Source organism: Triticum aestivum, chromosome 7D (genome assembly GCF_018294505.1).
Source record: "Triticum aestivum cultivar Chinese Spring chromosome 7D, IWGSC CS RefSeq v2.1, whole genome shotgun sequence".
Classification (NCBI taxonomy): domain Eukaryota; kingdom Viridiplantae; phylum Streptophyta; class Magnoliopsida; order Poales; family Poaceae; genus Triticum; species Triticum aestivum.
Window position 1 is genome coordinate 629,801,329 of NC_057814.1, and position 71,312 is coordinate 629,872,640.

The window sequence follows — 71,312 nt, forward strand, 5'->3', positions numbered from 1 at the left end:
TGCGCTTGAAGATTAGAAAATTTAGAAAATATGTCATGGATAATGAGGCTTGCTATCATTATGTTGTTGGATCAATTGTTACCTTAGTTACAATTTTGATCGCATTTGTTGTTGCATTTAAATGTTTTATATATAGTTGTATGTTAGTTTCAATGTATGTTTTAATTAGATGCTCTAGAGAGTATGTTGTTCTATAAGAACTAGTATGAACTTTGTGTATTTTTTTTTCAGTAATAACATTTGATCACTACTGTAGTTTGATTTTAATGTGATGATGAACTTGTATTAATTTGGTCACTTTTGTATTCATGATGTTTTGTATTGGTTTTTGATATACTTAATTATATAATGCATGCAGATGAACCGGCAATGGATGTACGGTGACCGACGCACCTCCGGTTACATTATGGGCCTTTATATTTTTCTCGAGGTGGCTGAGGCAAACCGTCAGAATGATTTTATGTATTGTCCATGTACTGTCTGTGGAAATACGCGAGATTACTCTTCCTCGAAAACCCTTCACTTCCACCTGCTTGAGGAGTGTTTCATGCCACACTATAATGTTTGGACCAAACACGAAGAAAGAGGGGTTATGATGTAAGACAATGAAGAAGAAGAGGATGGTGACAACTATCTTGTGTTCCCTGAATACGATGATACTGCAATGGGGGAAGCTGAAGATGAAGAGGCACCAGATGTGCCCGATGATGATCATTGTTGATGCACAGAGAGGATGCGAAAGTGAAAGGGAGAAGTTGAAATTCAATCGCTTGTTAGAGGATCACAAAAAATGGTTGTACCCAAATTGCGAAGATGACAACAAAAAACTCGGTACCACACTGGAATTGCTTTGATGGAAGGCAGACAATGGTGTATCTGACAAGGGATTTGGTTCGCTACTGAAAATAATAAAAAAGAAGCTTCCAAAGGATAACGAATTGTCTAACAGTACGTATGAAGCAAAGATGATTCTATGCCCTCTAGGATTAGAAGTGCAGAAGGTACATGCATGCCCTAATGACTGCATCCTCTACCGTGGTGAGTAAGAGAATTTGAACACATGCCCGGTATGCAGTGCATTGCGGTATAAGATCAGACGAGATGACCCTGGTGATGTTGAAGGCGAGCGCCCCAGGAAGAGGGTTTCTGCCAATGTGATGTGGTACGCTCCTATAATACCACGGTTGAAATGCCTGTTCAGAAAAAAAGATCATGCCAAGTTGTTGCGATGGCACAAAAAAGACCATAAGAAAGACAAGAATTTGAGAGTACCCGTTGATGGGTCGTAGTGGAGAAAAATCGAGAGAAAGTGACAGGAGTTTGCAGATGACGCAAGAAACATATGGTTTGGTTTAAGTGCAGATGGCATTAATCCTTTTGGGGAGCAGAGCAGCAATCATAGCATCTGGCCCGTGACTCTATGTATCTATAACTTTCCTCCTTGGTTGTGCATGAAGGGAAAGTTCATTATGATCTCAGTGCTCATCCAAAGCCCTAAGCAACCCGGCAACGACATTGATGTGTATCTAAGGTCATTAGTTGAAAAACTTTTACAACTGTGAGATATTAAAGATGTACGTGTGTTATTTAACATGCTTCAAATGGTGAGTAATTTTCAGAATGTTTCCATTGATTATATTGCTTTCTGGCTGTATATTTAGTTATTCAACATGCTTGAAATCTGAACATTTGTTCTTGTGGTCAATTATCTTTGTAGCTAAAAATATGTTGAACTTCTCAGAAAAGTAATTGCTTTTGTACTCATCGCTTGCATAAACTTACCCTCTTTGTACATATTCAAGGTATGCATTTTCTTGTTGTGACTGCCTCCATACGATTTATTTTCGGTCTAAACCTATTTTCATCCCTGGTTACCTTCAGGTGAAGATAATCATGGCGACCAAACCGTCCGGATGTTCTTTTTTTAGAAATGTAGGAGGACCCCGGCCTCTGCATCTAGACGATGCATGCAGCCATTTTATTAATTATTCACACAAGACATTACAAAGTCATATAAAAATAAGACTAAAGCCACCGTCTAGGCAATATCTATCGCTACTCCTATCCAGTTGATGAAGGGATGCTGATAATCTGGGCCTAATACCAAACAGACCTCGCAGCCAAACCTAACATCTAAGACCTGGTGGGGCACCCACCAGTCCGGCGCACTCCTCAACCTAGACGCCTGCCCGGTATGAGGCCGCCGCAGCCACCTGCCACCAATCCATCTTTAGTGTTGTACTGCTGCATGTACTTTGCCCGGTCTAACTGCCGTCGACGCCACCACGACGCCAGACAACGCCACCATCCTGCGCTCGTCCATCATCACACGCCCACCGACGAGACCCTGCTCCATGCCGCTGAGACCCGCCGTTGTCGACGTGTCAGATACCACGCCGCTCCTCCTGTTGTCCCCTCCAGCCAACACTTGCTCCAAAACAATGCCCCTGCTCTCCTACGCCCTGGGCGTCTGGATCGCAAGATTGAAATCCCGATTCCTAACGAGCAAGCGAGGCTGGAAATCCTTAAGATCCATGCAGCTGGGATGGCCAAGCACAGCGAAATCAACTATGAAGCTGCTGCCAAGCTAGCAGAGGTGAGTCGCTCGCCTAACTTACGCAAAGCTCCCATTCCATTCAAAGCTTCACTTGTAAACTCCGCCGTTGCGTTTCAGGGATTCAACGCCGCTGAGATGCGCAACATCTGCACAGAGGCCGGCATGGCGGCGATCCGAGCGGAGCGTGACTACGCCGAGGGCTTCATGAAGGTACTTGTGGTATTTTGGAGCGCTTTCTAATTTAACGACAGATAACGTGTGACATCCATCATAATGTCTTGATTTTCTGCAACGGCTGTTACCAGGGGGTGAGGAAGCTGACGGAGTTGAAGAAGCTGGAGTCCAGCGCCAACTACAAGGCGGACTTCGGTAGGGGCTAGAGGAACGACAGGGCGAGTTAAACAGACCTCTTGACGACAATTAGTTTAGAGAAACATATATATCAACCCACGCTTTTGAAGAACGAAATTACGAGGTGTACGATCCAGACGCTATCGTAGTTCCTGTACGCGATACGGATACTTGCCCCAGGCCTCGAATTTTGGGAATCTCTCTATTCGCTTGTGGTATCCGCAAGATGTTGTCCTGTGGGTAATGATGAAAGCTGATCACCAATCCTCACATATCCTAATTTCTGCATGTACTGTTACGGCCTCCGAGTTTCCTCTTGTTCAGTAGATGGAATGGAGGGGAGGGTTTTAGACTGAAATGCTATACTGGTTCCCTGCTGAAATGCAGTGCCCATCTTGTGATATATGTAAAAATGTTGCCCTGTTGTGTGTCTCTTGTGTGTTGCATTGTTGCCCCATGCGCAGTTTTCTTTTTCTTATCAGAGGAATCAAATCAAAATTTGTGGCATACATTTGAGTCAGTGACATAACTTGGCTACGGCGTGCATCTACAGTGCTAATAACGTTTGTATACGCACAAGGTGCTGACGAGGCACGCTAACAGGCATGAAACCCGGTGTTAGTGACAGGAAGGCCGGGACAAGGTGTGTGGCCTGGTTTCTTTCGGCAAATACCTAGGATTTTTTTTCATCACGGAAAAGACCCTCGATTTTTTTCTTAAACAAACCCCTGAAATGTAGCTACGTCTTTAAAAGAGTTGGGTACAAAGAGGAAACCAATATGCAAAGTAACCCCCCCCCCCCCCCCCCCCCACACCAAAAACGAGCCGGTCGTACTAGCCACCCACCCAAGGCTTATCGTCCAACTTGGATTTGGATAGCTAATCTTTTGTGGACGACTATTTCTCGCTTTAAGCGAGTGCTGCTTCTTGTCCCGTTGAAGCGAATTCCCCTGCACTGTAGTTATTGGGCTGTTAGCACGTTTTTAAAAGAAAACGACTATTTCTTGCTTTAAGCAAGTGATGCTTGTTGTCTCCCTGAAGCGATTCCCCGATACTGTAGCTATTGGGCTGGCCTGTTAGCGCGCTTTTAAAAGAAAAAGGTGGGAAATCAGGATTCAAACCTGGGAATCCAGGTTGCAGTGCGACTCTGCTAGCCACTAAGCCAACAACAACTTCCTGTAAACTATTAGGGCGTGTCCTACTTAGGTTCAAAGAGTCGGTTTTACATTGGTTTATTTTTGCATTTTCTTTTTTTTCCTTTTTTTCCTCCTCCATTTTTTTCTGGTTTTCTTTTTTCTTCTCCATTTTTTGTTTTCCTTATGTTTGTTTTCATTTTTAAATCCTTGACTCCTCGAATACGGGATTTCACACATGGCAAATCTTTCATTCTACCTCCTTTGACTAAAACTATAGAATGTCCCGCGAATTATGACCTAGTCTATGTTTTCGTATATGTCAAAAAACAATTTTTTAATAACTGATCAATATTTTTTGTGTACACATTCAACATTGTCTGAACACTTATTTAACATTTTCAAATACTTGTTCAACATTTTAATACTTACTCAAAAAATTTCAAATACATGTTCAACATTTTTCAAATACTCGTTCAACATTTTTTAATACTTATTCAACATTTTCAAGTACTTGTTCAATATTTTTCACATACTCGTTCAACAATTTTAAAATAATTGACCAAATTTAGCAAATACTCTTTCAACAATTTTTAGTACTTATTCAACATTTTTCAAATACTTGATAACATTTTTAATACTTATTCAACATTTTCAAATAGTTGTTTAACATTTTTTAAATAGTTATTCAACATTTTTAATACTTATTTAACATTGTTCTGCATTTTTTAATAGTGTTTTGAAGAGTTTTTTTATATATATGTAGAATATTTTAAAGTATAAAGAAAAGTACAAAAATAAAGAAAAAAGAGAAAAGAAAACGTAAAATAAAAACTAAAACCAGGTCGCGACCTCCCGCGCTGATGGTTCGGACCATCTGGGGCTCCACCGATGCGAGGCTTCGCCCTGCACTCGCTTAAAGGGAGGGAGAAACCTAGAGAGCAACTAATTAACGAGCGCTCCTTCGGGAGCCTCGCAATGATCAGCGCCACTTGACGCGCTCCCACCCCCCCCCCCCCCCCGCCACTTGTCGCGCTTTGGACGGTCCCTTCGGTTTTTATTTTTCCGCACGCGTTTTCGGCTTTTAAAATAGTTTTTCCATTTTTTTTCGACGTTTCAGTTTTCCACCAGTCTTCCTGAACTTGTGGACCAAAAAAAAATTCGAAATTTGTTTTTGCGAAAGAAGGTGTTTTTTCCTTTCGCGAGAGTCAAGGTTTTGCTTCCGCGAGATGCACACTTTTGCTTTCACGAGAGTCACGGTCGTGCCTCTCAGAAACGAAAAAAACACGTTTTCTCTTTTCTTTTTCTTCCACGAAAGGCACGGTTTTGCTTCCGAGAGAGGCACGGTTGTGCTTTCGCGAGAGTCACGGCAGTGCCACTCGGAAACGAAAAAACGTGTTTTCTGTTTTTTCCTTCCGTGAGAGGCACGGTTGTGATTTCATGAGTGGCACAGCCGTGCCTGCCGGAAACAAAAAAAAACGTGTTTCTGTTTTTTTCTTTCACGGGAGGCACAGTTTTGTTTACGCGAGCGGCATGGTTGTACTTTCGCGAGAGGCAAGGGCGAGCCTCCTCGAAAACGGAGGAAAACCTGTTTTCTATTTTTTTCCTTCTACAAGAGGCACGGTTTTGCTTCCACGAGAGGCACGGTTGTGGTTTCGCGAGAGGCACGGGTGTGCCTCTTTCGGAAAGGAAAAATCCGTGCTCCCAGTTCGGTTTTTTCGTCCGGTTGTTTTCATCTGTTTTTTTTTTGTGAAAAAAGTTCGTCAAAACCTATCAACATGGGATCTAGTTTTGAAGATCTCGACCCGAGGAATCCAACGGTGAAAACGGTTCGAGATTTGGACGCATGGTTAAAGAGATAAAACATTTTGAATAAACGAATCTACGAAAACAGGAAAAACTCTTAGGTTGATCTTTGCAACGAGTACTCCTTCACTAGTGATTTCGAAAAACCTATTTGACGCATACTGCGTCAAACTGTCGACGAATCGCATAGGGGACACGACAAGCCAGCGTTTTGGGCCAGCCCATCTGTAGCGTCCGTATAGGTTCCGGTTTGGGAACTTTCTAGAGCGTTCCCAGCCAGTTTTTACTAGTTTCGGGAACGATCTAGAAGGTTCCTGAACTGGTTTTTTATTTTCCATTTCTTTTTATTTTTTACTCTTTCTGTTTTTTCTTCTACCATTTTCTTGTTCTGTTTTCTTTACTTTTAGTTACTTTTTTGTTTTCTTTCAGTTTTCCTATTCAAGTTACTTTCTCTTTTCAACAAATTTTCTTTCTTTGCTTTTTCATTTCTCTTTCTTTCCTTCCATTTTTTTCATTTTTTTTTCAAAATACTCAAGTTTTCTTCACGTTTCCAGAAAATGTTCAGTTTTCAAAAAAATGCTCTCAAAATTCAAAAGTTGGTCGCATTACACAAAAAACTACAAAACGTTCGAAATTCAGAAAATGTATCGGATTTCAATTTTTTTCACATATTCAAAAAAAATCATGCTTCCAAATTTGTTCAGGATTTTTCAAAATTGTTCTCTGTTTCAAAAAACTTTCTCAAGATTCAAAAAATGTTCGTGCTTCGAAATTTGTTCTCCGTTTGTAAATTTGTTAGCAAGATTCAAAAAACGTTCATGCTTTAAAAAAATCACAAATTACAAAACATTCTTGTTTCCAAAAAATGTTCAGTTTTCAAAAAGATGTTCTCGAAATTCAAAAATTGTTCTCTTTACACAGAAAAGTTTAAAACTTTCGAAATTCAGAAAATGTGCCGGATTTTGATTTTTTGTTCACGGATTCACTTCCAAATTAGTTCAGAATTTTTCAAAATTGTTCTCCGTTTTCAAAATTTGTTCTCCAAATTCAGTAAATATTCATGCTTGAAAAAATTGTTCGTGCTTCGAAGTTTGTTCTGCAAATTTGTACACAAATTCAAAACTTTCCGGTTTTGAAAATTTGTGCACAAATTCAAAAATTGTTCGGAGTTTTTAAAAAATGTCCCTGTTGTTCAAGATTTGTTCACAAATTCTAAAAATGTTCCTATTTTTTAAAATATGTCCACACAGTCAAAAATTGTTCACTATTTTTTGAACTTGTTCGTGATTGTCATAAATTGATCGGTATTAAAAAAAGTTTCTTGTTTTGAAGATTTGTTCAGAAATTCAAAAAATGTTCATGCTTTAAATTTCGTTCGGAAATCCAATTATTTTTCACATTTTGTAAAATAATTCCTGTTTTTCAAAATTTGTACACATCTTCAAAAATCAATCCCATTTTACAAATTTGGTTAAAAGTTCCACAGTGGCTAGTAAGCCGCAGTGGCTAGCTACCTGTCTTTGCAGCACAGTGATTGCGAGATTGAATCGTGTGTGACGCTCTGCCTTTTTCTTACTTTCTTTACACTGCTCGCAGCTCATGTGTGGGCTGGCCCAGCCAGAGTCTGCCCTATGCGAAGCCCCGGCTTCATAAATGCGGCGTATAAGAGGTGCCTAAAGCGAGAAATAGGGGTGCCCATCTTATTGACCTATAGGCAAGCACAAACATGGGGCTTAAATGGGCTGCAGTAAATGCGACCAATTTTTCACATGATAGTTTTTTATTCATATATACTATAATAATTCATATTTATTATTTTAATTATGTAAAATAATTTCTTCAAACAATAAATTATTATTGTCTAAAATTACATGAATATTATTTTTAGTAATAATATTTCTCGTAAAGTGAATACAAGAATATTTTTGCGAATGCATAAATATAGGCTGAAAATAATGAATATTTTTTGAATATATTAATAATTTTATCATAATTCATGAAAATTAATTTAATGCTTAAATATTATTTTTATTTATATAAAAATGATAAATACTATGTGAATATTTTTAAGGATAACATGAACATATTTTAACTAAGATTTTTAAAAATTATGTGAACACTGTTTCAAAATAATGTTTTTTAAATTACATTAACATTATTTTAACTAATTTAATTTATACGTATGTATATTATTTTAATTTAATTATTTTTACAGAATTCTAAGAAAGAAAGAAAACTAACATGTGTAAATGGGCCGTGGTGACTGCAGCCCATTTAAGCCTTATGTGCATACTCGGCTGCAGGCCGTTAAGGGTAGAAAACCCATTTGAACAGAAAGTGAGACTTAGTCCGGCCAGTTGACAACTGGTCGTACGTTCGACCCTGTGCGGCGCAACATTTTGCATCCCAATTTCCTCTTTGTAATGTGCCCCGACGGGTGGGGCCAATTGTCATAGTGACGTTTCATTGTTTTTTCAAGAATAAAACATTGAGGGGTTTTCTTGTGAGAAAAAAAAATTCTAGGGGGGATTACGCAAAAAAAATACAGCACACACCTTGCCGTGCCTTCCCGTGACTGACACTAGGTCCCTCGCCATGTTGGCGCGCCTAATCATCACTCTATGCGTATACAAACATGATTAGCACCGTAGATGAACGCCCAAGCCAGGTTCTGTCACTAATTCAATGTATGCAGCAAGTTTTAGCATCAAACTCACTTTTATCGCCAAGTTCAGACATCTGGGTGTAATTGACTCAATAAGATTAAAAAAAAGTGTGTGCTAGGAACTCTCCATAGCTGCTAACAATCATTTGTATATAATAGCGAATGAGTCATTGATTAGGATTTGCTATTTGGAGTATTCAGGAATCTAAACCTGTCAAGGATCATATATCAACAAACAAAGATGGCATGATCCTCGAGAAATGTAGTTAAGTACAATTCGTATGTGTTGTTTCAAAGGTGGTGGGTCATAATCACTGAGATTTGTTCTCACCGGCTGCCTTAGGAAAACTATCATGCCAGGTTTTAGCACAAAGATTAGATTACGTGTCATCATGGGAGGCACGTCGTCTACATGTGATTTGTGATACTTTGGGTTAGCGCGTGTGGCCTAGTATACAAATACAGATTACCAGCTGATCACAGAAGATTAGTTGAAGGCGATGCCGGATTAGCAGTTAAGATCATGTCAAAGTGGATCACGTTTTCGGCCTTGTGTGGTCTCCAGCGATCAATTTTTATTTTTGTAAACACAAGTGACTAAATGATTTTTAATATATGTGCAAAACTATTTTTCATGGCAAATCTGATAACGACGCTGTTTCGACAAATTGCTTTAGTCAAGTAAACTTTGTGTTCAATACGTGCGCACACATGTTTTGTTTATTTTTGGGTAGGGGCAGAATAAGCTGGGTACAGGGCAACTTATTTTGGCAGCTACCCATACAGTGGCAGAGCTAGCTAGGAAAACCTAGGCAGGCATGTGCGAGCTAGGACAGAGAAAAACACATACAAATTGCCCTCGATAGCCTAATTTGCCCTCACGTTTCACTTTTTTTCCTTTGTGTTCGGCGGGCCGTTGCACAGCTTTGTGCCTTTGCCCCTGCGTAGCTCTGCCACTGTACCCATAAGTCTCAAAAGAACTGGCCTTAACCCTGAACCACATGTAAAACGAGGTTTCTAAACACACATGAATATGAAGAAAAAGAATTCATGATTTTCACGACAACAACGAAAATACATGTTTGGAATGTTATGTATCTTTGAAATCATCCAATTGAGAAAACGACAGCAAAATAATGTAAAGTTTAAGAATATGTTTAATTTAGTGAATGATACTTCTTCTCCAAAATAGGAACTTAGCAAAAAAACAAGGGTCTAAATCTTGTGAATCAAACCACATCCATACGAGAAAAGCCATTACGATACAGATGCGTTTGAAATCCTACGAAATTAGTGGGCACACATGCATAGCATTCAAATGTGCCATGCTCCATATCACATACACATTTATAACATGTTAGGATACTTTTGTGTATGGTTTATTTTTCGTTAGGATACTTTTGATTTGTGATATGGAGCATGTGTTGCGTTGGTGCAGCATGTGGCACTGCTGATATGTTGGCTATTTTCTTTTCTTATCAGAGGAATCAAATATGTCATGATAAATACTAAACCACCCCGGAGATATATCGGTGTGTTGGTGCCTTGGTTGAAATGAAGAACCAATGCTTGCAATTTGGAACAGAAAAGATCTCCTTTGGGACCTGTGTTTTTTCTCCATAAAATGAGATTAAGAAAAAACAAGTGTGTGCAAGCAACCGTCCATAGCTGCTAACTAATCATGACGGAGTATCAACCATTGATTACTCTTGCTATTTCAAGTATTCAGGAATCAGATACTATCAAACAAAGATGGCATGATCCTCGAGACATGTAGTTAAGTATAATCTATATGTGTTGTTTCAAAGGTGGTTCAGCGTAATCATGGAGATCTGTTCTTACCAGTTGCCTTAGGAAACTATTTTTTTTCAACAAAGGGTAATATATTAATATCAAGATGATATCAAGTACACCCGGCCTCTGCAACAACTCAATGCCACGAGTAACTCGAGGCATCAAGGATGCACACAGCCAAAAAGAAAAAAGAAAAAATAACAAAAGAAAAAAAAAGATCTAAGACACGCCGTAACTAACAACGATACCAAGCACTACCGTGACAACACACAGGCTGCGAGTAGGTTCTCCAAAAGCAACGTCTTCAAGAATATAAAGACACACAAGTGTCACCGTTGCCGGATTCAGTCAAATACTAAATCCTGAGTTTTCACCCTGAGAGAAGAACTAAGCAACATCATGCAATGCCTTCAACAAGGTAACGATATCGAAATACCGCCATTGCCAGGTATGACCGGTGAAGGACACACCATGGGTTTTCACCCTGAAACTCCAGTCCCGGTACTGAAGTAGCACCACCAAACGCAACCACGAAGTGTTGTTGCAACCGCTGGACCAGCCCCTTCATTCCTTCAATCCTTGACAATGCCGAACACACACAAACGCCCACATGCGTCGTGTTCTAGACCACTCGACAACGAATATGCATAATCCTCGTGCACAAGGACCATGGAACATCACATCTCAGAACGTGGCATTCCATCCATTGTCCATTGCTCACACACACAGTTTTGATGGGAAATGTTGTGCTCCTATGAGCTAGTTGCTAGTTGACTGGCGACGACGCAACTGCTAGGAGCCACCGGAACCCACGATAAGGGCACCTTCGGCAGACCCATGTCATCCTCGCCATCAGCTGATGACAAACTTGGGAAAAGGATCCCTTCAGTTGTCCAGTTGCAGCCGTGGTTGTCCATGTCCCCAATCTGCAGATTGGAATCAGATCGGATCACAGTCAAACCGCAAGTGACCGCCGCCGCCATGGATGGCATCTTCGTCTTCAAATCATGATCCAGCGCCGCACAAGTCGCCGTGGCCAGCACCGCCTAGATCCAATGGCGGCCGCCGCGCTGCCCTAGCAGCGGCTCCAGCCAAGCCACCACCAGAAAGTTGAGGCCGCCGCCCCGATTCCAAGCTCCGCCGAGCGCCAACACCGTCTAGGGCCGGCCCCCGCGCAAGGCCGGAGGTCCCCTCGGCAGGAGAGGACGAGAGCCCGCCACCTCCGTCCACCGAACGGGCCTTACCCGTCGGTTTCCTCCGGCGGCAGCGGGGTGGATGGAGAAGAGGGGAGACGGGGGCGGCGTCTAGGGTTTCACCCGTGCCGCCCCCCTAGGAGCGGAGCGGGTGAGCGTTTTAGCACATAGATTAGATATCATCATGGCAGACACGCCATACTTGTGAATATACTTCTAGGACGGTTTGTGCATGTGGCTCTCGGTACATATACAAACGTGATCACCAGCAGATGGAAGAAGATTAGCTGATGGCACCAGCAGAGAACAGGTAAGATTACGTGGCCTTTGGGCCATGGAGGCGCGGTGGATGTTGGCCTTTGCATGTGGGAGGGTTCTTGTTTTGGTTTTTGGTGTTATCTAGGCTCTCTCTAGTGTTTCTTCTTTGGGACAACGATTTATGATGTAGATTGCGGTAAACAGACAACTTTCTAGTCACAACTTCTAGACGTTGTTGGGTTTCAATAAGTTTGCTCCCTTGAGACTAAGGTTTAGAGGCAGCAACGAGCTTTGCTCACGACGTGTCATCGGTGGAGGCAGGAGGAAGAAGACTTTGACACCTTCAAAACTTTCATCCTACTTTTCAATTTTTATAAAGATATATTCATAATGGTTTACTACTTAATATATGGTCTTTGCCGTTTTTCACAAAGTAAAAATTGTAATCCGAGGTGAAGGGCGTGGATGGGACTGCAACTATGACTCGCACACTGAAACAGCCTACTATGTTAATCTGTTGGGGAACGTAGCAGAAATTCAAAATTTTCTACGCATCACCAAGATCAATCTATGGAGTAATCTAGCAACGAGGGGAAGGGGAGTGCATCTACATACCCTTGTAGATCGCGAGCAGAAGCGTTCAAGAGAACGGGGTTGATGGAGTCGTACTCGTCGTGATCCAAATCACCGATGATCCTAGCGCCGAACGGACGGCACCTCCGCGTTCAACACACGTACGGAGCAGCGACGTCTCCTCCTTCTTGATCCAGCAAGGGGGGAGGAGAGGTTGATGGAGATCCAGCAGCACGACGGCGTGGTGGTGGAAGTAGCGGGATCCCGGCAGGGCTTCACCAAGCGCAAGCGGAGAGGAAGAGGTGTCACGGGAGGGAGATAGAGGCGCCAGGGCTTAGATGTTGCTGCCCTCCCTCCCCCCCACTATATATAGGGCCAAGGGAGAGGGGGGGCGCAGCCTTGGCCCTTCCTCCAAGGAAGGGTGCGGCCAGGGAGGAGTCCTTCCTCCCCAAGGCACCTCGGAGGTGCCTTCCCCCTTTAGGACTCTCCGTTTTTCTTATCTCTTGGAGCATGGGCCTCTTGGGAGCACCCCCTACAGCCCAAGTGGCCCCCCGGGGCTGGTGGACCCCCGGACCCCTTTCGGCACTCCCGGTACAATACCGATAAAGTGCGAAACTTTTCCGGCGACCAAAATAAGACTTCCCATATATAAATCTTTACCTCCGGACCATTCCGGAACTCCTCGTGACGTCCGGGATCTCATCCGAGACTCCGAACAACTTTCGGGTTACCGCATACTAATATCTCTACAACCCTAGCGTCACCGATCCTTAAGTGTGTAGACCCTACGGGTTCGGGAGACACGCAGACATGACCGAGACGACTCTCCGGTCAATAACCAACAGCGGGATCTGGATACCCATGTTGGCTCCCACATGCTCCTCGATGATCTCATCGGATGAACCACGATATCGAGGATTCAATCAATCCCGTATACAATTCCCTTTGTCTATCGGTATGTTACTTGCCCGAGATTCGATCGTCGGTATCCCGATACCTTGTTCAATCTCGTTACCGGCAAGTCTCTTTACTCGTTCCGTAACACATCATCCCGTGATCAACTCCTTGGTCACATTGTGCACATTATGATGATGTCCTACCGAGTGGGCCCAGAGATACCTCTCCGTTTACACGGAGTGACAAATCCCAGTCTCGATTCGTGCCAACCCAACAGACACTTTCGGAGATACCTGTAGTGCACCTTTATAGCCACCCAGTTACGTTGTGACGTTTGGTACACCCAAAGCATTCCTACGGTATCCGGTTGTTGCACAATCTCATGGTCTAAGGAACTGATACTTGACATTAGAAAAGCTCTGAGCAAACGAACTACACGATCTGTGCTAGGCTTAGGATTGGGTCTTGTCCATCACATCATTCTCCTAATGATGTGATCCCGTTATCAACGACATCCAATGTCCATGGTCAGGAAACCGTAACCATCTATTGATCAACGAGCTAGTCTCCTAGAGGCTTACTAGGGACATGGTGTTGTCTATGTATCCACACATGTATCTGAGTTTCCTATCAATACAATTCTAGCATGGATTATAAACGATTATCATGAACAAGGAAATATAATAATAACCTATTTATTATTGCCTCTAGGGCATATTTCCAACAGTCTCCCACTTGCACTAGAGTCAATAATCTAGTCCACATCACCATGTGATTAACACTCATAGGTCACATCACCATGTGACCAACATCCAAAGAGTTTACTAGAGTCAACAATCTAGTTCACATCTCTATGTGATTAACACTCAATGAGTTCTGGTTTGATCATGTTATGCTTGTGAGAGAGGTTATTTAGTCAACGGGTCTGAACCTTTCAGATCCGTGTGTGCTTTACGAATATCTATGTCATCTTGTGGATGCTACCACGCGCTATTTGGAGCCATTTCAAATAATTGCTCTACAATACGAATCCGGTTTACTACTCGAGTCATCCGGATTAGTGTCAAAGTTCGCATCGACGTAACCCTTTACGACGAACTCCCTTTCAGCTCCATAATCGAGAAAATTCCTTAGTCCACTAGGTACTAAGGATAAGTTCGACCGCTGTCATGTGATCCATTCCCGGATCACTATTGTACCCCTTGACCAACTCATGGCAAGGCACATTCCATGTGCGGTACACAACATAGCATACTGTAGAGCCTATGTCTGAAGCATAGGGGACGACCTTCGTCCTTTCTCTCTCTTCTGCTGTGGTCAGGTCTTGAGTCTTACTCAATACTCACACCTTGTAACACAGCCAAGAACTCCTTCTTTGCTGATCTATTTTGAACTCTTTCAAAAACATGTCAAGGTGTGCGTTCTTTGAAAGTATCATCGGGCGTCTTGATCTATCTCTATAGATCTTGATGCCCAATATGTAAGCAACTTTTATCCAGGTCTTCCTTTGAAAAACTCCTTTCAAACAACCCTTTATGCTTTCCAGAAATTTTACATCATTTCGGATCAACAATATGTCATTCACATATACTTATCAGAAATGTTGTAGCGCTCCCACTCACTTTATTGTAAATACAAGTTTCTAACAAACTCTGTATAAACCCAAAAACTTTGATCACTCCATCAAAGCGTATATTCTGACTCCGAGATGCTTGCTCTAATCCATGGAAGGATCGTTGGAGCTAGCATACCTTTTAGCATCCTTAGGATCGACAAAACCTTTCTGATTGTATCACATACAACCTTTCCTTACGAAAACTGGTAAGGAAACTTGTTTTGACATCCATCTGCCAGATTTCATAAATGCAGCTAATGCTAACATGATTCCGATGGACCTAAGCATCGCTACGGATGAGCAAATCTCATCGTAGTCAACTCCTTGAACTTGTGGAAATACTCTTTGCCACAAGTCGAGCTTCATAGACGGTAACATTACCGTCCACGTCCGTCTTCTTCTCAAAGTTCCATTTATCTCGGATTTCATGGCTTCTAACCATTTGTCGGAATATGGGCCCACCATCGCTTCTCCATAGCTCATAGGTTCATCATTGTCCAACAACATGACTTCCAAGACAGGATCACGTACTACTCTGAAGTATTACGCATCCTCGTCGTCCTACGAGGCTTGGTAGTGACTTGATCCGAAGTTTCATGATCACCATCATAAGCTTCCACTTCAATTGGTGTAGGTGCCACAGGAACAACTTCCTGTGCCCTGCTACACACTAGTTGAAGTGACGGTTCAATAACCTTATCAAGTCTCCACCATCCTCCTACTCAATTCTTTCGAGAGAAACTTTTCCTCGAGAAAGGACCTGTTTCTAGAAGCAATTACTTTTGCTTCCAGATCTGAAATAGGAGGTATACCCAACTGTTTTGGGTTTTCTATGAAGATGTATTTATCCGCTTTGGGTTCGAGCTTATCAGCTTGAAACTTTTTCACATAAGCATCGCAGCCCCAAACTTTTAAGAAACGACAACTTCGGTTTCTCTAAACGGTGTCGTCTCAACGGATTTGCGTGGTGCCCCTTTTAAAGTGAATGCGGTTGTCTCTAATGCCTAACCCATAAACGATAGTGGTAATTTGATAAGAGACATCATGGTATGCACCATATCCAATAGGGTGCAGCTATGATGTCCGGACACACCATCACACTATGGTGTTCCAGGCGGTATTAATTGTGAAACACTTTCCACAATGTCTAAATTGTGTGCCAAACTCGTAACTCAGTTACTCATCTCTATGATCATATCACAGACATTTTATCCTCTTGTCACGACGATCTTCAACTTCACTCTGAAATTACTTGAACCTTTCAATAATTCAGACTTGTGTTTCATCAAGTAAATACACTCAGTATCTACTCAAATCATCTGTGAAGTAAGTGTTGGAAATATGCCCTAGAGGCAATAATAAATTGGTTATTATTATATTTCCTTGTTCATGATAATCGTTTATTATCCATGCTAGAATTGTATTGATAGGAAACTCAGATACATGTGTGGATACATAGACAACACCATGTCCCTAGTAAGCCTCTAATTACTAGCTCGTGGATCAATAGATGGTTACGGTTTCCTGACCATGGACATTGGATGTCGTTGATAACGGGATCACATCATTAGGAGAATGATGTGATGGACAAGACCCAATCCTAAGCCTAGCACAAGATCGTGTAGTTCGTTTGCTCAGAGCTTTTTCTAATGTCAAGTATCAGTTCCTTAGACCATGAGATTGTGCAACTCCCGGATACCGTAGGAATGCTTTGGGTGTACCAAACGTCACAACGTAACTGGGTGGCTATAAAGGTGCACTACAGGTATCTCCGAAAGTGTCTGTTGGGTTGGCACGAATCGAGACTGGGATTTGTCACTCCGTGTAAACGGAGAGGTATCTCTGGGGCCACTCGGTAGGACATCATCATAATGTGCACAATGTGACGAAGGAGTTGATCACGGGATGATGTGTTACGGAATGAGTAAAGAGACTTGCCGGTAACGAGATTGAACAAGGTATCGGGATACCGACGATCGAATCTCGGGCAAGTAACATACCGATAGACAAAGGGAATTGTATACGGGATTGATTGAATCCTCGACATCGTGGTTCATCCGATGAGATCATCGAGGAGCATGTGGGAGCCAACATGGGTATCCAGATCCCGCTGTTGGTTATTGACCGGAGAGTCGTCTCGGTCATGTCTGCGTGTCTCCCGAACCCGTAGGGTCTACACACTTAAGGTTCGGTGACGCTAGGGTTATAGAGATATTAGTATGCGGTAACCCGAAAGTTGTTCGGAGTCCCGGATGAGATCCCGGAGGTCACGAGGAGTTCCGGAATGGTCCGGAGGTAAAGATTTATATATGGGAAGTCTTATTTTGGTCGCCGGAAAAGTTTCGCACTTTATCGGTATTGTACCGGGAGTGCCGAAAGGGGTCCGGGGGTCCACCAAGGGTTCCACCAGCCCCGGGGGGCCACATGGGCTGTGGGGGGGTGCGCCTTGGCCTATATGGGCCAAGGGAACCAGCCCCAAGAGGCCCATGCGCCAAGAGATAAGATAAAGGGAGAGTCCTAAAGGGGGAAGGCACATCCGAGGTGCCTTGGGGAGGATGGACTCCTCCCTGGCCGCACCCTTCCTTGGAGGAAGGGCCAAGGCTGCGCCCCCCCTCTCCCTTGGCCCTATATATAGTGGGGGGAAGGGAGGGCAGCAAACCTAAGCCCTGGCGCCTCCCTCTCCCTCCCGTGACACCTCTTCCTCCCCGCTTGCGCTTGGCGAAGCCCTGCCGGGATCCCGCTACTTCCACCACCACGCCGTCGTGCTGCTGGATCTCCATCAACCTCTCCTTCCCCCTTGCTGGATCAAGAAGGAGGAGACGTCGCTGCTCCGTACGTGTGTTGAACGCGGAGGTGCCGTCCGTTCGGCGCTAGGATCATCGGTGATTTGGATCACGACGAGTACGACTCCATCAACCCCGTTCTCTTGAACGCTTCCGCTCGCGATCTACAAGGGTATGTAGATGCACTCCCCTTCCCCTCGTTGCTAGATTACTCCATAGATTGATCTTGGTGATGCGTAGAAAATTTTGTATTTCTGCTACGTTACCCAACAGTAAGAACATAACGATATCCACTGCATGCCTCAGCACTCATTGGACTGCATACATCAAAATGTATTACTTCCAACAAGTTGCTCTCTTGTTCCATCTTACTGAAAATGAGGACTTTCAGTCATCTTGCCCATGTGGTATGATTTGCATGTCTCAAGTGATTCGAAATCAAGTGAGTCCAAACGATCCATCTACATGGAGTTTCTTCATGCATATATACCAATAGACATGGTTCGCATGTCTCAATCTTTTCAAAAAATGACTGAGTCCAAAGATCCATCTACATGGAGCTTCTTCATGCGTTCTATACCAATATGACTCAAATTGTAGTGCCACAAGTATGTGGTACTATCATTACTATCTTATATCTTTTGGCACGAACATGTGTATCACTGCGATCGAGATTCATTTTAGGTGCAAGACCATTGAAGGTATTATTCAAATAAACAGAGTAACCATTACTCTCCTTAAATGAATAACCGTATTGCGATAAACATAATCCAATCATGTTCAACACAAACACCAATCTCGTTGGTAGAGGGAGCATGCGATGCTTGATCACATCAACCTTGAAAACACTTCCAACACACATCATCATCTCACCTTTAGCTAGTCTCCATTTATTCCGCAGCTTTTATTTCGTGTTACTAACACTTAGCAACCGAACCGGTATCTAATACCCTGGTGCTGCTAGGAGTACTAGTAAAGTACACATTCATATAACGTATATCCAATATACTTCTGTCGACCTTGCCTGCCTTCTCATCTACCAAATATCTAGGGTAGTACTGCTTCAGTGACCGTTCCCCTCATTACAGAAGCACTTAGTCTCGGGTTTGGGTTCAACCTTGGGTTTCTTCACTAGAGCAGCAACTGACTTGCCGTTTAATGAAGTATCCCTTCTTGCCCTTGCCCTTCTAGAAACTAGTGGTTTTACTAACCATCAACAATTGATGCCCCTTCTTGATTTCTACTTTCGCGGTGTCAAACATCACGAGTTGCTCAAGGATCATCATATCTATCCCTGATATGTTATAGTTCATCACGAAGCTCTAATAGCTTGGTGGCAGTGACTATGGAGAACCATCACTATCTCATCTGGGAGATTAACTCCCACTCGATTCAAGTGATTGTAGTACTCAGACAATCTGAGCACATGCTCAACGATTGAGCTTTTCTCCCTTAGTTTGCAGGCTTAAGAAACTTGTCAGAGGTCTCATACCTCTTGACGTGGGCACTAGTCTGAAATCCCAATTTCAGTCTTCGGAACATCTCATATGTTCTACGACGTTTCAAAAACCGTCTCTTGTGCCACTATTCTAAACCGTTAGCATTACGCACTGAACTATGACGTAGTCATCAAAACGTGTATGTCAGATGTTTCGTAACATCTACAGACGACGCTGAGGTTCAGCACACCGAGCGGTGCATTAAGGACATAAGCCTTCTGTGCAGCAATGAGGACACTCCTCAATTTACGGACCCAGTCCGCATAATTGCTACTATTAACTTTCAACTAAATTTTCTCTAGGAACATATCTTAAACAGTAGAACTAAAGCGCAAGCTATGACATAATTTGCAAAGACCTTTTGACTATGTTCATGATAATTAAGTTCATATGATTAATGAATGAACTCCCACTCAGATAGACATCCCTCTAGTCATCTAAGTGATACATGATCCGAGTCAAACTAGGCCGTGTCCGATCATCACATGAGATGGACTAGTCATCATCGGTGAACATCTCCATGTTGATCGTATCTACTATACGACTCATGTTCGACCTTTCGGTCTCTTGTGTTCCGAGGCCATGTCTATACATGCTAGGCTCGTCAAGTCAACCTAAGTGTTTTGCATGTGTTCCGAGGCCATGTCTGTACATGCTAGGCTCGTCAACACCCGTTGTATTCGAACGTTAGAATCTATCACACCCGATCATCACGTGGTGCTTCGAAACAACGAACCTTCGCAACGGTGCACAGTTAGGGGGAACACTTCTCTTGAAATTTTAGTGAGGGATCATCTTATTTATGGTACCGTCGTTCTAAGAAAATAAGATGCATAACATGATAAACATCATATGCAATCAAAATAGTGACATGATATGGCCAATATCATTTTGCTCCTTTGATCTCCATCTTCGGGGCACCATGATCATCTTCGTCACCGGCATGACACCATGATCTCCATCATCATGATCTCCATCATTTTGTCTTCATGAAGTTGTCACGCCAACGATTACTTCTACTTCTATGGCTAACACACTTAGCAATAAAGTAAAGTAATTTACATGGCGTTATTCAATGACACGCAGGTCATACAAAAAATAAAGACAACTCCTATGGCTCCTGCCGGTTGTCATACTCATCGACATGCAAGTCGTGATTCCTATTACAAGAATATGATCAATCTCATACATCACATATATCATTCATCACATCTTCTGGCCATATCACATCACAAGGCACATGCTGCAAAAACAAGTTAGACGTCCTCTAATTGTTGTTGCAAGTTTTTACGTGGCTTGTATAGGTTTCTAGCAAGAACGTTTCTTACCTACGTAAGACCACAACGTGATATGCCAATTTCTATTTACCCTTCATAAGGACCCTTTTCATCGAATCCGTTCCGACTAAAGTGGGAGAGACAGACACCCGCTAGCCACCTTATGCAACTAGTGCATGTCAGTCGGTGGAACCTGTCTCACGTAAAAGTACGTGTAAGGTCGGTCCGGGCCGCTTCATCCCACAATGCCGCCGAAACAAGATAAGACTAGTAGCGGCAAGAAGAATTGGCAACATCTACGCCCACAACTACTTTGTGTTCTACTCGTGCATAGAAACTACGCATAGACCTAGCTCATGATGCCACTGTTGGGGAACGTAGCAGAAATTCAAAATTTTCTATGCATCACCAAGATCAATCTATGGAGTAATCTAGCAACGAGGGGAAGGGGAGTGCATCTACATACCCTTGTAGATCGCGAGCGGAAGCGTTCAAGAGAACGGGGTTGATGGAGTCGTACTCGTCGTGATCCAAATCACCGATGATCCTAGCGCCGAACGGACGGCACCTCCGCGTTCAACACACGTACGGAGCAGCGACGTCTCCTCCTTCTTGATCCAACAAGGGGGGAGGAGAGGTTGATGGAGATCCAGCAGCACGACGGCGTGGTGGTGGAAGTAGCGGGATCCCGGCAGGGCTTCACCAAGCGCAAGCGGAGAGGAAGAGGTGTCACGGGAGGGAGAGGGAGGCGCCAGGGCTTAGATGTTGCTGCCCTCCCCCCCCACTATATATAGCGCCAAGGGAGAGGGGGGGCGCAGCCTTGGCCCTTCCTCCAAGGAAGGGTGCGGCCAGGGAGGAGTCCTTCCTCCCCAAGGCACCTCAGAGGTGCCTTCCCCCTTTAGGACTCTCCGTGTTTCTTATCTCTTGGTGCATGGGCCTCTTGGGGCTGGTGCCCTTGGCCCATATAGGCCAAGGCGCACCCCCCTACAGCCGATGTGGCCCCCCGGGGCTGGTGGACCCCCTTGGTGGACCCCCGGACCCCTTTCGGCACTCCCGGTACAATACCGATAAAGTGCGAAACTTTTCCGGCGACCAAAATAAGACTTCCCATATATAAATGTTTACCTCCGGACCATTCCGGAACTCCTCGTGACGTCCGGGATCTCATCCGGGACTCCGAACAACTTTTGGGTTACCGCATACTAATATCTCTACAACCCTAGCGTCACCGATCCTTAAGTGTGTAGACCCTACGGGTTCGGGAGACACGCAGACATGACCCAGACGACTCTCCGGTCAATAACCAACAGCGGGATCTGGATACCCATGTTGGCTCCCACATGCTCCTCGATGATCTCATCGGATGAACCACGATATCGAGGATTCAATCAATCCCGTATACAATTCCCTTTGTCTATCGGTATGTTACTTGCCCGAGATTCGATCGTCGGTATCCCGATACCTTGTTCAATCTTGTTACCGGCAAGTCTCTTTACTCGTTCCGTAACACATCATCCCGTGATCAACTCCTTGGTCACATTGTGCACATTATGATGATGTCCTACCGAGTGGGCCCAGAGATACCTCTCCGTTTACACGGAGTGACAAATCCCAGTCTCGATTCGTGCCAACCCAACAGACACTTTCGGAGATACCTGTAGTGCACCTTTATAGCCACCCAGTTACGTTGTGACGTTTGGTACACCCAAAGCATTCCTACGGTATCCGGGAGTTGCACAATCTCATGGTCTAAGGAACTGATACATGACATTAGAAAAGCTCTGGGCAAACGAACTACACGATCTGTGCTAGGCTTAGGATTGGGTCTTGTCCATCACATCATTCTCCTAATGATGTGATCCCGTTATCAACGACATCCAATGTCCATGGTCAGGAAACCGTAACCATCTATTGATCAACGAGCTAGTCTCCTAGAGGCTTACTAGGGACATGGTGTTGTCTATGTATCCACACATGTATCTGAGTTTCCTATCAATACAATTCTAGCATGGATTATAAACGATTATCATGAACAAGGAAATATAATAATAACCTAGTTATTATTGCCTCTAGGGCATATTTCCAACATGATAGGACCTCTGGATCGGTTAGGCTAGATATTCCGGTAGTTCTTACCTTCTGCTTGTGGCTTGAGGAGCCACCGGTGCCGGCCATTGTGACGGTGGCCGGTGATGATGGCAGATCGTGGGTGAAGTGGTGACGGCGCTTCCCGTCAGCACTGCACTAACCCTAGATCGGTAGGGATGTAGGTGGGGTGTACGGCGTTGCGACGAACCTCGTTCCGCGAGCCGCCGTCCCCCACCTCTTTATATAGTGCAGGTGACAGGGGCCCGTCACCCATAGTGGGCTGAGCGCCCCCGATCAGGGCGCGGATCTAAGGGCCCGGTGGGCCGTTGGGCCCACACGGTGGAGATCATCCTAACATTCTCCCCCTTGATCTCAACTTTTACTTTTGACCTTTATACTTTGAAATAACTCTTTTCAAAGTACTTGTTCCATCACAGATTTGCATGTAGAGCATGTCTCATCATCACGGTTCATTCCTGATAGAATCAACACCTACAACACACTCCTCTGTTTTGAAACAGATTCTTTAACCTTGGGCCCTTTTATTGTCCGGAAATCTTAGACTATACCATAAAACCCATGTCGACTGTGTGTTCTCCGAACACACTGGGCGGCAAGCCTTTAATAAGCAGATCTGCAAACACTCGGCTGTTGCTTTTATGCTTCAAGCATTTCTACATGATTCCGGATTTTCTCCTTTACAACGCATAACTCTGTGTCAGTGTGTTTGGCATCAACTCTTGACTCGTTGTCATAGGAGCGACAAACTTAAAAATGGTTATCGCTGTTGTCAACCATTATCAATTCCGGGTACTTGTTTCTTTAACCTTTTTGCCTGTCCCTCAGCCTCATATCATGTTGTACATTATCTTTACATCATATTAATGATAATTGATTCATTCTTTAGGAGTTTTTCCACACAAAAACTCCAAGTGTGAAAGTCAGCGACAATTGTGGATTTCGCTGTATATTTCACGAGTCCTGTCTTTGTACTCACAATCTTTTGAGAGCACTTATTTCTTTCAGCATGAGGCCGATATCCTTGACTCCATTCCAGTGATCTATATCTGGACTGGACATTACCAAAACAACCCGGTTACGTGAACTATGTCACGGTAATGTTACACTTTTGCATTCATAAAGCTTCCAACAGCTGAAGCATATGGTACCATATTCATTTGGTCTATTTCACATTGACTCTTGGAACACTAAAGTTCCCAAAATCATTACCCTTTACTATAAGAACAGGCGTAGGTTTTCTCGCATGCATACTTTAGAAACTTTCCTTAGCATGCCCATGCGACACACCTAATACCCCTTTTATTCTTTTCTCGGTGAATCTCGATCCTTATAACGAGAGACATTCTTTTAAACTTTTGAGGACAAGAACTTCTTTTCCTCTTGCAGTCGAATTAACATCACTACTAACAAGCATAATGTTATCCGCATGTACAAGATATAGGAAATGAAATTCCCATTCTATAACTTTATACAAACACAATTGTCCTCTCATTTTCTTTAACCCAAAACAACATTTGATTGCTTTAGTCCATAAAAGACTTCTTCAGGCAGTATCCCCTGTGTTCTTTACTTTCATCTGATGTAACTCAGATCATAATATCTTTCATCTGATGTAACTCAGATCATGATGTGCTACCAACACACATTGTAATCTATTCAGTGTAAAATGCGCAAAAAACCTTTATTTTAGTCGTGTTTTACACCTTTACATATTTCCTTTGGAGTCACATTGTCCTTGTAGACTTTTTACAGCCTACTGTTTTGGCTCCATTGGAAATTACTCATGAGTCCCGAACATCGTCAGAATTCACCAATTTCATTTCATCTCACATAGTCTCTTATCATTTAGATAAGCAGACACTTCTCAAAACTCGATTGAGCGCTTTAAATGAGGTGGGATCAACCTCCATTTAAATTTCACTACCATAGACTTTGTAGTAATCAGAAGTATCTGATTTTCTCATTCCTTGAGACCATCTGTGTCTCAGGTACTGGCACTTCTTTCATATGGGGCTGTTGTTGCTCTGTCATTGCCAAGAGGCAAATTAATTGTAGTCTTTCACTTCCAAGAGGCAATAGGTTTTACAGGACCTGTATCACAAGATCCATGTTTACTCATTCCTCCTTTATGGAGCTAACAACAGGTGTTGTATAAGTCATACAACATGCACCCCAGATACAATCTACTCGAGTCTTAGGTATTTTCATACCATGCTCCCCCAGATTACTCCATCTTTACTAAAAAATGGCGTATCTTTAAACTTTATTATTTGGGTTTATACTGTTAAAACTTTCTTCTTTATGGCACTTTAAGCACCGTCTTAGTATTCCTTAGTCTGCTTCCGGAACTGTAAAAGATCCAGGAATACATCTATTTCTTTTCTTTAGGGGTATTATTATGATCATCGTACTCCCCCAGATGATCACATTCTTCATTAATGGATATCTCATATTTCTTTCTCCCCCTCGAAATGTGGCAAGAACTTTTCTGCCACAATTTCGAAAAACCATTCACAACTCTTGTGAATTGAGGAAACTTTGAGTATCTACTTCATGTATCTGATTACTTCATATGTAATGAAGTTATCTATTAACGGTATGGGAGTACTTTTTCCTTATTCCTCATTCCATTTCGGAAACTTAAAATAGTTCTTTATCATTAGTACTTTTGCAAGTCACACTTGCATATCATTCTTATCTTTAGGTTCGTCTGTAACTTTTATTCTCTTTGGATTTATTGAGTGCTTAATGACCGTTGCACATAAGGTGTACGGTCGATACGAGGAAAGCATAATAGCTACTCCATACTTTTCTCCCAGAGTGGGGCACATTAAACGCACATGAGTCATCATATCTTTCTCCTGTCACACAGGATAAGTCTTAGCCAAAATTTCTCCTGACGTATAAGATTTTTGACATAATACTATGTCAACTTTACCCAGTTACGCAGGTATTTTCCCAGACTTTCCCCGCCATGCGGGTTTTATCATAATCCTCTTTTCCCGCTATGCGGGTAATTCCTTGTAAGGAACATAAATGCCAGAATTGGCTCTTTTGACTGCATATGCAATCATGAAATTCAGAAATAAATCCGAACGCTCTTTGACACACATGCTTAATCCGACGTTGGTCCAATTAAACACGCATGTTGCTTCTTTCATCTCAAATCGTGTTGACTGAAAAATCTTCTTCATATAGAATACATGAAAGACATTCGTCAACCAAGACTCTCAATGATCTATTTGTTTTCTTTTCTTGGATTAATATCCAAGAATTCTTTTCTTTTGAAGCCATGCTTTAGAGAGAACATACTCCCTCACGTTATGACCTTTCTTGGTCATCTTTCGGGTAACAAGTACCCAGCCATTCGCTTTCACAAATGAAAGCATGGAAAACTTTTAGTCTGAGAAAACTTAGCCAATAATCAACAATAATGAGCATAAAAAATAACCCTACGTTGGTCTGGTTAAAAAATATGCACATTAACCTTTTTTTTAAAAAACTTTCTTTTTATACTCTAAATCACCGTTGTGGTAGAATTAGAATAAAACTCGTTCTTCTACTTTAATTCCATATCACCGTTGGGCGGAAATGGAAATAATGCATATAACTCATAAACAATGTGATGATAGTATTTCTATTAAACAACTTTGCTAAGAAATAATCATCATCATCAACTTTATTGCAGCGGAAAACTTTTAATATACATTTCTCAATCTTTATCAAATGCTCTGAAAATGGGTCACTTTGATACAAAAATTATCAGAGATTTAAGCTTGGAACATAAGACTCATAGAATTATAGTACTGTTATCATCAACATTGGTCAGAAAATAACAATACCATATTTTAACTTTAAAAGAAATATCTTTCTTTTATCATAACAGAAACTATCTGCATCTTATTTCACCTGCATCTTATTTCACCCACAGGGGAAAAACAATGCTAAGAACAGTTCTTCCAATTAAATTTTCCCGTTGGTTCCAATTTAATTGGAGGATAAAACTTTTACTTTGCAGCGGAAACTTTACAATATTCTATTCAAAAACAATTCTGTGCTCTTTTACTCTCTAAGAAATTTTAACCGGTTGGTTCAAAAATGCATTAGAGAAGCAACAATTTAATCTTTTACTTTAGTTCTATTCAGTTATGAAAGAGCACTTATTTTTATTTGCAGCGGAAAAACATGAATAAAAAATTCACGAACTTTTTACTTTTTACAGAAACTTTTCTACGACCGAATACAAAATCATGAACTTTTATTTTTGGTTCTACAGGAACTTTTACTTTGTAAAATACATAAACTTTTCTTTTTGGAATTTTTTCTATTCTCTGAGAAAACAAAAAAAAATAACTGCAGCAGAGCCCGCGGCCTGGCCTGCACTCCGCTCGCGGCTGTGGCCTCGGCCCAACAACCAGCCCGCGCGCGCCGCAGCGGAAGGAGCCGGCCCACGGCCTGGCCTGCGCGCCGCCCGCGGCGGCTGGCGGCCTCGCCCAGCGCGCCTGTAACGGCTGGCGGCCTCGGCCCAGCGCGCCCGCGGCGGCTGGCGGCCTCAGCCCAGCGCGCCCGCGGCGGCTGGCGGCCTCCCTCTCTTTCGGCCCAGTGGCCCAGGGCGGGGCTAGGGTTTCAATCCTGGCCGTCCGTGTAGATCCGACGGCCACGCGCGCAGTTCGCTCGATCAAAACCAAGAGTCCGACCCAGTCCAACCCTAGCGCCCCACTCTTTCTCTCGTCGCGCCGCTCGCGTCTCTCTCGACCATCTCTCCCGCACGACGCGGCTCTCTCTGGACACCGGCCAGCTGCCGACGGCGACGTACGCCCCCGTGCCGCGGGTGCCTCTGCACTTTCCCTTCCCTATGCGCCGCGCGAGCCCCTTTCTACTCTCGCTCGCGCACCTTCTTTGTCCCGCGCGACGGCGGAAAAGAGGGCTTCGCCCCGGTCGCCGGCGACGGTGTCGAACGCCACCGCGCCGCGCCAGGGCTCGGGCGACGGCGACGTCCACCGCGCCGTGCCGCGGCTCCGTTTTCTTTTTTCCTTTTCCCATCCTCTTCTCCCCATCCACCGAATCCAGTGGCAGAGAGAGGCGAGTGAGGCGCGACGGAGCTGTTCCCTGCTCCCCTATGCGTCCGGCGACGATCTGTAGCGCCGTTGCCTCCCCTTCGCCGGTGACGCGTTTCCCTTAGCGGAAGCGCTCCGCCGTCGAACGGCGTGGCTGCTGTGCCCTTTGCCCCTTTCGGGGTTGTTCTTCGTCCGAACGGCTCGGCTTGCCGATGCCCGTTCGGATCGAGAGGAACTGGCGCGGCCATGACGGAGGCGCTCTTTGCCGGCGGGCCCAAGGCCCTTTCCGGTGAACTTTTTGTTGTTCTTTTTGTTTGCTTTTCTCTGCCCTGATAGGGTTCTTTGGGGAGGGAAAAACTATTGCTTTGATTTCTTTCTTCCGAAAACAACTAGCCCGATCTGGCTGATACCATTGATAGGACCTCTGGATCGGTTAGGCTAGATATTCCGGTAGTTCTTACCTTCTGCTTGTGGCTTGAGGAGCCACCGGTGCCGGCCATTGTGACGGTGGCCGGTGATGATGGCAGATCGTGGGTGAAGTGGTGACGGCGCTTCCCGTCAGCACTGCACTAACCCTAGATCGGTAGGGATGTAGGTGGGGTGTACGGCGTTGCGACGAACCTCGTTCGCGAGCCGCCGTCCCCCACCTCTTTATATAGTGCAGGTGACAGGGGCCCGTCACCCATAGTGGGCTGAGCGCCCCCGATCAGGGCGCTGATCTAAGGGCCCGGTGGGCCGTTGGGCCCACACGATGGAGATCATCCTAACAAATCCGTCCCAACTCACAAGTAGTTTTCTTTTCAACTAGTTTAGATTGCTTATCCCATGTGTCACGTGGTAACTCATTAGTGTTCAGGCAGCAAGTGTGGTGGGCTAGTCGTACATATGGTGCGCCCTCCATGACACCATGGGAATGCCAGTGCTTGTGCGAGGACGTTAGTGGCCAGTTGCATGCACCCGAGACCGATCATTGCCGTGCATTTCTTCTCTGAATGGGACGTGCACAGAGACACAGTGGGTGGGTGAGCGGGTGAGCGAGACGGGCGCCGGCCAAATCAAGCTCATCGCGCGTCCCGGCCGGCCTGCCGGCGGGGTCCAAATCCCAAGATACCTCGCGCCCATGCATATCGTTGAACATCATTGTAAGTGTACGTATCGACACTAGTAGTAGACCACTAACGTACCGTGCATTCAAGTAGCAAGTACTCCTATACTCTTCGGGGATCAAATCTGCCGGGACCGATATCTGCAGCTAGCGCCAGCGTCAGAATACTATACAGCCTCTCGATTGAGCATTGCATTTTTTTTTCAAACACAGCTACGGGATCTCCAATTCTCCGCGCAAATGATCCAAATTAATCTCATTGGTTTTTTTCTTTGAAAAAGACGTATACGCACATTCATTCTTATGAACACACACACAAACCTTATACCTATAAGCACATCCGAAAGACTCAGCCGGCAGATTTTTAGATTGACACAGTCGCACAAGCATCTCCTAGCCGATTGACACATCATACCCGTGAAATAATAGCGCCGGAGAGCCTGAAATAAATTAATAAAACATGCGATCATCCATATCAAGTCTAAAACTCAAATTTGGATTGGTCGGTTTTATCACAAGAAACCTAACCATCTAAGATTCCCCGAAAAAACATCAGAAATGTTAAAAAAACTGAGATTGATTATTTCTCAGCGAATGCCCAAAATTGTCATGTGAAAATAGATAAAATTATCATGCTGTTATAAGCAGGGATTTGCCATCCTCCAAAGCAAAAATTGCCAAGTAGGAGTAGAACAAAAAAGGGTAGAAAATTGCACAAAATTTTTCATGCATGCGACCGACGGCCCAAAGGGCGTTCCCTGAGATTGCTTAGAAGTCCGCATTCGCTGGTTAGTGGCATCGAAAAACATCTAAGCCAGGCTTAGCTTAGAGCTCTAACTGAATAGTTAGCACGTGGATTACATGCAACAGAGGTTCATGGCAGGCACGAACGTCGATTCTGACGATCTGATCTACTCCTGCTTCCAGCTTAACTCGGTCGATCTATTCATCTCTTGTTTTTTTTTTCGAAACGGAGGCAAAAGTTTTGCCTCATCGATTAATTAAGAAGAAGAGAATTGTCCAGTTAATATTCATCTCTTGTTAATGCAGCTGTGAAGATCTTCCTTGGTTGATTAATCAACAATTGTTTTAGTAGTAAACTGAAGTTCGAGTTCAATACGTGCGTACAGATGTTGTGCAATAATACATTCATCTCTTGTTAATGCAGCTGTGAAGATCTTCCTTGGTTTATTAATCAACAGTTGTTCTAGTTACACTGAAATCCGATCGCGAGTTCAATAATACATGCCGTCGCCGATGATTCCCGGCCTGCTCATCCTTCATTTCCACAACGTACGTCCCCCCATCCAACCAGCGGTGTTGCGGCACTTCTGCGGCCCGTGTGTGCCCCCCATTCAACCAGCAGTGTTGCGGCACTTCTGCAGCCCGTGTGTGCGCATATGTACGTACGTACTTTCTCCGTCCTATAATATAAGAGCGTTTGGTCCTTAGGTGCCCGCCGTTCACATGTGCTAAATAAGACACCCCTTAGTTTGGCCCTCCAGCTTCCCGTGACAATGGATCGCTACCTTACCTGTTTTGTCCTTACCGTGCTTAGTAGGCGTTTCTGCTGAACTTTCAAAAAAGAAAATATAGTACTATATTCAATGGTTCGGACAAGATGTACTTATAATACTTGCCTCATGTATTTATAAATGCTACTCCCTCCATAATAAAATATAAGACGTTTTTTATGCCTTATGCAAAATTAGAAAAACATCTTACACTTACATTTTTATACAGAGCTAGTAGCTCTTAGCTGTATCTATTATGGATGACAATAAAACTGCATCTACTATTCCATCCGCCCCATAATATAAGATCGTGTAATTTGCAAGCTAAAATTATTTTATATTATGGGACAGAGAGAGTATCTCCTAATTAATTACTAAACTGATCTCCCGTTTCATTTTATATATGTGATTATTATTAATTTTCTCTTGTGATTATAGAAGTTCTCGTACGTGCAAACTTCAAAAAATAAATTGAAAAGGGGAAACAAGTACTTTTTTGTCTCTCATCCCATACCTTTAAAGTTTTATCTGAAATTATGGTACAATGTTTTGAGATTTCACATAAAATGAAGTCTAGTGCAATTTAACATGAAATTGCAATTATTTTTCTCGTGCATCGTATGGACATACAATGTCATATTTTTATATTTTTTCAGATACCATGGACACGATCGAGAGGCCATACAATTTGCACGTACACGGTTGGTTATACGTACTAGTCTAAATAAAATGGCGGGCCAGCTTTTGTACAGCGACAGCCACATCCATCCATCTATATATCGTATGTATGTACTATGTCCTAACCAGACGAGACTAATTAAACAGCAACGTTAATTTCCATAGCTAGCTATCTTCTCCATTCTTCATCTAACCCGGCCGTCGCGTCGACCATGGCCGCCGCCGTTGCATTTGCCCACCTTCTCCTTTTCCTCGTCTTGGTGTCCCCTGCGGCCTGCTATTCTGCTAGTCCACCGTATCGCTGCGACTGGTGCCCTCGGCGGTCCACCGCCTCCCTCCTGCCTCCCGACGCCGCCGACGCCACCCTCACCGGCGCCGCGTGCGGGTACGGTGGCCTGGCGGCGGCGGCTGACCTTGCCGACGGGGGATTCCACATTGCGGCCGTGAGTGCTGGATTCTTCCGCCGCGGCCGGGCCTGCAGCGCATGCTACCAGCTGAGGTGCAGGGGCCGGAGCGCGTGCGCGAAGGACGGCGTCAAGGTCGTCGTCGTCGCCGACGTGCCGGAGACGAACAGCACAGGCAGGGGCGGGCGGTTCATGCTCAACAAGGAAGCCTTCGCCGCCTTGACTACTGCTCGTGGCGGTGGTCAGCTCGCGAGCTTGGTGGACGCGGCAGTCGACGTCGACTTCAGGAAGATACCTTGCGCCTACAAAGGCAAGAACCTGGCGGTGAGGGTGGAGGAGACGAGCAGCAGGGACAAGGGCCACCTCGCCGTCAGGTTCCTCTACCAGGGCGGCCAGACCGACATCGTCGCCGTCGAGGTGGCGCGGGCGGAAATTCCTGGTGCCACGATCCAGAGTGCCACCGCGCCGTCGCCGGCAACATGGCAGTACATGACGCGGCGCGAGGGGTCGCCGGGGGTGTGGCACACGTCGCGCGTGCCAGCCGGCCCGCTGCGGCTCCGGCTCGTCGTGACCGCAGGCTCCGGCGGCAAGTGGCTTCGAACCGAGGGTGTAGTGCTCCCCGCGGAGTGGCAGGCCGGCGCGGTCTACGACACTGGGCTGCGCGTCACCGACGTCGCCGCAAGCACCTGCGGCGGCGCCTCCTGCTCCGCCTCCGGAGACGATGACGAGGAGGAGTAGGAGCTCAGATGACAAGCACGCTCCCATCCATCCAGGATCGTGGTGACCATGGTTCGTCGGAGCCGGCCTACACGCCACCGGCCGGCCGCCGGGAAGGTCGATGCTGCTGCATGCATGTACACCGTACACTACAGATATTGTGTGCGTGTTCCTGCATGCACCAAGAAGAAACGCAGAAAGGGACATAACAGCAGAAAAGACCCCCAAAGAAGGAAAATGTACAAAGATCGCCTCATCGCCTGATCTTCTTCACTCCGTGACGGGCGGCCGTTAACCACACTAGCAAGTTGCTGGTGCATATTATCAAGTATTTTGGTGGGCTAAAGATGATAGAGGCACACACTTCAGATCCTATCATTGTCATTGTACTCATGCATGGACTAGTACATGAGTGTGAGGTTGATCTATCGGCAGCTAGTCTAATCTCTACTGTCTCATCATAGGTATATCCCAGCCGGCCGGAGGGTTTTTAGGAATTTGGAGATGCCTTGCATCCGCTTATCAAGTGTGTTGTGTGCATTGCATGGCATTGTCTTACGCTTCTTTTCCGTCCTCCCTTCCCATCCCATTTTTTTAAACCACCCCCATATATTATTTAATTAAAAAACATTCATACAACCATCCGTTACAACTTTATCCACAGATGGCGGAACACTATTAAGAATCACACTATCAGACCTATTATCAAAACTAAACTTTGCAATCTCGTGCGCCATCTTATTGGCCCTTCTGTTAATCTTGGATATCTTAAAATTTATCATCACCCTGAAAATGCTCAATGCTTTCATCTTAAAATCAACTAGGGGAGACCAGCCCAAATAATCATTTTCAAGAAAACAAAGATGGGATGGGGATCTGTTTTATCCTCATCTCATCTTTATTCTCGGTTTTGACAAAATTTTCCATCTTTTTTTCTCCAAAACTGATTCAACTCCCCATGCTTGTCTCTTTAAATTTTGTGTGTGAAAAACTTTCAATCTATTCATCTTCAATCATGACAATACAAAGAACACCAGAGATAATGAAATTACAACCAAATTCATGGACTACCTAGGAACTAAGTACATGTGCCTCCATCACAGCGCACATGCAACACCTTTTCAATACTTCGCTTGCGCGGGGGGGGGGGGGGGGGGGGGGGGGGGGGTGTGCCTACGGAGCGTAACCCAAGATAGCGGTGAAGCTTAATCATCACAAGAAACTGCATCAATGTGCGGTTTCCAATTCATCACCGTATTTTGCATAAATGCATGTTAGATATATAATTATTATTGGACAATTAGTTTCTAATTGGCACATTGATTACACGCACTAGTAGATGATATGGGTACTAAACTTCTCCTGAATATCTAATTTTCAAATGGAGGGCCTCTCTCGTGATTTAAAATGTTGCCATGTTGTGTTGTGCTGCCATCCTTGCAATGGCCCAACATGTGCAACTATTGCTGACAAACACCTCTGTACAAGTTTGGGTTTGATATTTCTTATTCAGGGAAAAAAATTAAATCATCGGTCATTAGCAAACTGCTTCAAATGATGATTTGGTCGTCATCAAACTGTTTGAAATGATGATTTGGTACAATCAATCAGGGAGATCTGTTCTCCAACTGCCTTGCTAAGTTCATTTAAGCCAGTTTTTACAAGCGAGATTAGATATAATCATATAAGACGACATTATTATCATGGCAGGCACGTCGTACTTAGAATTGTCTATTTGTAGGCACATACATATGGCTATATTATATAATATATATAATGCTATGCCTATGGTACGTGCTTCATGATTCTGATTCCATCACGGCGCCATTGACCAATACACCAGAAACCGGCTAGCTAGTGCATATGAGTGGCCATCACACTTGACTTGAGATCACTGTCATTTTAGACGCATGCATGCATGGACACAGAGTGGGTGGGTGAGCTAAGAGATCGGGCTAATCATCACAAGAAACTGCAACTATGTGCGTAGCTGCTAAGCAATCATTGTGTTTGCATAATTGCGAGTCGACCAAATCCAACAACTGCGCCTTCAATTTAGTAGTACCATATGAATATTTATAGCTTGAAGCATTCCATAGTTGTCCAAATTGCTGCTTTAAATATTGACGGATAGAATATGAAGCTGGGTTCAAATCTGCCAGGAGGAGCAGTATCAATGCAGCCATAGTTGTATTATTTTCAAATAGATGACATACACCAACAAAATATGCGATTGCACACAGTTTCAGCGACAACATATTTAAAATCAGGGAGATTTTGTTCTCCAGCTGCATGCCTGAAAAATATAATTGCATTAGTACTATAGTTTCTAATTGGCACTTGGATTCTTGTTGATCCGTCCACTTCCAACTTTGATTGATTAGTTCGTTGTGTTTCAACTTGCAAGATCTTTCTCATGGCAGCTGTTGTAACTAAAGTTCAAAGTGATACGATGTCTCATTACAACCTTTAGCATTTGTGATGTGTCTCCCTCTGCATGCATGAATGTATAGTACACATAAATATTACAGTTAACTGACCAGCGATGACATGAAGGAACAAACACCGATCTCAAAGTAGGGACTAAGTGGTCTGAAATTTTCTTTTGGGTAAGTCAAGTTCCTGGACCTTTGGGTTAAGATCCAACATGATGTTTTTCTTTGTACTTGCTTAACCTTTCACCCTCCCTGAATCCCCTCCTCGCCTCTAGCTCCCCGCTCCGGCTCGTTCCTAGCTCTGCCTCGTCTGTGTCCTCGCGCCTCGTTGCCACTTGCCACGAAGCATGGCGCCACCAGACCGTCAAGAAAGGCCCCTCGTATGCGAGTGCATGATTGGAAATGATGTGGTTGCTCGCCTCTGAATTTAGCTTCAAATCACGGGAGTTGGAATATGCGGACGGCGAGCAGCACCATCAGTAAGGCCTTGAAGGAGACGAGCAGCGACAGATTCTGCTTCAGCGTGCGGAGCGCGGGTCGGATGCGCGCGTCAGCCACGCCACCGACGTAGAGCCCGTCATAGAACGAGTGGTGCAAGTCGAAGAAGATGGGCCGGTACGCAGCCACCTCGGCAACGCGGGCGATGGCCGACTGGGCCGCCGCACGGGCATGTCAAAGTGGCAGCACGGTGCGGCGAGGAGCCGACTCGTGGCAGTCGGTGAGGTGTACGTCCCGCCGCCTACGTAGAAGAAGCAGAGCGACTTGTCGAGCACCTGGATGTGGCTAGGGATGTAGTGGAGCGTGTTGAGCCGGACGTAGAGGCGCTGCGTGCCCCGACTGGTGGACAGTGAGGCCGAGATCACCGAGTATACCCTTGTGTGCTTTTTTGCCACGCACGAGACGAACTCGATTCCCATCTCTCGTCGCACGGCAGTCGACGGCGACCCTCCGGTGGCAGGCAACGGCGATGCTCCTCTACGCGCAGCGGGAAAGTGCTCGCGCCAGCTAGCCGACTGGCTGCAGCAACGTGCAGCGGCGGGGAGCAGCAGTAAAGGCGGCGGCGCCCAGGTCCATGCCAAGGCTGAACCCAGCGGGTAGCGGCGCCTAGGTGGAGCCGGGCAGGAAGCTCTCATCTGTTATCTGGGCGTTGAGGTGGCGCCCAGGTCGTATCCCGTCTTGCTTCGAGGCTGCCGTAGTTGGCCTGCTCACCACCGTCCACTACCTCTCTGGCAGCACGGATATGAAAGAACTCCGCGGCCATGAACGCCAACTGGAGCAGCATACTTGGTTGACTCATGTGTGTCGTGCGTGCTTGATTCATGCCGACGCGTGATGTGCATGCTTGATGTGTGTGTGTGTGTGCTCTGTGTGTGCTCAATAGCAATCAGCAATGGGAAGCACCAGCAAGTTGCGGTGGCAGCAGGCACTATCAAGGGCCGATGGCCGCAGGATGTCACGGGCTTTCTCCGACGTGAGTAGCCCATGTGATACGTCTCCAACGTATCTATTTTTTCAAACACTTTTGCTTTTATTTTGGACTCTAACTTGCATGATTTGAATGAAAATAACCTGGACTAACGTTGTTTTCAGCAGAATTGCCATGGTGTTATTTTTGTGCAGAAATAAAAGTTTTCGGAATGACCTGAAAATTTAAGGAGACACATTTTGGAATTAATAAAACATACTGGCGAAAGAATCAACATCAGGGGCCCACACCCTATCCACGAGGGTGCAGGGCGCACGCCCCCTGCCTCGTGGGCCCCCTGGGATTCCACCGACCTCAACCCCAACTCCATATATTCACATTCGGGGAGAAAAAAATCAGAGAGAAGGATTCATCACGTTTTACGATACGGAGCCACCGCCAAGTCCTAATCTTCCTCGGGAGGGCTGATCTGGAGTCCGTTCGGGGCTCCGGCGAGGGGAATCTGTCGCCATCGTCATCATCAACCTTCCTCCATCACCAATTTCATGATGCTCTCCGCCGTGGGTGAGTAATTCCATCGTAGGCTTGCTGGACGGTGATGGGTTGGATGAGATTTATCATGTAATCGAGTTAGTTTTGTTAGGGTTTGATCCATAGTATCCATTATATTCTGAGATTGATGTTGCTATGACTTTGCTGTGCTTAATGCTTGTCACTAGGGCCCGAGTGCCATGATTTCAGATCTGAACCTATTATGTTTTCATGAATATATGTGAGTTCTTGATCCTATCTTGCAAGTGAATAGTCACCTACTATGTGTTATGATCCGGCAACCCCGAAGTGACAATAATCGGGACCACTCCCGGTGATGACCGTAGTTTGAGGAGTTCATGTATTCACTAAGTGTTAATGCTTTGGTCCCGTACTCTATTAAAAGGAGGCATTAATATCCCTTAGTTTCCGATGTCATGCAAGTTGTTTTCCATAAGCACGTATGACTATATTCGGAATACATGCCTACATTACATTGATGAACTGAAGCTAGTTATGTGTCATCCTATGTTATAACTGTTGCATGAGGAATCGCATCCGACATAATTATCCATCATTGATCCATTGCCTACGAGCTTTTCACATATTGATCTTTGCTTAGTTACTTTTCCGTTGCCACTGTTACGGTTGCTACAAAAACTGATACTGTTACTTTTGCCACGGTTACTGTTACTTCCATATTACTTTGCTACTAAATACTTTGCTGCAGATATTAAGTCTTTCAGGTGTGGTTGAATTGACAACTCAACTGCTAATACTTGAGAATATTCTTTCGCTCCCCTTGTGTCGAATCAATAAATTTAGATTGAATACTCTACCCTCGAAAACTATTGCGATTCCCTATACTTGTGGGTTATCACCCTGCTCAAGGCGTCCCTTGCTGTCGCTCTGCACCTCGCCGTAGCTGATGGCCACGGACGAGCAGCAGAGGCGGAGTGCCGAGGCCGGGCTGCACCTGCACGCCGCGCCTTGAGCTGTCGTCCATCGGGGCCAGCCTCGGCTTCGAGCGTGGCGTCTGGCGCGGGCCAGCGCACAACTGAGTTGCTCGTAGGCGGCTGCGCTTCGGTGCATCACGGAGGCATACATCCACACGGTCGTCACGCAACGCGGCCTCCAGCTACCGCACCTGCGCACCGGCCTTCTCCTGCTCCTCTATCCGACCGATGTCCTTGGTGAGCCGTGACGGCTCCATGCGCGCGCTCCATGGACGCCGTGAACTGGAGGCTTTCTCCTTTGACGGACTCGAGCTCTGCCTGTGCCATGGCCAGCTTGGCTTCCGCCGCCTGCAGCGAAGGCGAGCTGTCGTGTCCGTGGAGTGGCCGAAGCCGTGGCGGAGCCGTTTGTCGCCAGGCGTCGAGGAACGCCGATGTAGATGGCACGGGAGACCAGCGAGGGCGGCGGCGGTGATTTGAAGCTCGTCGTCAAAGGGAGAGGAGAGCGAGTTGGTTTGGTTCGACCGGCTCGGGTGGGATCTTTTAGTCTGTGGCCACTTCGCAAAAAAAACATCCACTGCCTGCTTATTCGCGCTATTTCGGCCACATGTCCAGTCCACGCCACGCTGTATCACTTGAACAGCGCCACCTAAGCGAATACGTAGAGCAAAGCATACAATGGACCATATGTGATCTCCTAGAGCAAGTTTGGTGACTGTATTTCGGGTATTTCTAACTACAGGGACTAAAGTGGCCACTGACGCAAGTTATAGGCCCTGTAGTGAAATTTTCTCTTTACATTAGTAGTGTTAACTGGAAGGATGGATACATGAAAGTGGGAAGCATATTTGGTTCATGCAAATATCAAATCCACATATAACCGTTCATGATTTCATGAATCGTGACTCAATTGGAAATGGACAGAGCAAATTCACGATAGACAAACATTTGTATGCAAATATAGATATCAAACAATACCCATAACAAAAATTTATTAGAAACCAACTAGCATTGTAGGGCTCATGACCTAGATCAAATGAGGATGATACTCGGGGTGAGGGGAGCGACTCCTGTGCTGGTTTCATTCCTAATGGAGACAACACGATGGACCGGAAGCCGATGTGCTGAATCCCATGGAGAGGACGGAGCGGCGAACTGGGAGACAATGGGGCGGCCGATCTGGTTGACAGCAAGATCGGCGGAGATGCGTGCGAGGCAACAAGAAAAGGGGATTTGGGCGGTGAGGTGGCTCGACGGCGAGGTCAGAGACAGGCAGGAGGTCGGCGGCGATGTCAACGAGGATGGGGTGCTGCAGCTGGCGGCGAGGATGGGGGGCCTGCGGCGAGGTCGGGGAAGGCTGATAGGGGCAATGCGAGCGAGTTACGGGCAGATGGTTAGCTCAAGACCGATGACAGGATTATTTTTTCTTCATATGGCCCAAAATCTGTGACCGTGAGATTCAAATAGAATCTACGACAGTTGATAGGTCTGACGAATCCTTCATATCAGACTATAGATAGTAACTGTTTCCCTATCATAATCCACTTACATGGAAAACGCCACCAGGCTAATTCCCACACTGACAAGAAACAGCGCAACCGGTAATGTTGCACCTGAGACGAAACCAGCCTCACTGCACCGCATGGGCCGCAAATAAATGGCGCCAGGACCACTTGCTACGTCTGTATCTCTTAATAATAACTTTAGTGTCCTTGGGCATACTGTTATCACCAAGATTCTCCACTCTTGGTAATGTTCTCACTCCATTCGCACCAGCTTCTTCAGCTGGATTATTGTCCATCACATTTTCTCTGCTGGACCCTTCACTCTCTTCCTTTGCACCAGTATTATCAGCAAGCTTATTGACTTCAGGGTCATGTACTGCATTGATCTCTATGAGACTCTCTTCGGTTAGCTTCTCAGAATCATCACCATTTATCTCCTTCAAACAAAAATCTTCTGTTCGCTTCTTTCTATCAATGCTCTCTTCTGTGGTCACGGTCACATGATTTGCACTAGTGCCTCCACCCTCCTCCTGGTATTCATCGTGCTTCACATCATTTTCTTTGTCCACCTTCCTTGCACTAATGTCTTTAGTGGTACTTTTTTCACTAGGATCCCTTCTTGGCACTGCTTTCACTCCCTTCACACCAGCTTCTTCAGACTGATTATTTTCCATCACATTCCCATGCTGGATGATTCACTTGCACTCATATCTGTGTGACTGTCATAGGTCAAGTTCGCCAGATTCATATCTGTGCTATTGACTTCAGTTAGCTTCTCAGCATCATCTCCATTTATCTCCTTCAAACAAGCATCTTCTGTTCGCTTCTTCCCATCAATGCTCTCTTCTGTTGTCACATTATTTGCACTAGTGCCTCCACTCTGCTTCTGGTATTCAACATGCTTCGAATCAAATTGTTTCTCCACCTTCTATGCACTATTGTCTTCGGTGCTACTCTTTTCACCAGGGTTCTTCATTCTTGGCACTGCTCTCACCCCCTTCACACTAGCTTTTTCAGACTGATTATTTTCCATCACATTTGCCATGCTGGATGCTTCACTTGCACTCATCTCTGTGTGACTGTCATAGGTCAATTTCGCTAGATTCATATATGTGCTGTTGACTTTGGTTTGTATCTCCTCACTAGCATCTTTAGTTTGTATCTTTCCATCAGGGTTACCTATGGTCTCTTCTACAGTCACATCGTTTGCTACTCCTCTCTGCTTCTGTTCTTCAACATGGTGCACATTAAATCCTTTCTGCAACTTCATTGCACTAATGTCTTCAATCATACTCTCCTTTCACCAAGAATCTCCTTCATCTCTTTAGTTGTACTCCTTCCATCTCCTTTGTCCACATTATTTGCACTAATGTAATCATCTGCAAATAATTCATTGTGCAACATCAGGAAAATGTCTACAGTAACTGTGTGACAAAGTTTTAAGTAGTTTTATTACTTGTGAATAAGGAGTGGTTGCTATAATTTTGGTTGCATGCAAGCAGTTGACATACATTTATTGCCATCAACCGTTCCATGCTAGATGTGCACGTGGGATTAAGTGGCACGTGGAAGGGCGCAATGTCAGTAAACTTTTTGTAGCTAAAAAATGTGTATACAAATAACAACAACACTGAAAAACTCAACATTGAAAAGAAACTTCACATTCAAATCAAGCACTTCAGGCTATTACACATTATGCGAGTGAATTACTGACTTTTTTTAACTTTTAAGTTTTCCTAAGGTGTCATATCACTTTCACAAACAATACGACTGATGGAAAATGAACAATGATACAAACTTATTCAGGAAAGACGGGTTAAAACTTGTTTATATTCAGCACCCATTTGAAAGAAATAACATACAACCGAAACAATAATCACTCTCTTGTACCAGAAACACAAACTAAAGGTTAAAACCTCACCTGACATTGGAGATGTAGATTCATCTTGCTTCATTTCGTTTCCGGCTGGCACAAATTTCATTTTTGTTGGTACTGGACTTGATGACATGTCAATCACACCTGTACTATCCTCAAGAGCTTGCCTCTCTTATCAAGCAATGAAATTTCATCATAGTTTTGGACTTCTTTTCACTGAGAAAGACAACATCTCTGTAGACTAGCCATGTATCGATCTCCTTTATCACGTCTTCATATCTGGATGCATCCTTTTTTATCTTTGAGTACTCGTCTGGTGAGACCATCTGAATGAAACAGTGCATTGCTAAAAATGATAGTTTTCCAGAATGTAAAAAGAACCCATTTACGAAATATTATGTTTCACCTTTGCGTATTTAGGTATTTTGTCAGGATGACATATCATCACCGCAGCTGTTGCAAGTTTGATTGAGCACCAGTCCTTACTGTCAATGTCTGATATACTCTTAAGAGATTCACCAACAAGTTTAAAGAATGCAGAGTGCTTCTTTAATGCTAAATCAGTACGATGGATAATGCCAGCCTGCTGAGCAACATGCACATTAACCTGGAAAAAAGGGAACATTCATTCATCACTTACAGGAACACATGAAAATGCACAAATTCAAGAAACGCGCTTTGTAAACGACTGTGATTCTCAAATGTATACAGTATGTGTAGAAAGAATGTTTTACCCAGTGACAATAAAGTGAATATGCGCACAATCAAACAGAAGGACTAACATTTGCATGACAAGCAGACGATCAGAACCACTGCATGTGAGACATAAGCAAGAACAAGCAGTAAGCTCACCATCTCTGGGTTCATATCAATTTTATACTGAATTAAGAACCGCTCAAGTCCTTTGCTGATGGGGACACAATCCTTCTCAGTCAGCTTTGTTTTTTCTTGAGGCACTAAAAATTGCATGTTATTCTTCAGACCCCACATCACCTCCTCTACATTTTGATCATACAGACAGGTGATTTCCTGAAAAATCAAAACGGTCAACTAGATGGCATGTAGAGGTATACACATGCCAAAGCTTACGATCACACATACCATCTTCCTTTCAATTATCATTTTATATTCAGCCCTTCCAACAGCTAGTTTCTCCTCAGAGTCGCACCACTTCTTCAGCATATTGATCAGATCAACATGAATAACCCCCGTTTCAAGGTTAATAGCAGTAGACTTGTTCTCAAACCTTATAAATTCTTTAAGCCAGATGACCTGCAAAAGAAATACATAAGGACAAGCTTGTTTAGAAGGGAAAAACAACTTGTCAAATGTGTTGAAACCTACAGGCATAATATCACTAATTTCTACTCCCTCCGTTCCAAAGTAAGTGTATTGGTTTTAGTTCAAATTTATACAACGACGCTTATTTTGGAACGGAGGGAGTACATACTATCTTTCTATAGTAAATTCCTATATAATGTATGTTAGGTATGGATGGATGAGCCTAACATGGCACTACTGCCAATAGCCCTGCTTTAGGTTGTTTTCAAAATAATATGCTCTAGATTAACACAAGAACAGGCTGAGAGCAAGAATGGATAAAAAAAGACTAAAGCAACACTGCATCTTTACATTTGAGAGATACCCCACCAAACTACCTCTGCTTTCTTCGACTACTGAGACACATTGTATCATGCACTAATCGATTTCTAAAATATCTCCTAGCAGATGTCCAGCCGATGAAGATGGTGCAAAATTGTCTGCCAGAATAGAACAAGATGAGGAAGATTGATCCAGACCAGAAAAGAAGATGACAGATCGGCTTTATTTTATGGGTTTGGGGTCAAGGTAAATCCCAGATAAAGTCATCCTGACAACATGCTAAACTTTTAAACTGTGGTATCCACTGATATATGAAGCCCAAGGAGCAATGCACATATACTATTAGAGAAGAGACAAAAGCCTAAACTACCGTGGAATACTACCAAACACCCTCTCCCCCCAAATAAACAAATACAAATACATTGTTCAGGGACTGCCCTTATCCCATTAGGATATTACCCTTACAGATTCAGGTGGCACCCTAATGCATACTGATACCACAGCTGACACGCCTTTAGCTAGTTCCTGGGAATATTTTTCTATTTTGAGTGTTTTTTAAAACGTAATAAGCTCAATGATACCAAATAGCTTATTGAATTAAGTGCTAACTTTCTTGTTGTTCCAAAATTCAGCAATAACTAATGAATAATGAGTTCAAGTTCAAATTCCAACCCCTGGTTGCAAAAACATGAAGATTCAAAATCAGGAAGGGTGAATATTGCAGTAAATTTTGCAATCATTACTCCTTTCAGATTGGAAACAAGCTGCAGAAGAAAAACAGGCAACAAGAGTAACGAAATGAAAATGGTGAGGACTGTGGGACTACTAACATTGTGTAGCCACAGTTTATCCACGAAGTATGACCAGATGTCCTGCATAATATGATATAAAGAAATGATTAGTGGGTGGCCTTGGATTTTTAAGCTATGACAAAAGACAAGATTCGTGCAATGAGCAAAGAAAACCCAAACAAGCAAAGTACCTCATTATCTTTCTTCAGGTAGGTCCCATCAAATGAGAAAATTCCGAAACCAGAAGGTGTCTCCAATAGCAGCCTAATTACTCCAACAGTCCTCGCAATGTCTCCTGCAGAGAAATTATCAAACATAAGTAAGCCGGATTACATGGACCCTCAGCCCAATCACTAATGGCCGATGCCAACAACCAGTCAGGACTGAGGATGTAGTGTCAAGGAAGAAACAGAAGTCACTACACGATAGAATACGAATCCTAGCAATCGGTTTTTTGAGCGGCGGGGAAATCAACTCGCCAAAACTCCTCCTCGCCGCCAGTGTACATATTTCTCCAGCAAGGTCGAGTGGTACTTTGGAAAGGCTCACCTTTGAGGTGGAGCCTCGGCGGAGGTGCTGGTGGGTGCGGCAAGCCTGGACGACGGCGCTTTCCCTTTAATGGTATTATTCTTCGCCCCATCGTGCGCGAGTGAGAGGGTTCAGGGTTGCGGTTGGGAGGAGAGATCGAAAGAGTCGAGTTGACACGGGGAGGCGTAGTTCATGTGCTCGAGCGGCGGTGGCCGTGCGCTCAGAGCAGGGGAGTTTCAGGTATGTGGCGGCTCCGATCGGCTCGCCGGCGATGGGGCGGGAAGCCGGAGGCCGGAATCAGAGATGGTAGCAGCGGGGAACGGTAGGGAGGAACCCTAGCGGAAGTTTTGTTGTTCGGACGGGGCGAGGAGGCTAGCTAATAAGGAGCCAACTCGCTCCGAGGACGCTCCCCCGATTTGGAGCTTCGTTGGCCGTCGGATCTGTATTTTGGCACGTCTGAGCCATCGGATCTTCACAGCGGTTAAAACTAATTTTTACCTCGTTGTCGTTTTCATTGTCCAATGATGGGTGGGCTCGCGCGGCACGCTGGTTGGCTGGGTTGCCTGTTTTCGTGTGCAGGGTGTTTTGCCCAATCCGCACCGCGCGGTCCGCACCGAATCCCCGGTCTCCCCAGGCCCCAGCCCCCACCGGACAAACCCTAGCCTCACCAAGCCCCACATCCCGCACTCCTCCTCCTCCATGAAGCCGGCGAACTCGACGTGGCCGCCGGTTGGCCGGTCCGGCGCAACTACGTATGCTTCTCGCGTTGCACGCAAGACGAAGAAAATGAAAATGCAGCTGCAGCCTAGCTTTCGTGCACACGAGGACAGCCATGAACACATCGGCACATTCATCGTGCACGTCGCAATCTGGAAGACACGATGCTTGACTCCGGTGACCTACGAGACTTACGGCCAGCCCACGGGCACATGATTGAAATCCTCTCGTGATCCCGTCCAACCGGTAGCCAGTTAATTAGTTTCAGACTTTATTAAGACAATTAATTCTTGGCGCGCATGTGGAGTTGAAAAGATCCTATGCTTCGATAGGACCTTCTTCATGCCCCCCACGTAGGTGTAGGTCCGTCTCCATGCCGCTCCATCACGCTTAAACTTAAGAGAGCCTTCGGCCACACATCTCCTCATCTCAAATCTCAATCCCATTCTCAGCCGCGTTACCCATCCATCCATCCATCTTCACGGCGGACCATGGCAAACAACAGTAAATACAACAGTAAACACTAGTAAACAACCATGGCGCGCGGCTCCATCGCGCTTATGTTTCAACTTGCAAGCTCTTTCTCATGGCAATTGTTTTAAGTAATGTTCGAAGCGATTTGTTGTCTTATTCCAACCTTTATCATGGGTCTCCTCTGCATGCATGTATGCATAGTAACACGTAAATATCTATATCTATCTATCTATCTATCTATATCTATCTATCTATCTATCTATACTTATATATATATATACTTATACTAATCATGGACTTCCAAGAAATTCCCACGTTAATCAGAGAAAATAAGAAAAACAGAAGCCGTTGATTTGCTGGGTCCGAATTATAATGGTTGAGATCTAATCTTTAACCGGTTAAAAACTAAAAAAAGAAATCGTACATTAGTGGGGCCTAATTATAAAACTAAAAAAAGAAATCATACATTAGTGGGGCCTAATTATAATGGTTCAAGTCTAATTTGTTTCAGGGGAGAGAAGGAAAATAGAAAGCTACGTGAGCTGCTGAGAAGATCAAATCATATATTAAACAAATTAGATGGCCCAGTTGTGTAATATATGGAGCGGCATAAAAGATCCACTAACAGAAACGTGTCCTATTGGGATTCTAATCCACTAACACAAACTTGTCCTATTAGGATTCTAATTCTTTCATGGCTTCATGGCCTATACGTGACGTGACAAGGAGATAAAACCATTTTGAAAAGGAATTAGATGGCCCAGTTGCGCAACATATCAAGATTTACTTTTAACTGTCGGATGCAGCAGCAGATTTCCCCTGGTCTCTTTCAGCCTCCTGTTCTTTCCTCTGCCCTCGCCTAATCTCCAGCCCAAAGCCAGTTCTCCACCACCTCCCAGTGTGTCACGTCGAGCGGCCGCTGTGGCAAGCAGGGGTCCTCCTCCGATTTAGATCCATGATGTATGGAAAATAGCACGCTCTAGAATCGGCAGCAATCTAATAAATATATTTTGAGGTAAGTGAAGCATATACAATCATTGTTCAATTTGAGGTCTGGAAGAAGAAAATACGGTGGTGGCCATCAGCGCTCCGGCGACACAGTTTTTCGCCATCTCTGTACAAGGTCTTCATCCACCTCTCATGTGAGTAGTGCCCTAATTCCCATCTTCCTGATCCATTATTTATCCGTTTGATTCACAACCGAATCCGCAGGTTCATAGTGTCTCATCGGGACGAATTGGTAGTAGATTGTTCATCGTGCTGTTCCTTGGCCATGAGATCTCAAGAGCAAGGTTTTTCTTTTGTGCATGTTGCAGCACATAGGAAGCACTAGGTAATCAGTTAATTCGTAGATGTGTTCTCTTCTACATTTTTGCACATCAAATCTCTTTGGTTTTCACGTGCAATATTTTCTATGGAGTGCCTACGTTCATCTGGAATTCTTGGAGCATGATGAGCTTCCAGCCATTCGATCGCATGCTGCGGGCATGTGCTCGCGTTCATGATGGAAACAACGTCCATGAGGTAGGCTCTCGGCACAGTAGAATAAATGTTTGCAACGTAACCTTTTCTCTTGCCAGTTCCAATCATCCCTCTCCTCGGTTTAGTCATTTCCCTGCTGGACCTGCTCGCCATGTCTTCCAGATAATGTTTAGAGAAATAGCTATACGTGGGTACTTCTTATCAGATGATTCAGGTCCTTTGAATCAAATAATATATCCTTTGAATCAATGCTGAAGGTCCTGAAGTTAATTTAGGATACGGTGAATTACATGGTATGGTATCAAAGAAACAGTAGGTACTATTGTGCTGCTAGGTATGAGCTATATCGATCCACAGAAATGAAAAAGTGCTATATCAAATGCAGATTTTTATTGCCGCAAAGTAAAGTTTATAGATTTTGTGTACTCATTAAGTAAGAAAACCTATTCTGTTGTATGCAGATTAAACAGTACTGAACACTGTTGTCTTATGTTTTGTGCTACAAGTTTGGTGCACGTAAGTCCCTAGCTCTCTGGATACTACGTTAGCACGTAGAGAATTATTAATGTTTCTTCTTGCACCACTCACATGGTTGAACAAGTAATATTTATATTTTTTCTGAACAACTGTGCCTGAATGAATTCGGATGTTGGCTTTGAAGGAACGGTCGAGAGCAAGCAGCAGCAAGACCAGTTAGTTTCTCTCCTTTTATACTTGCATCTGATTTGTTCTTCTCATAAATTGTTTCATGTATATTATCAACTGGTGAAAATTCAATAATATAATGCACATTTTCATATCCCTACAAAGAGAGAAATCCAAAAGAGGTACTTTTGATGTAAATTAAGGTTGTCAACTCCTTTTCATTCTACATATATGCATTATTTTGTTTCACAAATAAAACCATAGCTCGAAGCCAATTTAAAAAGACCAATTCTCTCTATTGAAGGAGACTACAAAAGGACTGATGAAAATGTAAGAAGTAACTAAACTATATAATAATGTAGAAACTTAACTAGAGCAATGCCCGTGTGTTGCAACGGGATATAAAAATTCTAGTACATTAGCTTGTGATTTATCTGTCAATACTAATGCGATTATGTAAATAAATGTTCATCAAATTTTGACCATGAATTACCTTATATTTTGATTAGAAATTTGGTAAGTAGATTAAAGTGGAATTGGTTCAGAAGGTAAGTAAATTAAGATGATTGATTATCATATACATGGAAGGTTGGACGAAGAGACGATAGGAAGAAAAGTGAAATGGCAACCTTACGTTCTTTTTAATAAGTAGTAGAGATGTGTGTAAGCTTTATTTGTCATGGAGACTTCGATATTTTCATACTTACCATGAAAAAACTAGCACCGCCCAAGGCCTAATTTTCAGGCCTAAGCATACAACATAGATAAGTGATTTGCATCCAATAACAACCTACAAAAACGTTTGAAAACGAAGTTCTAATTAAAATCGATTTGGAAATCAATAATTTTATTACATATGTAGATGACTATGCATCTATGCAGAAACAACCAATTAGAGAAAAATGATCTACTAAATTATCATAATATGATATATGATCATAAAGTATATGTTGTCCATAGTATCACATATAAGTAGACGGTTTAAGATATTGTGATTTAATGTTGAACAAGTATGTGATATTTTTATGTTTAAATTTCAAGATAAATTCTAAAAAAAAGTTGTAATATGTGAGTATATATTGGAGCCAGTTCTAGGACAAATTGTCAAGGACACAACATGGATACGGTTACTTTTAAAGCATTAAGTTACTATTCTGCAATAAAAGACATTAGATCCACATCTGAACTCTACTAAGTAGTCTAAACAGTCCAAAAATTTATCAATTATTAACTTTACATAGTTTAGCCCGTGCGAATGCACGGGTTGACGACTAGTGATAATTAACTGGCCATCGATGCCATGAAGGAACAATTACCAATCTCATATGTGGACTAGGGTCTGTTTGACACTACTCTGGTCCAAAATCAGCTTCACTCCATCAAATCCAGGTTGGAGCAGTTTTATACAGGAGTTGCAGCCCCACCAAAGAGCATTTTATCATGTTTGGCTTTCAGCTAGCTGCAGCTTCAAAAATGGAAAATTTGGTGGAAGAAACAAAGGAGTATCCACTTACTGGTGGCAGTGATGGGTAATTTACCCTCAACTCCAGTTTATAGAGTTTTCGAAGCACCCCATAAATAACTTCACATAAAACAGGGAGTTCTTTTTTTGAAAAGGAGGATAGCCCCGGCCTCTGCGTAAGAATGATGCATGTAGCCATTTTGTATAACAAAAGTAGAAAAACAAAGTCTGAGATCCAGTACTGGCTCACAATCGTAGCCAAGGCAAACTAAATAAAGTAGAAAGTGCCACATCCCGGAACTTCACAAAAAACAGGGAGCTGTACCCATAAAGAACTTCACAGAAAACAGGGAGTTGTACCCATAAAAAACTTCACAGAAAACAGGGAGTTGTACCCAAAATTCTAGTTTTTTTTATGGAGCGACATTTCGTGGAGCTTCCACGTTTGGTTTGAGTTTTATAGAGCGGAGTTGAATTTTACGGAGCGGAGCATTCTCAAACATTGCCCTAAATCACTAGTTGTTGGTCTAGACCCTTTTGTGAGAGAGTAGCTTCGTGTTGCCACGGTGTTGGTGTTTGCATGTGTGCGTTATTGTAACTTCCTTGCCATGATGTCCGCATCTACGCGTGGCTCTTGTACATATTCTCTGCCTTCTATAAAGAGATGATAGCGTACTCTAAAGAAAACATGACCTAAATCTTAGTCACCTAAAATTTTATTTCGGATAGGTCAATTTTGTGGACCATTTGATTAAGATACAACGGGCCGCTCTCTAGTTTTTTCCTTCAGCTTTCATCTTCCTTAAATGGTTCTTCTTCACTCCTCGCCTCCAGTTCGCTCTGCCTCGTTCCTGGCTCGGCCTCGGAGTTCAGTCTCGCATTCTTCTTTTTTCATCAAAATAATGAAGGAACAAAAATGTACACGCTCCACTGTGGACTTTGTATTGAGACTATTCCTTATTAATTGAGAGAAACCATGTGCATGCATGCACACGTACGTGTTGATGAGGTTATGTAGTACTGGGGCTCCATTATTCCGGAGTAATGCATCCACTAGGAGGACAATGTCATGGTCATGGCCAACCTTTCTTTCCTGGCTGTGTAACGTGAGGGGTTCACCGGCAGTTTTTCTGCTGGGTGATATGGACTTTTGGAACTTGAAAACAAACAAAGTTACCTAACTTGTTTCCCTTTGCTTGAATTGCTTCGTCTTTATCATAAGAAGAAGCTGGTTGCATCGACCGATCAATGGAAATCGAAAGGTGCCTATAATTAACCTGGTCTGGAAAGGAAAATGTATCTGGCTAGCTAGTGGGTGAGCAAGTCCCGTGGCCGTCGCCGTCGCCCTGGCCGGCGGGTCGAAATCCTAAGATCCCTTCCTGCCCGCTCGATCTTCTTCTTCCACGACGGTGCCCCCACCCGCAACTCAATTGGCAGCTACTGTACTAGAAAACTCTTCATACTTGAGCCCGTGACCCCGTGTGCCCGTAAGTAGGTGCGGTGCACACCACCACTCACATGGCGCAACAAGACGTCAAGGCAGGCTCCTCCCGTATGTGCATGATTGGCAATGCCATGGTTGCTCGCCTGTGGATTTCGCTTCTAATCACGGGAGAAGGAATATGCAGAGCGCATGCAGCCGGCGCGCGACACCAGCCGCTCGGCCAGTCCGGCGCGACGTACACATGCTTCTCGCGTTGCACGCAAGACGATGAAATGGGCCGGGGTGTGGGTGCAGCTCAGCTTTCGTACAAGGACAGCCATGAACACACCGGTCCATCCATGGTGCACGTCGCAATCTGCCAGACACGACGCTTGGCTCCGGCGACCTACGAGACGTACGGCCAGCGCACGGGCAGCTGAAATCCTCTCGTGATCCCCTCTAACCGGTAGCCAGTTAATTAGTTTAAGACTTTATTAAGACAATTAAGTAATTCTTGGCGCGCATGTGGAGTTGAAAAGATCCTTTGCTTCGTATGATCTTGAGTTATTTACCCAAAACCATCAAGCACTTGGAGTTAGGGTAACAACTCGGTACCAGATTTTAGCTAGGCCATAAAAAAAATCAAAACTACGCCTAATCTGTAACGGAGAGCACTGATTGTCTGATTTGCTAGGGAAAACAGCAAAACTGACAGGTTGGGCCCACCTGTCGGGCTGACTTGGCATGCCTATGTGGACAAATACGTCGAGGTGGACATGGGACCCACATGTCATTTACTCAGTGCCTCCTTTTTTCATTTTTCTTTTTTATTCCACCTCCTTTTTCGTATGGGCATTTCGTCAAATAGGTTCTGGACGGCACTTGTCTCCTGGCAGAACCAGCGACACCATGGAGAAGCTCCGTGCCGGTCAACAGGAGTCGCCGGCTGCGGCGGCGCCGCCACACGCGGCGTGCTTTCAATGTCGGTTGTGCGCATCAACGTGGTCCTTCCCCCTCCGCTGCATCGACCTCGCCGCAGTCACCATCCTGCCACCGGCCACCGTTGTGCGCCCACGCGCCCGAGCTCCGGTAGGTGTGGTGTCGGGGGTCTTGGGGAGCGACGGAAGCTCGTCCGCCTCCCCATGGAGCACCGGCGGGGCAGGCGTGGAGCAGCCATGGAGCGCCAACGTGGTGGGTGCTCTTGCGCCGGGATAGGAGGAGGCCCGCGGATCCGCCGGCGATGGCAACGACGACGCAAGGTCGCCCGCGCCCAGAGCAAGCTCGCCGCCGGGATGCTTGCCTCCGTATGGTCCACCTCTATCCGACGCAGCGACCTTGCCGCTGTCAACATCGTGCCACCGGCCATCGTTGTGAGCCCGCACGCCCGAGCTGAGGGAGGCGGCGTCGGGGATCATCGGGGCGGCCGCAGCTTGTCTGCCTCTCCATGGAGTGCCGGCGAGGGAGAGGGAGATAGGTGGCCGCCGCCACTAGGGCCAGGAGAGAGGGGGGGAGGACGGCGGCGTACTCGCCGGAGCAAAGAGAGATGTGGCGTGGAAGAGAAATCCATATATGAGGAATAAAAATGAAAAGGGGAAACTATGTGACGCTGACAGATGGGTCCCCCGTCCATGTCAGATTTTTTGCCCACATAGGCATGCCAACTCAGCCTGACAGGTGGCCCCAACCTGTCAATTTTGCTGTTTTCTCGAGCAAATCAGACAATACGTGCTCTTCGTTACAGATTAGGCATAATTTCGATGGTTTTTTGTGGCCTGGCTAAAATCTGATACCAAGTTGTTACCATAGCCCCAAGTGTGGTGGTTTTGGGTAAATAACTCTATGCTCTTCTTCATGCCCCCACGTAGGTGTAGCTCCGTCTCCATGCCGCTCTATCGCGCTTAAACTTAAAGAGAGATCCTTTAGCCACACACCTCCTCATCTCAATCTCATTCTCAGCCGCGTTACCGAGAAATACCGAACAAATTTTGGACGAAATTTATAATCGAATTTTGAATTAAGATTCTTTTAAATAGATATAAAAACATCTTGAACTAATATTATTCATAAAAGAGGTAGTTGCTCAGTGGAACGTGAACTACGTGGGCGCTAGCCATGTTCTATTCTTTTGGTCCTCATTTTTTCACGTTTTCTACTTACCTACTGAAAAATAAACAAAAAAAGTGCAAATAAAGGACTCGAACCAGCTACCTCTTGCACAAGGACAATAGATGGTTACCGCTGAGAGTTGCTTTTTGGCACACGGGAGCGCGTGCTCCTGGTTTTTAAAATGTTTTTTATATGTATATTTAGATGTCCAAAAATTCAAAACAAAAATTTGACACGTACATCTCGATATTCTACATTCTCACAAAGTCATTTCGTGAAAAACCGACAAGTGATGTGTCGCGTGTGAAAAAGACAAAATCTGATGTTAAAAAGTGCTTTTCACGAGACATCTTTTTGTCTTTTTTACACAAGCCACAAAAAATGTTGGTTTTCTCTGAAACTTAATGTGCACACATATAATGTCGAGATGTATGCACCATCTTTTTGTTTGAATTTTTTCACACTGAAATATTTTTTCCTGTGACATAAGCGCGCGCTCCCATGTGCCAAAGCGAATTTCTGGTTACCGCTATGCTACACTAAAGTTGTTGATTTGTTTAAGAGACTATGTTAATTTAATATACTTTGAGCATTTAAATTCAAAATATTCAAAAAGTTTGGATTTTTTTGCTCGGGATAGGTATTTCTCGTGGGGCGGCGACAAACGCGGGTACCGCCCGGTATCCGAATTTATCATGCGGTACCCAAAACCTTGATGAAGAGAGCCATGGAGTTATATGCACAAATTTGTAGCAAAAGACATGAGAGAGATGAGGTCGGGAGAGAGCATAGATGATTGACTTGGCATGGCAGATTGTAAGATCTAACCTGAGGGTCGTTCGTCTTTTGGCAATTGGTGCTCCTTTCCTATCCCAAGGATGTTTGTGTCTAGGCATGGAGCCGTGGGGGAGTGCTGGTAGAAGGCGTCACGCCATGGGCTAGGCCTCTGAGATCGCTGACGGGGAGCTATAGACGATGAAGAACTCCCATCGTATCGGTAGAGAGGACGGTCGCCGCTGAGGAGGGTTGGGCTTCTGAGATCGTGATTTCTTTTTTTCCTTTGCTGACCTAGAGAATAGAGGAAGAAGAGTCGTGAGATGTGAGATATTCGAAAGGGGGCCTATAGAAAGGAAAGAGTCGTGAGAGATTGGGAGAGGCTGAGCAATGGACGTGGTAATTTTTAGGCAGTAATTACATTATAAAAAGTTGTACCGTAATAACTGGTATAGGTATAGATTGAGAAATGTTTTTTTATTTTCCTATTTTTATTTCTTTTTGGCTCAGGATTTTATGATTGGATCTACACCGTAATAACCCAGTCCCACACCAAATGAACAGCTCGTAAAATCTAATTTACATGTGAATTTCTGGGGAGTCTAGAATTAGTATAGGTATAGATATAGATAGATAGACTAGTAGATGATATGGGTGGTTCTCGACTAAACACATGCTAGTGCTGAATTTCTAATTGTTGATGCCCTGGTTCAAATGGAGAGCCCCTCTTGTGATATACAATGTTGCCATGCTGCGTGCCTGTTGTGTTGTGATGCACATCCTTGCATTGGTCCAGCATGTGCAACTATTGCTGACACACCCTTTTGTGCAATTTGGGTTTGATATTCTTATTCAGGGACCAAATCTCTTGGGACAAATTTAAACCATTGTCGCTATCTGCTTCAACTGATGATTTGGTCGTTATCAAACTGCTTGATATGATGATTTGTTATAATCAATCACGGAGATCTGTTCTCCAACTGCCCTTAGCAAGATTAGGTATGGACAGCACCATTATCATGGCAGGCACGTCGTACTTAGAATTGCAGATCATATCTATTTATCGACACATACATATGGCTGTATATAATATGCTCTTTCCGTTCCAAAATAAGTGTTGTGGTTTTAGTATTAGAACCAAAACTACGACACTTATTTTAAAACGGGATCGTATATGTGATGCCATATAGTATGTGTGAACGGTGTGTCTCCCTGATTCCGATTCCATCATGGCGGCCATTGACCAATACACTAGAAACCGGCTATCTAGCTAGTGCATATTAGTGGCCATCACACTTGACTTGGAGTAACTGACATTGTGTACTCATGCATGCTAGGACGCAGAGTGGGTGGGTGAGCTAAGAGATCGGGCTAATCATCACAAGGAACTGCAACTATATATGTGTGTAGCTGCTAATCAATCAATGTGTTTGCATAACTGTGTATCATCGATCCAATCCAATCCAGTCCAACAACTGTGTACACTTGCACTTTAGTAGTACTATGAATATTCATGGGTTGGAGCATTTCTTTAATTAGTTCATTTCAGCCTAGTTGTTGCTTTAAATATTAATCGGATAGAATATGAAGCAGGGATCAAATCCGTCAGGAGCAATATCAATACAGTAGGGGCTGTATTATTTTCAGCGAGGTGCCATACTGGAATTGATTATGGCTGTTAGTTTCAGCGACAATATAGTCAAAATCAGGGAGATTTAGTTCCCTAGCTGCATGTCTGAAACTTTTTATTGTATTACTAGTTTCTAGTTGGCACAGGATTCCTGTTGATCCGGCTACTTCCAACTTTGATTGATTAGTTCCTTCTGTTTCAACTTGCAAGATCTTTGTCATGGCAGTTGTTTTAACTAAAGTTGAAGCGATTGGTGTCCTATTCCAACCTTTATCATGTGTCTCCTCTGGACGCATGTATGCATAGTAACACATAAATATGATATTTAACTGACCATCGATGCCATGAAGGAACAAATACCGATCTCAAATGTGGACTAGGGCCTTTTTAGCACTACTCCGCTCCAAAATCAGCTTCACTCCATGAAGTCCACTTTGGAGCTGTTTTATACCGGAGTTGCTGCTCCACTAAAGAGCAATTTATCATGTTTGGCTTCCAGCTAGCTGCAACTTCAGAAATGGGAAATTTGGTTGAAAAGATCTGTTTGATTGAATCACGTGAGAAAAACGAAAGGGTATCCACTTACCGGTGGCAGTGTTGGGTATTTTTCCTCAACTTCAGTTTCTAGAGTTTTTGGAGCACCCCATAAAGAACTTCACAATCCATTTTTTTTTTGGAGCGACATTTCGTGGAGCATTTGGCTTGAATTTTATAAGGCAGAGTTGAATTTTAGGGAGCGGAGCATTCCCAAACAAGTCTTTAATCTCAGTCACCTGAAATTTTATTTCGGATAAGTCAATTTTCATGACCATGGGATTAAGATTCAATAGGCGGTTCTCCTTTTTTTTTTCCTTCAGCTTTCATGCTCCAGCTCGCCTCCTTCCTTTTTTTCCCACGAAATCAACTTACCCAAATTACAAATTCAAACAACTTGCATATAGCCGTCGTTCTCAAAATAATGATAATGAAGGGACAATGATAATGAAAGGGATAATGACTATTTTTCCGGAGTAATGCATCCACTTGTTGGGAAATGTCATGGTCATGGCCACCCTTTCCGTCCTGGCTGTGTAACGTGAGGACTTTTGGAGCTTGAAAACAAACCAAGTAACCTAACATGTTTCACTTGTTTCTTGTTTATTTGCGTCGACCGGTCAATGGAAATGGCAAGGGGCCTATAATTAACCCGGAAAGGAAAATTCTCTCTATCTAGCTTGTGGGTGAAGGAGTGAGGCGCGAGTCTGGTGGCCGGCGGGTCGGGAAATCCCAAGACCCCTTCCTGCCCGCTCTTCTTCTTCCACGACGGTGCCCCCACCGGAACCTCAGTTGGCAGCTATTACTGAAAACTGTTTATACTTAGCTCGTGTGCCCACCGTAGCTCACATGGCGCCACAAGACGTCAAGACAGGCCCTCGTATGTGCATGCATGATTGGAAATGCATGGTTGCTCGCCTCTGAATTTAGCTTCTACTAGTCACGGGAGTTTTGGAATATGCCGACGGCGACACCGTACCAGGCTGGGGTCGTGAACTGTACGTGCCCGCCGGTCCGGCGCAACGTACGCATGCGCCTGTGCAGCTTAGCTTTCGTACAAGGACAGCCATGAACACATCGATCGGTCCGTCCATCGTGCACGTCCGAAAGAGGCAGACACGATCGACGTACGGCCAGCCCATGAGCACATGAAATCCTATCGTGATCCCCTTCAACCGGTAGCCAGTTAATTACTAGTATATAGTTTAAGACTTTATTCAGACTATTCTTGGCGCGCATGTGGAGTTGAAAAGATCCTTTGCTTCGATACGATCTTATTCTTAATGCCCCCCCAGGTAGAGTAGGTTTTTCTTTTAGAAAAGGAGGAATCACCCCCGGCTTCTGCATCTGGGAGATGCATGCGGCCATATTATTTATTATTCACAAAGACCTTACAAGAAAATACAACAGTAAGTCTGAAGCCACCATCTAGACGACACCTGTCGCTACTCCTATCCTCTTGATGAAGGTGTGCCGAATGTCCGGGCCAAATACTAAACAGACATCGCACAAAAGCCTAGCATCTAACGCCGGATGCCCCATCCAAAGCCACATAGGTGGGACTGGGTAACACTCCGGTCCGGAGCACTCTCAGTGAGTACCACACACACGCTGCAAATGGCCGTCACCTCCGTCTTCCCTCGATCCATCCTCAAAGCATGTACTGACATATCGACCTTGTCAGGCCTCTCTGCCATCGACGCCACCACGACGCCAAACAACGTCGACCTCCTGCGCGTGTCCATCGCCACACATCTGACGCGAAGCCTCCACTGCTCCATGCCGCCGAGAACCGCCACCATGAATATGTAGAAATAAACACCGCTCTACTGAAGAAGCCATTCGCTGGTCCCTCGAGCCCGAGTGTAACTCCAAGAATGCCGCCCCCAAGGGGGTAACGACACATGAATGCCGCCGTCGTCCGATCAGCTGATCTAGGGTTTCCCCCGGAGGTATTGTGTGGGGTTGTGAGCTTCACCTCGATGATGCCTTCATGAAGAAAACGATGATAAGGGCATCGTCATCACCGGCTCCGGCCAACGACCGAAGACCAAGTTTTCACCCAGATCCGTCCCAAGAAATCCACCCGAAAACATGTGCACTGTCTCGACCGCCTTCAAAGCCCCAGATCTAGCCGCCTAGATCCGGCAACCAACCGCAACAGCAGTGCCACCGTAGGAGCCCTGGCGCACCGGCCACTGCCTGAATGCGCCATCACTGGAGCCTGGGAGGAGGGCTCCCACCCCACCTCGCCAAACCGCGAGAGCCATCGAGATGGATTCCGCACGCTCATCACCGTCTCTGATCTGAACCAATCCGCGGCAAAACCAAGAGATCGGCGATGCAGATCCGCCTTGGATAGGGATAGCACCACGTCATGCCACCGTGGGAGGCCCGAGCTTCACCCGCCGCCACCTTCCAGGGCCGCCGCCCCGGGATCCAGCCGCCGCCGATAGGCCGAGCCGCCGGCCACCGCCACCAAGGCCGCGAAGACCCCGCTAGCCCATCGAATGGCCGGTGCCACCAGATCTTCCTCGGAGTCTAGCAGCTCCGCCGCCCCCGCCCAGCACCACGCCGTCGCCTTGCGCCGTCGCCTAAGATGTCGCGCTGCCGCGACGCAGATCCGGGGAAACCGCCCCGACGCCATGGGTGACCCGCCTCACCGATCTGGCGCGGGAGGGAAGTGAAGAGAGCCTCCGCCGCCGCCATCAGCCGCCTGGGGCTTCGCCTGGCGACCTCCTCTAGCGGCAGCGGAGGGGAAGGGGAGGATGGATGTGTCCGGCGTCCGTTACCCCGTTGTCTCCAACTCTGGATGCCGCTCTATTGCTAGCTTGGCGCTTAAAGAGAGCCTTCAACCACACACCTCCTCATCCCAGTCTCATTCTCAGCCTCGTTATCCATCCATCCATACATCCATCTGCACTGTAGGAGGATACTCATCGACTAACTAATCTTGCTCTCTAGACTCTAGCCTCATCGGTCGACCGACCATGGCGCGCCTTCTCCTCGTCCTCGTCCTCGTCCTCGCGGTGGCAGCTGCCGTCGCCCAATCGATGGTCTCTGCTGCTTCCTCATCGTCGTACCGGACCTACCGGTGCGGCTGGTGCCCGCGCCGCTCTACCGCCTCCCTCCTCCCTCCGGACGCCGGCGCCCTTACTGGTGCCCCGTGCTGGTTCGGTGGCCAGGCGGCAGCGGAGCTCGCCGCCGACGGAGGGTTCCACATTGCGGCCGTCGGCGCTGGATTCTTCCGCGGCGGCCGGGCCTGCGGCGCCTGCTACCAACTGAGATGCAGGGGCAAGAACGCGTGCTCAGAGAGCGGCGTCAAGGTCATCATCACCGACTTGGCGAATCCGGCGACGGACACGAACAGGACAGGCGGCGGCCAGTTCCAACTCACTAGGGACGCCTTCGCCGCCTTGACTGCTTCTCGTGACGACGGTCAGCTCGCGAGCTTGGTGGACGCGGCCGTCGACGTCGACTTCAGGAGGATACCTTGCGCGTACAAGAGCAAGAACCTGGCGGTGAGGGTGGATGAGACGAGCAGCAGGAACAGGGGGCAGCTCGCCATTCGGTTCCTCTACCAGGGCGGCCAGACCGACATCGTCGCCGTCGAGGTGGCGAAGGCGGCGGCACCTTATGCCGCTCAAAGCGCCGCCGCGCCGTCGCAGACGAAATGGCAGTACATGACGCGGCGCGAGGGGTCGCCCGGGGTGTGGCGCACGTCGCGCGCGCCGGCCGGCCCGCTGCGGCTCCGGCTCGTAGTCACCGCGGGCTCCGGCGGCAAGTGGCTGCGCGCTGACGGGGCGATTTTCCCAGCGGAGTGGCATGCTGGCGCGGTCTATGACACCGGGCTGCGCGTCACCGAGGTCGCTGCAAACACCTGCGGCGCCGGAGACGACAACGACGATGGCGAGTAGGAGTTCAGAATCTCAGAAGACACGCACGCTCCCATCCATCCTGCACCGTAGTGACTCGAGCTCGAGCCCGTCGGAGAAGCTCCTCCTCGCCCACCGTCGCTCTGACCGATCCATCGTCATGTCTCCGCTGGTCGTCGACCCATCCAGGGCCTCGGCGTGGGGTCTTTGATTCGAGCATCTGCACCGGCTGGCCGCCGGGAAGGTCGCTGATGGCATGCCCATGCGTTGATGCTGCTGCTGCATGTACACTACACGGATGTGTACGTGGTCTGCTGCATGTACATCGCGTTCACTCGACCGCACAACTCCGGCACACGCGGAAAAGTGAAGAAAAACGGAGAAAGAGGCATAACAGCGAAAAGGACCCCAAAAGAAATGGAAGTTTACAGCGACGCCCTTGGGATATGCCAACCTGGACCTCTTCATCGCCTACACTTTTTCATCGTCGTCGTCGCCGAAGCTCCCGCCGGAAGAAATGGTGCGTGCTCCATGATTGTGTTTCCACCATGACGGCGGCCATTGACGTCCACAATAGCAAGTAGCCGGTGCATATTTATGGGATATATACACACACACCCTTGAGATCATTGTCATTGTACTGATGCATGCACTACATGAGTGGGTGGGTGAGCTATCGTTATTCGGCAGCTAGTCTCATGTCTCGTCATATGTATGTATATCCCGGCCGGCCAGCCGGCGGGTCCAAGGCCAAAGATACCTTGCGGCCATTGTTGATTCTTCTTCCACCGGCTTCTCTGTGGAATTTGGAGACATTACCAAGTGTTCCTTTCCTTTTGCAAATCCACTTATCAAGTGTGTTGCGCATGCGTTGACCATTTATTTATCTTCCATTCATAAATATATGTGCGAGCGGAAATTGCTCCTCGCCCCCCGTCGCTCCCGCGGGCGGCGGCTAGGCGACCCTAGATCCAGCGGCCTCCCGGTCTTCCCTTGTCCCCTTCTCCCTTACCTTCGCCGGAGAGCGCCACCGGGCGAAGCCCGGGCGGCGGCGGCGGCGAGGTCCATGCTTCCCTCCCCCCCCCCCCCCCCCGGCATGGGGTCGTCAGCGCGGGCTGCGGATCTGATCAGGGGCGCAGCAGCGGCGAGGCGCGCGGCTGGGTTCCTGGGACGGCGGCTCGGGCATGCGGTGATGCTGCGGCGGCTACAGGGGGTGTGGTGGGTGTGTGGCGACGCCCGTGCGGTCGTCCTCGTCACCCTGGATCCATGGTCGGGTGGGGGTGCGCAGCTGGGCTTCGACGGCGGTCTGGGGCGCTGGTGGCTTCCGTGCGCGCCTGTCTGGAGGGGCGGCTGATGAGGACATGTACCTAGGGTAGGGTCGCAGGCTTGACCTAAATACCCTCCCCAAGGACATCACTCTAAAGCCAGAAGCATTCGAGGGGTACCATCACCCACTCGACCAGAAACATTTCCACTCGGAGGAATCAAGATCACTCGACCGTAACAAGAAACACTCGACGGACAGAAGACCTAAAGTCACTCTACACAGCAACGGTCGAGCATTAACTCCTAGACTTAATAGCCATTTATAGCACTTTATTACGGAGGTTACCAGTAACGCCCCCCTCTTGATGTACCTTAAATCCCTTGTAACGTGGGCTGGCAGGGGTCCTGGCGCACTCTATATAAGCCACCCCCTCCACATGCACAAGGGTTCGCACCCCCTGTAACACACACGCATATAATCCAGTCGACCGCCTCCGGGCTCCGAGACGTAGGGCTGTTACTTCCTCCGAGAAGGGCCTGAACTCGTAAAACTCGTGCGTACAGCTTCTCCATAGCTAGGATCTCCCTACCCCCCATTCTACTGTCAGACTTAGAACCACGACAGTTGGCGCCCACCGTGGGGCAGGTGTCTTAGCGACTTGTTGGAGAAGTTGCAATTTTTCCGATCCCCATCAGCATGGTTTCAGGCGGAGGATTGGCCGAGGGCCGCGAGATCCGTCTCGGCGCGCTCGTGTTTGTCGCCGACGACTCCGCTTGGCTCCAAGAAGCTCCACTCGACGTCGAGGCGCTCCCCGTCCGCGGGGCAACGCACTTTCGCGCGTGCGTCCGTGGCGTCCTCCTGCGGCAGCCGTCGACCCAGCATCGGTCGGCTCCGGTGGCGTCTTCACTCCCTGCTGCCCGCCGGCACAAGCGTTCCGGTCGGTCGAGGCTCCAACGGTGGGTGAGGCATGCGGTGGCTGGCCAGTCGGCCACCCCCCAAGTCGCGGCAATCGAGCCCGACGAAACTCTCTACGGCCTGTTCGACCTATCGACTGGCTCCGTTGAGACCGCATCCGAGTGTGACAGTAGTGACCCCGCGGCGGAAGTCCTGATGGTCAACGGACCGCGTAGTCCTCCTGGCTTCCCCCGCGACGATGGTGGTGATGGCGGAGGCGATCAGTCGCGTGTCCACGAGGAGTACCGCCCCGAGCCCCTCTCTTCGCAGCAGAGGGAAGAGCTTCGCCGCCGTAACATGGATGCACTTCACACTCCTATCATTGGAGAAACCCCCGAGGCCCGGGCCTTGGAGGAGGTGCGCCTGGCCAACTTGGCTGAGCGCACTCGACTGGAGAATCTCCAGCACGCACTTGACGAGCGTGCTCGGTAGCGAGTTCCTGAATCCAGTCGACGACAACTTTTTCCGCCTCCAACCCAGGTATATCGAATTCCGATCCAGAATCTCACAGCTGCTGCCCGAATAGCAGAGTCGATTCAGCCTTCCCAGTCGGAGGCTGGTAGGGGTTTGATGCAGATCCGGGCTTTGCTCCGGGCGGCGGGGGAGCAGAACACAGCAGTGTCACAGTCTCAGAATAAGATTCATAGTAGATCTATAATGGCAGACACAGTTCAGTCGGCTCACAGCCCAAGATCACCTCCAAGGCGTGAGGGACGTGGAGATCGACAGGATCAGTATAGAAACCGTGAGCAGTATGATCGTCGTCGAGTACCCACTCCTCCCCCAAGGAGTGGGTCATACGCGCCTCGGCAACACAATGACAGGCGCCCTCACAGTGGTGGGCGAACGATTCCAGTCGACCCCCGGGAGCCATGCTTTGACGCGAGATCCATTCTTGTTCAAGGTCTGGTTGACAGGAACAGAGCACACAGAGATGGCCACGATAGAGATTACCCGACCGGTGGCAGGGTGCATGTTTCAGGTTCCGAGTGTTTCAGCAGAGCCATCAGAGCAGCAGTGATTCATCCCAACTTCAGGTTGGCGACTGGAGTCAGCAAGTTCACTGGTGAGTCCAAGCCTGACACTTGGCTTGAGGACTACCGAGTGGCTGTGCAGATTGGTGGTGGCAATGATGAAGTGGCCATGAAGCACCTTCCTCTGATGTTAGAGGGCTCGGCCAGAGCGTGGTTGAATCAGTTAGCACCTGGCAGTATTTATAGCTGGGAAGAGCTTGCCCGAGTGTTTGTCAGAACATTTGAAGGTACATGCAAACGGCCAGCAGGGCTAACAGAGCTACAGTCTTGTGTGCAGAAGTCGAATGAAACTTTGAGAGCATGTAGCCCCTAAGTGTGGTTTTGGTAATTGAATGACAATCTCTATGGACTAATGTTTTCAGTGAGATATGTTTGAAGGTTTTGTCCATAGATGGTGCCTCAAGGATATTGGATGGAATCAAGGATGAAGTCCATATATATGAAGATAATGCCTCAAGGATATTGGATGGAATCAAGGATGAAGTCCATATAGATGAAGTTATATTTGCTCTAAGCTTTGGTATTAAATGACAATCCTATGGAGCATCAAGTGCATTGGATCTTATATGAAGATATGTTCCATAGTGATGCTTGAAGTTCTTTGGGTTGTTATGTGAAGATTGCCATCAAAGCATCCGAAGAAGTCCTCATGGTATCCCTCTCTGGATACCCCATGCACATGGGCTTATACCGTGCGCACGGGGTCGAGTGTCAACTCTCTGGATACCCCGTGCTCACGGGGCCTAGGTGTTGGCTCTCGAGATTCCATATCCAGCGGGGTTTCAAGTTGGTCTTCTGAGGATCAAGGCTTGAGAGAATAATCAAAGAGAAGAATTCGAGTTATGGTTTCAAGACAAGATCATGGTGAGCTCATGTGTTGGGTTTCGGTTGATCAAGCCTTGAAGCAAGCAACTAGAGTGAAGAACTCATTATGCCTCTCAAGACAAGATCATGTTGATCAAGTCTTGGAGCAAGCAACTAGAGTGACGAATTCATTATGCCTCTCAAGAGTTTGGGATGGAGTTTTTAGAAGGGCAAGTGGTGACCAAGATGATATTCATAGTGGAACTTGATATGGTCATGAAAGAGTCTTTGGTGATATTGTCTTGAAGCAATGAAGTGAAATGAAGAGTTCATTGTGGCTTTCAAGAAACCAAGATGGAGCTTGAAGTAAAGATGTTGGTTGACCAAGATGAAGCTCGAAGAGTATATCTAAGTGGTCAACTCACAAAGCACAAACAATGTACCACGTGAGATCAAGTGATCTAGTGGTATGGTAAGTAATTGTGAATTGTGCTTTGTTACCTAACCCATGCTATATGTTTGTTATGTCTATGTGGGTTAGGTGTTTCTCATAGGCTTGCATCAAAAGGAAAGATCTCGTGTAGTCTATGTGTGGATGACATCAAGTGGTGATGGTCATCGAGTTCGGGGAGTCCAGGTGCAAGATGAGAAGCCGGAGGTTATATGCTTTGAAGCTTGCGGTCCACATCATGATAATGTGCATGTGAAGATGGGCTTGAGATAAGGCTTCCCTCATTGCATCATGAGGAAGCAATTCGAGTATCTTCACCAAGTGGTCGTGGACAAGAAAGGGATTCCAACTTGAGGCAAGCATTAAAGTCATCATCAAGCTCAAGTTGAATGTGCAAGGCAAAGGTATACCTTAGCTAGGTTTTCCTAGTTTTGCCGGTCTCATAGTGCTTGGTGGGAGACCGGATTATAGGTTTGATAGCCGTACTATCAAGAGGGACTCTCGGGCAAGTAGCTTGATCACGTCGCATGTAGAGAGCTCAAAACTTTGCATTACTTGCATCATTCTTTCTTCTTGATCTTGGGTGGTTCTCTATGTGAGGACCTTGGGCTTTTCCATAGCTTCAAAACGAGCCCAAGATCATCGAATTCGGAGTCCGTATGCCCAAGTTATCGATGTTTTAGTGGGCTGCTGCTGGCTGTCCTGGGGACCCCGTGGGCACGGGGTCTTTGACCCCCGTGCGCACGGGGTGTCCAGAATTCTGGGTACTCCGTGCACACGGGCTCGTACCGTGCACACGGGGTCTCAACCCCCGTGCGCACGGGGTGCCCAGGAAATGCCCGTTGGAGCCCCAACGGCTAGTTTCGGGGTTTGGCTATTTAAGGGCCCTTTCCTCCCACCGGTTGGGGGTTGGTTCACACACATTCTAAACACCATTTTGAGCCTCTCTCCACCTCTCCCAAACCCCTATCTCCCCTCTATGTGAAGGGGGATTTGTGGATGGATTAGTGAGCCATTTGTTGATCATATCCAAAGCATCCCCTCTCTTCTATCTCCTACTTTCAAGAGTGCATCTTATGAGATTGAGAGAGTGAGTTGAGCATTTGTTGCTTGACCTTGCATTGCATTTGTTGCATTGGTTTGAGCTCCCTGCATCGATTTGTTCGAGTGTGAGCCGTGAGTTTATTACTCTTGGAGGCCTCCACCTCCTAGACGGTTTGGTGATACATTGAGAAGATTGTGAAAGAGGCCTATGTGGCCAAGGTTCCCCCGGAAGCTTCCTCTTGTGGTGTGCTCCGGGGAAGGGTGTTGAAGTGGCCTAGGTGGTCAAGTTCCTCCGGAAGCTTCCTTGTTTGTGGTGTGCTCAGGAGAAGTTTGTAAAGGTGTGGTGGTCGCCTTCAAGACCAACCCCGAGTGAATCGAGGCTCATCCGGTGGGGGTGACTCGAAAAGGAGAATACGGTGAGTCACTTGGTGACGCCCCGGAGCTTTGGCTTTGGCACCGCTCTAACGGAGATTAGCACTCTCACGAGTGTGAACTTCAGGATAAATCCGCGTCTCCGATTCACTTGTGGTTATCTCTTACCCACACCCTTTACTTACCGCAATTCATACTTGCTCATATTGATATATCTTGTGCTAGTTGAATTGCTTAGTTGTTCCTACATTTCCATATCTTGTGATATAGTTTGTGCTTGCTAGTTTCCTTAAGTGCTTATCTTGTTTAGCATAGGTTGTTGGTGCACTTAGTTGAGCCTAGCATATTCAGGATTTGTGCTTGAAAGGTATCCGTTTAGTTTAATTCCGCATTAGGATAAAGCCAAATTCGTAACAGTTTTGAAACGCCTATTCACCCCCTCTAGTCGTCATCTAGATCCTTTCAGTCATCAACAGAGAAGTGAACATGGTCGCTCCGGCGACGCCCAGTTATTTGAAGTGATCTCAGACTGCCATTACATTCGACCAGTCTGATCACCGAACACACATAGCCACCCCTGGGAGGCAAGCGTTGGTGGTCGACCCAGTCGTCGAAGGCACTCGGTTGACTAAGGTTCTGATGGATGGTGGCAGTGGCCTTAATATACTGTATGCGGAGACCTTGAAGGGAATGGGCATTCCGATGTCCAGACTCAGTGAAAGCAATATGAGTTTCCATGGAGTTATTCCTGGCAAGAAGGCTGAGTCACTCGGCCAGATCACCCTCGATGTGGTTTTCGGTGATTCCAAGAATTACCGCAAAGAAAAGTTGACGTTTGAAGTTGTGAATTTCCAGAGTGCTTATCATGCTATTCTGGGTAGGCCGACTGTCGGAGTAAATGGCCACGGGTAGCCTAACCGACTACCCCTGGCTCTTCAGAAAAATTATCAGGCCTTTGGGCCTTCAAGCACTCCAAGCATTTGGACCGCCTTCCCTGGCCGGCTACCACTAAAGCCGATTCCTGAAAGGCGACCCAGCCTCACCAACTCCTCCCCAGGACGACTACGGGGAGGCCGATTCCAAGAAGCCGGCCAGGAAGGACGCCGACTCCTAGGAGCCGGCCAAGACCACAACCACTCCCACACAACGGCAACGTGACGGGGTGTGGCCACAGTGCAGCCCACTACCCCCGAAGCCCGAGGTGGGCGTGGCTACAGGAAGCCGCGCGGGGCGGACGTCTCCCGTGCGGCTCGGCACTATAGCCACGCTAGCCTCAACGTCATCCATGACCCACTCCTGTACGGCCCAAGGACTGCGGGCCCCTTCAACCAGAGAGAGGCGTGAAGGCGGCCCGGCCTTTCCTAGTCGGCCAGGAGTATAGCCGGCCCCCAGAAGCCGGCTACTCCCTTCCTCGAAGCAGGAGCCCCATTAAGAAGACAAGACGAGGCGGCCCACTGTAGCCACGCTTACCTCGACAAAGCCCTCGACATCGGAGGCACGGCTACAGTAAGCAGCCACCGACAAGACCCTAGGCGGTGGGGCCGGCCTATCGACCAAGTAGCCGGCAGCCGGCGGGACCCACCAGCCGGCGGGACCCAGCAGCCGGCGGAGAAGCCGGCGAGCGTAGACACTGACGGCTAGGACCAGGTCCCAGTCGGATTACCATTGTACCCCCGGGGGGTAGGCCTATATAAACCCCCCGGAGCACCCATGCAAAGGGTTCGCGCCCACGCATAGCACACACACCATAGATAGAGAGAAGCAAGAGCTAGCTTTGTTCTTCTTCTCCCTTGATCTCAACAGCTCTAGGAGCGATTGTAGCTACCCTTTATCGATCTAGTGATCATGCGGAGACCCCGCAGAGCAGGACTAGGGGTGTTATCTCCTTGGAGAGCCCCGAACCTGGGTAAGATTCTCCGGCGTGCATGTCTTCGCCTCATCCCGTTTCCGGGCACCGGCGACGTTTTATTGGCTCCCACAATGATAAGCCATCCCTTGGCATATGTCGCACCAACCACCCGACACCGGCTTATGCACGTTTCATGGCTCGACCATGTTACGTTTACCTCAAATTGAAGATGCCTGGTCCTAAAGGAGTGATCACTATCACTGGCAATCGGAAGAAGGCAGAAGAGTGCTTCCAGAACGGCTCAAAGATTGCCGATGCGCAAATGGCAGTAGTGGAATTGCAGGAGTATCAAAAAAATGCAGATCCGAGTGATTTGTTGCAAGCTAAGAAGCCTGCCACGGATTCAGCATTTCAGTCGTCTGGTGAAACGAAGCCGGTTCATATTCACCCGACCGATCCCAATGCTGCTCTGACTCACATTTCGACAACACTCGACTCCAAATAGGAAGAAGCGCTCATCCAGTTCCTTCGTGAGAACTGGGACATCTTTGCATGGAAACCTTCTGACATGCCGGGTGTTCCCAGGGGGCTGGCTGAGCACCGTTTACGAGTCGACCCAAAAGTGAAACCAGTCAAAGAACATCTTCGACGGTCCGCCGTACAGAAGAGAAAAGCAATCGGTGAAGAAGTGGCTCGGCTCCTAGCAGCTGAGTTTATCCGAGAGATTTACCACTCCGAGTGGCTAGCCAATGTTGTCATGGTCCCCAAGAAGGACGACTCACTTCGCATGTGCATTGACTTCAAGCATATCAATTGGGCCTGCCCGAAAGATCACTTTCCTCTCCCCTGCATTGATCAAATAGTCGATTCGACTGCAGGGTGTGAGCGCTTGTCCTTTTTGGACGCTTATTCCGGGTATCATCAGATCCGACTGTATGGACCCGATGAGATAAAAACAGCTTTCATCACTCCATTTGGGTGCTTCTGTTATGTCACCATGCCATTCGGCCTGAAGAATGCTGGAGCCACATTCATAAGGATGATTCAGAAGTGTTTACTCACTCAAATCAGTTGGAATGTGGAAGCATACATGGATGACATTGTGGTCAAGTCACGTAAAGGTTCCGACCTGTTGGCTGACCTTGCTGAAACTTTTGCCAACCTCAGAAGGTATGATATCAAGCTTAATCCATCAAAGTGCACATTCGGAGTTCCGGGCGGAAAATTACTCGGCTTCCTCGTTTCCGAACGGGGGATCGACGCTAACCCAGAGAAAGTTGGTGCCATTCTCCGAATGAAACGCCCTGTGCGTGTGCACGATGTCCAGAAGCTTACAGGTTGTTTGGCTGCCTTAAGTCGATTCATTTCTCGCCTCGGTGAAAAGGCATTGCCTCTTTACCGACTGATGAAGAAGTCTGATAAGTTCGAGTGGACTCCTGAAGCTGATGCAACATTTGCAGAGCTCAAAGCCCTGCTTTCCACCCAGCCGGTGCTTGCTGCCCCAATCAGCAAAGAGCCTTTACTGCTTTACATTGCAGCCACTGGACAAGTCGTCAGTACAGTACTTATGGTCGAGCGGGAAGAAGAAGGAAAAGCCTATAAAGTTCAGCGCCCAGTATATTATGTTTCTGAAGTTTTGACTCCATCAAAGCAAAGATATCCACATTATCAGAAGCTTGTTTATGGGATTTATATGACCAAGAAGAAGGTTGCACATTATTTCTCTGACCACTCCATTATAGTCGTCAGCGACGCTCCATTATCAGAGATTCTGAACAACAGAGATGCAACTGGTCGAGTGGCAAAGTGGGCGATTGAACTCCTTCCCTTGGATATTAAGTTTGAGGCAAAGAAAGCTATCAAGTCCCAAGCAATAGCAGATTTCCTCGCCGAGTGGATTGAACAGCAACTGCCGACTCAAGTCCACTCGGAACACTGGACCATGTTCTTTGATGGTTCCAAGATGCTGAATGGTTCTGGTGCTGGGGTGGTACTGGTATCCCCCCGAGGAGACAAGCTCAGATATGTTCTCCAGATTCACTTTGATTCCTCCAATAACGAAGCAGAATATGAAGCACTCTTATATGGGTTGCGTATGGCCATCTCACTCGGCGTCCGTCGCCTCATGGTCTACGACGACTCAGATTTGGTAGTCAATCAAGTGATGAAGGAGTGGGACGTCAGAAGCCCAGCTATGACCGGTTACTGCAATGCGGTGAGGAAGTTGGAAAAGAAGTTTGAGGGGTTAGAGCTCCATCATATACCCCGACTGAAAATCAAGCAGCCGATGATTTGGCAAAGATAGGTTCCAAGAGGGAAGCCATTCCCAGCAACGTGTTTTTGGAACACATTCATAAACCTTCAGTTCAAGAAGATCCTTTCACTGAAGAGCCCCCGCAGCCTAAGAGTGCCACAGATCCGACTGAAGTCGAAGTCCCAGCCGTGGTCAACCTGATCATGGAGGTTTTGGTCATCACTCCCGACTGGATAGTGCCATACATTGCGTATATCCTTAGGAAGGAACTCCCAGAGGATGAAGAAGAGGCTCGACAGATCGTCCGTCGATCCAAGGCCTTTACTGCGATAAGAGGTCAACTGTTCAGGGAAAGCGTAACCGGAGTCGGCCAGAAATGCATAACACCAGAAGAAGGTCGAGTGATCCTCAACGACATCCACTCGGGGACCTGTGGTCACCATACGTCCTCTCAGACCATTGTGGCCAAAGCATACCGAGCTGGATTTTATTGGCCGCGAGCAAATGAAGTGGCGAAAGATATAATCGACAAATGTGAAGGCTGCCAGTTTTACTCCAATATGTCCCACAAGCCTGCGTCAGCCCTGAAGACTATTCCACTCGTCTGGCCCTTTGCTATTTGGGGATTGGATATGGTTGGACCCCTGAGGACTGGTAGGAGCGGCTTCACTCATGTGCTTGTAGCAGTCGACAAGTTTACCAAATGGATTGAAGCCAAGCCTATCAAGAATCTTGAAGCCAGTACTGCCGTCAGCTTCATTAGAGAATTGACATTCAGATATGGAGTTCCGCACAGCATCATCACTGACAACGGGTCGAACTTCGATTCTGATGAGTTCAGAGCCTTCTGTGCTTCCCAAGGCACACGAGTCGACTATGCTTCAGTCGCCCACCCCCAGTCGAATGGACAAGCAGAAAGAGCAAATGGCTTGATTCTCAAAGGACTGAAACCCCGACTGATGCGTGATCTCAAGCACGCAGTAGGCGCCTGGGTCGACGAACTTCCGTCAGTTCTTTGGGGATTGAGGACAACTCCCAATCGGTCGACTGGCCGAACTCCATTCTTCTTGGTTTATGGAGCTAAAGCTGTTCTACCGAGTGACTTGCTTCACAATGCACCCCGAGTCGAGCTCTTCTCTGAAGACGAAGCAGAACAGGCCCGGCAGGACGCAGTCGATCTCCTAGAGGAGGAAAGAGAGATGGCCTTAATACGGTCGACCATTTATCAGCAAGACTTGTGTCGATTCCACGCCAGAAACGTGAGGGGCTGAGCCTTTCAAGAGGGAGACTTGGTTCTTCGAGTGGATCAGCAGAAACCACACAAGGTCGCCCCTGCTTGGGAAGGTCCCTTCATTGTCACCAGAGTTCTCCACAATGGAGCATACCATCTTTACAATGTCGAGCATCAGACAGACGAGCCACGGGCTTGGAACGCGGAGCAGCTCCGCCCCTTTTATACTTAAGTACTCATTCGGATGAGATGTAATAAGAAATACCTTTGTAGTTTGTTTATCAAAGACAAGAGCTTTACAGTCTTCCTAAATGGTTGTTGTTGCTTTTCTTTGCGTCTGAAATCCCATAGTGGGTGACTTTGCCGCGAATCCGTTTCGCCTAAAGTTTGAAAAATCCTACCGAGTGGTGAGCAAGCCTCTCACTCGGGGACTTAGCCGCGAATCCGTTTCGCCTAAGTTTGAAAAATCCTACCGAGTGGTGAGCAACCCTCCCACTCGGGGCCTTAGCTGCAGTCCAGTACTCGCCTAAGTTTGTAAAATCCTACCGAGTGGTGAGCAACCCTCCCACTCGGGGGCTTAGCTGCAGTCCAGTACTCGCCTAAGTTTGAGAAATCCTACCGAGTGGTGAGCAACCCTCCCACTCGGGGGCTTAGCTGCAGTCCAGTACTCGCCTAAGTTTGTAAAATCCTACCGAGTGATGAGCAAGCCTCTCACTAGGGGGCTTAGCTGTAGTCCAGTACTCACCTAAGTTTGTAAAATCCTACCGAGTGGTGAGCAACCCTCCCACTCGGGGGCTTAGCTGCAGTCCAGTACTCGCCTAAGTTTGTAAAATCCTACCTAGTGGTGAGCAACCCTCCCACTCGGGGGCTTAGCTGCAGTCCAGTACTCGCCTAAGTTTGAAAAATCCTACCGAGTGGTGAGCAACCCTCCCACTCGGGGGCTTAGCTGCAGTCTAGTACTCGCCTAAGTTCGAAGTCCATCCCCATTCGCAAGGACGACGAGGTGCAGGTCGACTGCAACCTTCTCCTTCAGAGCTGCGCCACAAGTACAACATGCGCTCCATCCCTATCCGCAAGGATGACGAGGTGCAGGTTGACTGCAACCTTCTCCTTCGGAGCTGCGCCACAAGTACAACGTGCGCTCCACCCTTATCCGCAAGGACGATGAGGCGTGGGTCGACTGGAGCATCAACCTCAGAGCTGCATCTCAAGCACAAAGATTATTCCGCGTGAAGAACAAATTCCACTCGAAGACAAATACAAGCATATTCAGAGATAAATCAAGTTCAGATAAATCC

The 71,312-nt window shown here is 46.4% G+C and overlaps 3 protein-coding genes across 3 annotated transcripts; 2 read left to right on the plus strand and 1 right to left on the minus strand.

Moving 5' to 3' along the window:
* Positions 1-31,007: 31,007 nt before the first annotated feature.
* On the plus strand, positions 31,008-32,464 carry LOC123169140 (expansin-like A4). Its single transcript, XM_044586991.1, has one exon. It carries the CDS (start codon positions 31,077-31,079, stop codon positions 32,004-32,006), a length of 930 nt encoding a protein of 309 aa, XP_044442926.1. The 5' UTR covers positions 31,008-31,076; the 3' UTR covers positions 32,007-32,464.
* A 6,324-nt stretch (positions 32,465-38,788) lies between these two features.
* On the minus strand, positions 38,789-43,191 carry LOC123171465 (uncharacterized). The gene is made up of 6 exons (XM_044588954.1): positions 43,144-43,191; positions 41,813-41,983; positions 41,564-41,740; positions 41,118-41,318; positions 40,757-41,037; positions 38,789-40,214 (listed from the first exon to the last, which is right to left on the minus strand). The coding sequence occupies exons 1-5, from the start codon at positions 43,189-43,191 to the stop codon at positions 40,867-40,869; spliced, it is 768 nt and encodes a 255-aa protein (XP_044444889.1). The 3' UTR covers positions 38,789-40,214; positions 40,757-40,866.
* Positions 43,192-57,698: 14,507 nt separating this feature from the next.
* Positions 57,699-59,383, plus strand: LOC123166295 (expansin-like A4). The gene has a single exon (XM_044584073.1). The coding sequence runs from the start codon at positions 57,870-57,872 to the stop codon at positions 58,794-58,796; it is 927 nt and encodes a 308-aa protein (XP_044440008.1). The 5' UTR covers positions 57,699-57,869; the 3' UTR covers positions 58,797-59,383.
* Positions 59,384-71,312: the final 11,929 nt, after the last annotated feature.

Coding starts and splice junctions, on each gene's coding strand:
- LOC123169140 (XM_044586991.1), top strand. CDS start 31,077: ATGGCCGCCGCCGTTGCATTTGCCCACCTTCTCCTTTTCCTCGTCTTG.
- LOC123171465 (XM_044588954.1), bottom strand. CDS start 43,191: ATGCAGGACATCTGGTCATACTTCGTGGATAAACTGTGGCTACACAAT. Junction 41,741..41,812: donor TGATAATTGAAAGGAAGATG/GTATGTGTGATC, acceptor TTGATTTTTCAG/GAAATCACCTGTCTGTATGA. Junction 41,038..41,117: donor AAATACCTAAATACGCAAAG/GTGAAACATAAT, acceptor TGTTTCATTCAG/ATGGTCTCACCAGACGAGTA.
- LOC123166295 (XM_044584073.1), top strand. CDS start 57,870: ATGGCGCGCCTTCTCCTCGTCCTCGTCCTCGTCCTCGCGGTGGCAGCT.